Source organism: Pelodiscus sinensis, chromosome 3 (assembly GCF_052426305.1).
Source record: "Pelodiscus sinensis isolate ZL-2025 chromosome 3, ASM5242630v1, whole genome shotgun sequence".
Taxonomy (NCBI): Eukaryota; Metazoa; Chordata; order Testudines; family Trionychidae; genus Pelodiscus; species Pelodiscus sinensis.
In genome coordinates, this window is record NC_143054.1 from 159,673,800 (window position 1) to 159,741,202 (window position 67,403).

A 67,403-nucleotide genomic window follows, 5' to 3' on the forward strand; every position below is an offset into this window, starting at 1 on the left:
TTTTAAACCTTAGCTAGCCAGGTCAACCAACTGTTCCTGTTACCTCAGACAAGGTGACTGGGAATTTTGTCTCAGTCTTTCCTCCAAATTGGCCTAGGGGAGCTTTTCAAAGAAGGAAAACTCCAGATCACATAACATTGCTTCTGCTAGATTCCCCGCTCAAATGTCCTAGGGCACATGTGCACAAGAGCTGAAATGAGGAATAAAAGGGCCAGATTCTCTCCTGTACTTTGTCTCCTTTGCCTTTCCATCAGTCTTTTGGCACAAAAAAGCCTTGATGACCCTCTTGTAAGGGAATTCCTTAATGACTCCCTGACCAGTGTAGATAGCTCCTATGGCAATCTATTCTTGGACTAAGGGGAGGCAGTATTTCTGTAGCATGCTATATTCACACAAATGTGGAAGGCTGATGAATCCTTGGGGACTATTGCTAGATGGCATAGTTTACAGCAGTGTTTCTCAACCAATAGTAGGAGTACCCTAGAGAAGTCTGGGGGGTATGTCAACACAACTGAAATTTGGAGAAAAGTGAATTTTTGTTTTAAGTTTTACAGCGCTTTATTCTTTTTGTACGTTTTACACCCAAAAATTTCATCGCCTGCTGCCCGGCTATGATTAAATTGTTTAAACAAATGTGTTGCAATGGTAGAAAAAAATTGTGTGCGTCTGAAAACTATGTACTGGAGATACTTATAATTTTTTGTAAAGGGATACTTTATAAACAAAGGTTGAGAAACACTGGTTTAGAGGTCGTTGGGTTGCTCTAAAATACATGAAATTGGGGCCAGCATAGAACTAGAGAGGGAATCAAGAAATCGCAACCATCTCTCTGATGACTCCATTCCTTCTCTGCTGTGACGTGGCAGTCCTGCTAAGCAGAGATGGTAGGCCTACATTTTAAAAGACTTGCCAAAGGCTACACATGCAGGTGGTGGCAGAACTAGAAACACTTGAATAATTAGTTCTAAGGACTATAACTATCCACTACTAGAGCATAATGTTGCTTGTACAACTACTTCAAATCTCTGTATCTAATTAGGCCAACTTAAAATCATAATGCTTACCTTTCTAATGTACAGTAGAGTCCCTATCGTCCGACCTAAACGGGACCGACACATGGTTGGATTACCGAATATGTCAGATGATACGGACTCTACTGTAGAGAGCAACGGAACAGCAGATGTCGCTCCTGCCACAGACGAAGCGTCCCTGGCAGAAGCGGCAGCAGCTGCTCCTAGAGAGTGACGGGGCAGCAAGTGGGGCCGTTCTCCCGTCCCATGCTGTATCAGACCCTGCAGCAGGGTCGGATAAAGGGGAGTGTCGGATTACCGGGTGTCAGTTAATCCAGACTCCACTGTACTTTGAAATCTACATGTGTAAATAAATGATCAAAGATAGTTTTTTGAGGTGGTTCCTAAAGATTTGTTTACATAGGTAATTTGTTCTGGCTTTGGCCATTGATGGCCAGATGCCAGTATAGTTACTCTATATAAACTTACAGATTTCATGGCCAAAGGGAAATCTGTGATCATCTGTTCTTTCTATGTAAGAGCGCATAGAACTTTACTGGAGTAACTCCTGTTTGAATCAGAGTATATCTTTTAGAAAAACCATTCAATCTTGATTTTTAAAAAATCTCCAGTTGAAGGTACATAAGCAAAGCAACTATAAGAAGTTACCCTGTGCAGAAATGATGGTTCTTCAAGATGTGTGTGTCATGATTATGAGGGTTAGCCAGCAGCCTGGGGATTAAGGGGTTAACTACACCTAGCCAGGTGGAGTGACCAGTAGGAATGTAGGAGGGAGTTTCAACCTGGGACAAAGGAATTTGGGTTTTTCCTTTGTCCTTTTGTCTCTCTGGGGAGTTCTCTGCAGCTACAGAGAGGGACAAGCATGTCTCTCTCTCTCTCCAAGACACCATTCTTCATTTTCTGTAAGTAGGGTAAAGTTTAGGTAGTTTCGTTAGGTTTTATTGTTTTAAGGATTGGGTACTGGATCTGAGATCTGGCACTGCTTAAAAGATGTTTTGGCTTTTCTTTGTAACTAAGTTCTAGGCCCATGGAGTTTCTCCATGAGTATGTTTTGTTACCTCCCTATCTAGTCATTCTGGTTGCAACAGGAATATTGTTGTAATAATAAAAGTTCGTTCTTTTCTTTTTATTAACCTGGCATTGGTTAATTGTATGCCTTGATTTTTATTTTAGGGGTAAGATTTCCCAAATGATCTTTCCCCTGGTTTCTTTATCGACATTTGGGTGGTGGCAGCGGAAGTTTTATTCCCAAGATCTAGGTTTTTAAGATTTTGGGGGAAGTTTTATACCAAAGCCTGGTAGATAAGGCTTTGGGGTACACTTGCTGGCCCCCACTTCTGCATTTATCATGCCAGAGTAGGGAAGGAGCCATGACAGTGTCCCCCTGTGGGTGCTCCACTCAGGTCTCAATGCATTCTCATGCCGCTGATTGGAGATTTTGCCTAGCAGTGCCTTCCCATGCCATGCATGTGCAAGTCACCGTCTTGCGCTGTTTCCGTCCATTAGATGCATGCACGATCCTCTCCCTGTTCGTTGTCTACCGCAAATCCAATAAAGAACTCCAAGTAGAAAAGAGGAAGGGAGGGGAGAGGAACACCCACAGGGACACGCACCTTGAAGAGCTATCATTACTGCATAGAGTGAGTAACTTCTCCTTCGAGTGGTGTCCCTGTGGGTGCTCTACTCAGGTGACTAAGTAGCAGTACCCACCATACAGCGGTAGGCACTGGAGTCATTTATGTGAAGAAGCAAGGACCACATCTGTTACAGTGGTGGTAGATAAGGGTCCTTTCTGTAGGGCATAATGTTGTGCCAAAGTATGATGGAAAGACCATGTCGGTGCTCTACAAATGTCCTCTAGTGGCACATTATGTAGGAAAGCAGCTAATGTGGCCATCACATGTGTGGAGTATGCCCTAATAATCTGTGGTGGTTCTTTTCCACAAAGCTTGCAATCCACTTGGAAATCCATTGCACACAGACAACTGTTTCCTTGCGGGGACCAGACAAAGAGATGAAGAGTCTGATTTTCTGGTCTTTCTGGTTCTCTCTAAGTAGAACGTGATGGCTCCTCTGGCATCTAGGGTGTGAAAGATGGGCTCTCTCAGAGAAACGTGAGGTTTAGGAAAGTACTTGGGTAAGTGTATGGGTTCATTTAGGTGGAAGTCCGATATAACTTTGGGGAGGAATGGGAGGAGGCCTGAGCATGACCTTATCCTTAATAGAGTACGGTGGGTGAGCCATGAGGGCTGCAGTTTTGCCCACTCTTCTCACAGATGTTATTGCCATTATGAAAGCCACTTTCATGGACAGGTATTGTGGTGGGGCCGTGGCTAGTGGTTCAAAGGTGGCCTACTGAGTGTTTCAAGTACAAAATTCAGGTCTCAAGGTAGTATAGACGGGCATAAATTTGGATGTGTTTTCCACAAGCCTGTTAAGAAGCACTTCGTCATTGGGTGTGCAAAGAGTGAGAGATTGTTGACTGGTTTGTGGAAAGCTGGGATAGCAGAGAGATGGATGTGTATTGAGCTGATGGAAAGGCCTGCATCACTGAAGTCTATCAAGTACTCCAATACAGTAGGTCTGGAAGCGGTGTTTGGTTGTAATTGACAAATGCCACACCACTCCTGAAAGCATTTCCATTTGTTCTGGTAGATGCATCTTGTGGAGGAACATCAACTATTTAGTAGGGTCTGCTTAACTCTCTCTGAACAGATAAGTTCATTTTGGAACCATGGAGGAGCCATGCTGCGAGTTTCAGGTTTTTTATGTTCAGGTGGTGGGTCTTGTCCCGATGTTGGGTTAGCAAGTGGGGACTCACGGGGAGAGGAATCAGTTGACTTTTTGATAGCTGTTGTAGCTAAGGGAACCAAGGTTGTCTTGGATATTAGTGAGCTATCAGAATTACTGCAGCCCGGTTGGAGTGGAACTTGATTACTCTGGAGAGTACGGGAATCGGTGGGAAAGAATAGAGGAGGGGAGTGGTCCAGCGAATGGTGAAGGCATCTCCCGCTGATCTTTACCCTGACCTGCTCAGGAACAGAATTGGTGGCATTTGGGGTTGGTTGCTGTGGCAAATAGATCTATGCTTGGGAATCCCCATTGTCAGAAAATTGAGACTGAGTTTCCATTTGTGTTGTTCAGAGAAGTGTCTGCTCAGTATGTCAGCCCTGGTATTCTGTTGGCCTGATATGTAAGTGGCAGTTGGGGTTATCTGGTTCTTGAGGCACCAGTTTCAAAATCTGATTGCCTCTGCACATAATGAGCGTGATTGGGCACCCCCAACGACTGATGTAGATTAACATAGAGGGAATGTTGTCCATGAGGACATGAATGATTTTGCCCTTTATAAGGGGAAGGAAGTGAGTGCATGTTTTATGGATGGCCCTGAGTTCGAGGATGTTGATATGGAGGTGCGTCTCAAGTTAAGACCATCTGCCCTAAACCATTCTCGTGCCACAGTGGGCGCCCCAGCCCAGAAATGATGCATTGGTCAATGATGGGTCTGGGCAATGGAAAGGTACGGCAGCTAGCACATTGCTTGGCGAGGTCCACCAGTCGAGAGATTGTAGGACTATTCATGGGAATGTGAGGCGCTTTGCAAAGCTTGTGTCGATTGGGGACGTAGACAGCTGAGGTCAGTTTTTGTTCTCCATAGTGTCGGAAGTAGCTGGCATTGGGGAACGAGCGGCCCAGGACATAGCAGGCAATGATCGTGCCGGAGAAGCCTGGGGCACTCGAGAGCCTCTGTCGGGAAATGAACTAGCCCTCTCATGGGGCACTCAATGTGCCCGTGTCTCTGGGGGCTTATCCCCTGGAGGTTGGAGGCATTTCTCCCAGAGGAGATTCTTCAGACTCATTTTGCAGTTTTTCCTCGCTCTAAGGGAACTGAGGGAGAATTGGTGTGCATCTAACAGACAAAAACAGCACAAGACGGCAACTGTTTCTGGGTGGCATGGGAAGGCACTGCTAAGCAAAATCTCTCATCAACGGCACGAGGATGCACTGAGCCCTGCGTGGAGCACCCACAGAGACACCACTCAAAGAAGAAACAGCAATTTACATTGGTACAGCCTCCCCCAGTTTCAAGCAGGCGTAAACTGCATGGATAAAAATGGTGACGTGTAGTATCTCCACTAACAGAGATTTTTGCTGATTGTTCATGGCTGGAAACAGACAAGGCCTGAATGTCATAGTAACATGCTAAGTACAGTGTGCACTGAATGAGGCAAGTCTCTAAGGAGCCGTTAGTAATTTAATAACATGCATTCCATCTATTTAAAATGATCTTCATTTACTTACGTAGCAGGAGAAAATGAAGGATGTAAAAAATAATTGTGGTGGGAAATAACCAAAATCAATCATAGAATCATAGAACACTACAACTGGAAAGGACCTCGAGAGGTCATCGAGTCTAGTCTCCTCCGCTCACAGCAGGACCAAGCACCATCTAGACCATCCCTGACAGGTGTCTATATAACCTGCTCTTAAATATCTCCAGAGATGGAGATTCCACAACCTCCCTAGGCAATTTATTCCAGTGTTTAACCACCCTGACAGGAAGTTTTTCCTAATGTCCAACCTAAACCTTCCTTGCTGCAGTTTAAGCCCATTGCTTCTTATCCTATCTTCAGAGGTCAAGGAAAACAATTTTTCTCCCTCCTCTTTGTAACACTCTTTTAGGTACCTGAAAACTGGTATCCTGTCCCCATTCAGTGTTCTCTTTTCTAAACTAAAAAGCCCAATTATTTCCGTCTTCCCTCATAACTCATGTTCTCTAGACCTTTAATCATTCTTGTTGCTCTTCTCTGGAACTTCTCCAGTTTCTCCACAACTTTTTTGAAAGAACTAGACACAATACTGCAATTGAGGCCTAATCAGCTCACAGTAGAGCGGAAGAATGACTTCTCATGTCTCGCTCACAACACTACTGTTAATGCATCCCAGAATCAAGTTTCCTTTTTTGGCAACAGCGTCACACTGTTGACTCATATTTTGCTTGTGGTCCACTATGAGTCCTAGATCTCTTTCTGCAGTACTCCTTCCTAGACAATGAACATTATTTAGTATACCTGCAAATATTACTAAGTGACAATATTATAGTAACCTATGACATCATTCAGAAAGCCCAGGAACTTCCTGCCAACAGAAGAGTTTTTCCAAAGCTGCAGAGATACTTAAGCATAGTCAAGATAGTTAAGCATAAAATGAACATCATCATCTCATCAATGCACTTACCTAGATACAGTTTCATCACAGCGTGGAAACCTAAAACACATTCTGGCAATCAAGCCAGCTACTAGTGTGGATCAGAGTGAGATGGATCCACTAGAAAGGAAAATGCTGGGTAAGAAAATTTCCATTCTACCATATAGCATATCCCATAGTAAATGGAATGTAATAGTGTATCACATAAATGAGGAGGGAGGTAAAGGAGAATTATAATTTTGTTTACATTAAAATAAAAAATAAAATAAAATATATAAATTTCTTCATAAGACATTTTTAAAATTAAGCAATTATTTGGCAAAGAGACATTTAGTTTAAGGCCAGAAGGGATCACCAGATTATCCAGAGTATTCCAGCAGGATTTGTTTTGGAAGGGGCCATCTTGAGGTTTTTGAGGCCTTGGTGTTTTGGATGGAATGCAATAAACATGACTAATACGTATATGAAGAGGAGTTATCACGTATTTGAATCTAGGACCTCTGGTACATACAGTGAGAATCAGACTTGCAGACCCAGTTAGCTACTTGAAAGTAACCAAGCTATTCTTTGGCAGGCCTAATTCTTGATTCCTATTCTAATTTTTTTGTCATTCCTTGGATATAGCTCTTCTTGAAAGATCTGAAGCTCTTAAGCAGGGCTTGAATTAGGGATTTGGTGGCCCAGTACATTTTTGATGTGGGTATTTTGTGCTCTCAAACTAGACTTTCTTGAAAAAACTTTAGCTCTCATGATCAAAGAGAGATTTTTCCAAATGTAAATTGAACTAGCAATGTCTACCCAAGTTGTCAGAGAGCCTGAAACATAGCTTTAAGAGCTCTTTCACTTCATTTATTTCACTTATATGTTAACTTAGATGTCCAAAGAAGGTAATTTAAATAGCAACATTTCTATTTCCTTGTTGGTCAAAGCACGTAAGAGAGGTGGTCATATACAGATTTGGGACAACTTTTTGGCATCAGAAGTGGATTGCCCTTAGTAGAGTACCATCACTTAGGGCTGGTCTGAATGCACTTTTTGTACTAATGTATCTGTATTAGACTGCAACAATTAAATCAGTACAAAAAACTGTGAATAGACATTCTGATATGCTTCAATCGTCTATCATGGGTTTAGCTATGCCACTTATACCAATATAAAAGTATTTCAATTTCAGTACAATTTACTGGAACAAGCTATATGAATAAGCACTTTTCTATTGCTGTTTTCACATTGGTTGCAACCTCTAATATTCCCTCTAGCATTTTCCATCCATGTGCGTAATGTATTTTATGTGCATTGAGGCATGTGCGGATGTGCACCACCGGTAGAAACACAAACTGTTGGCTTGAGGCACCCTGCTAATTAGCTGGAGTCTCTCCTGGGTGGCTGCTAAAGTGTTCAGCTTATAGGGAACACTGGTTGCAACTATTTTACTTTCAAATCCAGTGTTTCTTAAACTTTCTAAGACTGAGGAACACCAATAATAATTTTTTTAAAATGAGGAATACCAAGAATTTTTTGTTGAAAAAAAAAAAGGGGGGGGGAGGGAAGTTATTGAGGAAAAAAAGGGTCGGGGGAAAGTTATTGAGAAAAAAATCGTCCCTTTAAGGGCGGCCATTTTGAATTCTGTTGCTCTCCGTGGCACACCTCCAACTGCCTCATGGCACACCAGTGTGCCCCAGAACACAGTTTAAGAAACACTGTTCTAACCACTATAAATGCCGTAGACAAACCCTACTTTTAACACACACCCCTCGCAGTTTGACCTGTGATTTCAGGTCAGAGGGCAGAGGTAGGAGTCCAGGAAATAATCTGAGCATTACCAAATGGTAGCCAAGCCTGCAAAGCCCAACAGGACATCAAATTCCCACCCAAAGTGAAGTAAAGTGTGGGGATCCAGTACAGCCCTGTATAATACTTCTAAGAGTACGCTAAATTCAAAAGACCAGAAAGTAATGAGTCACTCCGAGAAGATGATGAACCCAGCAGTGGGCACCTAATTAATATTTTGACCATGTGCATGATCTAATGCCATTTCAATTTGGAGTCTTAAGTGGTCAAAACTCAGAAGAATACCACTCCACCTTGGTCAAGTTGTTCCCTGTTGCTAATGATGCCTGCTTATAAAGGTTGGAAAACTACAGACTGCCCTTAGTCTCATGCGCTATGGGATCTTTAGGGCATAAACTCCCCTTTAATAGAGTGACCATGTCTTTCATGTTTGGGGAAACTGCTGTACCACCCTTTGGTATCAGCAATGGTTCCTGTAAATTATGAGATTTCTTTGTGGTTTAATTTAACATTTTATTGTTACTTGCATTTCCAATACACTTCCCATGAGCTCCACTTTAGTGGAGCATATGAGAACCCCAGCTTCTAATGCTGATATTTTTCCTTAGTTTTGGGCTCTTCTCCTCTGTTTTGCTTTCTCAGCCTGCAGCTACAATATACATACAAACATGCAAAAGAAGGAAACAGATTATGTGGCTCTCTTGGCCTCGTCTGAGGCCAGATACTTCTCTGGTGCTACGTAAGCTCCTTTTTAGTGGAGGGCAGGGAGGGCCCAACAGAAGTACCAAACTGGAGGACTCAGGAGTGCTGATGCCTCAATGCACAGGCAGTCCTGCAATGGAGACAAGGCAAAGAGGACTAGAAGTTGAAAGGAGGTCACTGCTGCATGAAAACTGAATTAAAATAAAATGTATAAATTAAGTGGTTGGAAGAAATCAGACAATGGGTTGTACCTCTAAAAACTGGCATTTTCTAGTCTGGGACCATGGATGCTCCTGACCAGAGAGCCCAGGAGACTAAGGGCAGGAGGGATAGCTAGGGCTGGAGAAAACAGGGTTGGCATTCAGCTGCAGGCAGTGTAGGATTGGGGCTGAAGACCCCATAGCTTGCAGCAGCACAGGGCTGGGGCTGGAGTCTCCTGGCAGCCTGCAGCAGTGAAGGGCCGGAGTCTCCTGACAATCCCCAGGAGCATGGGGGCAGAGCCCTGCAGCAGCCCCCTCAAGCATGGGCCTGGGACTGGAGTCCTGCGGCAGCCTCTAGGAATGCAGGGCTGGGCTGGAGCCCCACGGCAACCTGCTGCAGCACAGGGCCAGGGCTGGAGTCCCCCGGCAGCTCGTGTTGGCATGGGGCTGAAGCCCTGCAGAAGCCCCTGGGAATGCAGGGTTGGAGCAGTCCCCTGGCAGCCTCTAGAAACATGGGGCTAGAGCTCCCGCAGCAGCCCCTTGGAGCTGGGGGCTGGGACTGGAGCCCCACAGGAGCTGGAGCCTGTGCTACTCAGGAAGCTGGCAGCAGCTAGGCAAGCAGCTCAGCCAGCAACCCAGACATTTTGTGGGGGAGGGTGAGGCAGGGTGCTTGTTGGGGCTGCCTGCTGGCAGCACAGGTTGGGGACTGGTGGAAGACCTCCCCAGGTCCGGGAAATTCTCTTGTTTGGGACCGGTCAGATCCTGACAGTGCCGGACCAGAGAGGTCCAACTCGTACTAAACTGTTCCACTGCTGCAGGTAGAACTTAAAGTTGTGGAAACTAAGTGTGGTAGGTCTTAGGGCTTGAGTCCCCAATAATAACACTGGACCATCTCTAAACTTTACAGGGAAGAGACACTATCATTTCTTACTGATTGTGGGGGAATTCTAGGATGTATATTTCATCACAACACAACAATCTGACCCTACATAAATATTGTTCTTACATTAGTGATCTCAAGGCTTAAACATGACATCCTTTTGGACAAGCAATGTAAAAATTAATTTAAGTTCACATTAAATGCACATATTGTTCAATGCCCAAATACAAGTACACATGCATACTTTTACCATAAAATCAATATTATACAGTTTATCTATTATAAAAATATGATTCCATCCCACAGCAGTTATAATTAAAAAATCCCAACAACTTTTAATTGATGTTTTTTATTTAAAAGTATTCTTTGAAAAATCGTATTTAGATATATTGCTAGCAGGCTGTGCCCCCTGCTTGTTACGCTTGCTAACCCTTCCCTCTCGCAGGGGGTAGGCAATCCAGGCTCTCTCCGCAGCCACTGGGGAAGGCTGGGCTGCAGCTGTGGCACCCTGGACCCATTCTCCCTCCACCACCTACAAGCAGCTGTGCCACCCTGGGCCCTTCCTCACCCCAGCCACGCCAGCCCAGGCCCTTTTTCCCTCCCCACACTCCTGCCCTTTCTCTCATCCCCACCCCCTGGCCACGACCTAACCTTAACTGCCCCCTTCCTGGCTGCAGCATGCCAGGCCTGGCTCTGCCCCTGGCCATCACTGGGGGAGAGGGCTGTTCGGAGGCCTCTTGGACTCTCCCCTGCCTTCTGGGTAGGGAGGGGGGCTGCTCGGAGGCCTCATAGTCCCTGTGCTCTCTCCCTGGCTGACAGGAGGGCAGCTTTGAGACCTTGTGTGGTAGCCAAGCACTGGGGAAAGAGGAGTATTTTACTCACTCTCATACTCTCTCTCTCTCTCTCAACATAAAAAACTAATGGACTCAATCATGATGAAAGTTGGTTGGGACACTACCAATTTAAAAACCATTGTTGTATTGTTCTTGACATGGGAGTCTATCTATTGACTTTGATTTTTATCTGCTTAGGTTTAACTACCCAATCTTCAGATACTCACTGATGCTCTGTCTCATATCCCCTCCTTTTTTCTTCCCTCTCTCCTTCCCTTCCCCTCTCCTATTTATTTCCGGTGTACACATCTCAAACTCATAACTCCGGTCATCTGAAGAAGTGGGCTGTGCCCACGAAAGCTCATGATACCATCTACATGTTTTGTTAGTCTATAAAGTGCTACCAGATCATCTGTTGTTTTTTTCCTGTAACAGACTAACTTGGCTACCCCCTGAAGCATAAAAAACACTGCCATCACCAATCAGAGATAAGACTGTGGTATTGTGATGAAAATATGTATCTCTTTATATTAAATAAGAGTGTGAGTATTAGGTAGATATTGGCTGATTGGGCAGCCGCCTGCTATTTATATACTAAAGTTCTGATCCAAGAAAGCATATGCTTGCCTTTAAGCATGTAAATACTCCCACTGACATGAAGAAGTGGGCTGTGTCCACAAAAGCTCATGATACCATCTACATGTTTTGTTAGTCTATAAAGTGCTACCAGACCATTTGTTGTTTTTTAAGTTTATCATGTACAGAATATCTCAGCTACCCCCTGAAGTTAATGAGGTGGGAAAAGACTGAGCACCTTGTGATTAACCCTGTGGTCAATTCAAAGACTGTGGCTGACTGGCTCTGGCAGAGAACATATTCTGTTCTCTTTACCAGTTAGAAGATAACACTACAAAATAATCTGGAAATAGGGTGGAAAGGGGAAGCATATTATTCCGTAATTTCCCTTGTAATTTTAAAAATACCTTCTAAAACACTCACTTTGCCAATAAAAGAAAATGCTGCATTTTTAGAAATTAATTATGCAATTTTTTTCTTTACAAATGAAAATGGACCTATCTTTATGTGCAAGAAGTCTGCATTTTTGTAAAATATATCAACTTTCATAGGTCAATTTATTTAGAATTAGAAATTTCACTGAGAATAAAAGATTTATGGATTTCTTAATTAACAGAACAAGTTTAGCTAAATATAAACTCTGCACTAAAGTTTTGAAGTGGCACAATACCATTGCAATACAGAAGCATTTTTTAAACTATACAAAATTCAAAAATTGAAAATAATGTTTACGATTTCTTTATACATTAACATATAAAATACTTTGTTTTATAAGGTATCCAAAAGAATAAAAACATCTCTACAGCTGTATCTGAAAATTCAAATCTGGAAACAATTTATTACACTGAAGCTTTACAAGACTATTAAACAAATAATCCAATAACCACTTTTTACAAGATTAACATTCTAGAATACAATCATAGGCATTTTTTAAAACAGTTCACAACACCGGTTATCTCATTTGTTATCAAAATCTTTTTATTTATAATATATGTTGGGTATTGTTGAATAACCAGTTATTTAAGCTGAAAGTTGTGCAAACAATAAAAAATGGAAAACCAATATGTTATCGGTCATTTGTATAAAATATCAATTACAGGACTTTTTGCCCTATATGGAGGGAAAAAGCCATAGCAAATTTGTTCCTGGGAATTTAGCAGTTATGTTTTTCTATTCCTTCATTACACTTCTTATATAAGTTATGATAAATTAAACATTCCAAAAAAGGTCTTAACTGATTTATAGAGCAGACAGTATCCAAGTGTACAATATCTACCTATTCACTCTCATCTATTTTCTGTCCATATTCTGCTGCTGCTTCGTAAGGTTAGGAATACACATACTGCTTCTCCACAGTTTGTAGACTAAAGTCTGAGATGGTCACAGGTACTAGAACTGTTGCTTTCAAGAACAAAGGACTGCCATACAGCCACTGATTTGTACCATTTCCTCTTCATTGTCTTCAACACATCAATAAAATCATCTGCATGAGTTGGGCAAAATTTAGCCAAACTTTTAAAAATAAAGTTGATATATTCTTAGTTGAAATTATATGAAAGCATATTAATATACTTTCAGTTTAAAATAAAAAATGTACTTACTAATAGAAGTTAGCTCTTAGCAAAACTACCGTATGTATATAACAAATGGCAAAATCTAATGTATGTAGGCCAGTAATGCTGGTATTCTTAAGAAGCAGTACATTTTACCTAAAATGGTCTTTTTAGAGTTTTCCCTTATCTCCACGCAGTGAGGATATTTGGTGAAGCCTATGTAAAGGAAGAGGATTTCACAGAATTACATGCTGTATACTTGAAATAAACATCTTTTTCAGTCTCTGTTGGTATTATTGGCTGCAAAGGCATGTAAATTTCCCATCTGGCTGAGGCCACTCTGAATATGTGCAACATGGATCTCAACATTATTCTGAAAACAACTAAAGAAAAGAAAGAATAGTTAAATTCCACATTTTAAGTCTCAATTTATGAACTTATCATATCTGGACATGTTAGTGCTACAAGACTATTCATTGTTTTTTAAATTTTTCCGGTTACAAAGTAACTTGGCTACCCCCTCTGAAGATAATGAACACCAACTGTGTTAAAGCCATGGTTTGAACATAAGTAGCACAGTAGTAAAAGTTTAGAAGGGCTAATGTGCCAGAGAGCAATATATCTTTACCAAATTTTGTTACTGTAAGAGAAAAGAGAAAAATTATCAGGGTGCCCTATGAAGCCAGTAGGAAAGTTTTGATACCTAAGCACCAGTGTATAGGTTTTGCATGATTGAAGTTCATGAGAATATATGAATATAGGTGGTCTTTGATGGAGAAGAATAAAGAAGGAAAACCTCAAATTATTTAAATCCACTGCAGTGTGTGATTTATAATTCTGCTTATAGTGAAGTTTAGATAAGAGTGGAGTTTTTCCAAAGGGGAAAGATGCTACCACTGTACTGTGTTCTATGCTCTAGAGAATTTATAATAAATTTACTAGTGGAAAAAAGTGATTTTCTTCTTCAAATAGTTAAATCTTCTTTTAAAACAATTACATACATCAATAATTATCTGTCAATTTTAAAAATACCTTTTGAAAAAGAATGAATGGCAAAGGAAATTCTAATTTATAATGGATTGATTTTTAATATTCTTTTTTATATCTACAGAAGTTAGGTAGCCTTTTTCAATAGTACCATTCCTCTAAGAAGGAATTGCAGATTTAGACTCAATTATATATATATATACACACACATAAACCTTTCACCCCTGAAGTGTGTTATGAATAGCTAATCATGAAAACAGAGGTGAAAGTAAGCGGGTGCATGCTGGTGTGCAGCTCTGGCAAGAGCTGGCTGAGCTTTGGCAAAAGCCTACATGGATCTATTTATAGAGCTGGCAGGGACCGAGTTGCAATAGGACAGTATCTGTAAGAAATTTTAAGTTACTTTCACCAGTGCGTGAAATATTCATGGTAAGAAAAATATGTATGTATTATTATTAAAAGTTATTACCTGATATTGGAAGAATCTATTGAATTCTTTATGTCATTTAATGAATCTGTTAGTGATTTAAATTCAAAGGAATTCAGGTCACCTCCTTCTGCTAGACACTAGAGAAAATTAAAAAACAAATTTAGAATTTACACTTCTACTACATACTTGTAATTTCTATTCAAATACAATTCATGTTGTGACTTAGTTCAATGCAAAAATTCAACTGATGACTTTGGATTGCCAAACCTTTAAAACTGTGTGTTAAAAAACAGACTAAATTTTCAGTCAACAATTTATACCTTAATCTGCAGTAGTATTGCTGTAAGTCTAGAGATCAGATCTGTTAGGTTTTCATTTTCCACACAAAGATGTCCTGTTGATGCATTTGCTTGCCTAACTATCTCCTGAGCTTCTTCTTCACATCTGCGCCTCAGATCTGTTGGCTGGTCTGCAGGCTGGAGGCCTTGGTCTGGAGCAAGCTACATAGAGGTAATTAGAAGTAAAGCATAAGGGTTTGATTCTACAGCTATTATGTGTATGAACTAGTAATCAACTTCAAAGGGAGTTTCACAAGCCTGAAAAAATAACCAGGTCCTCAAACTAACCAAAACAATCCATTGACATCAATGGGAGTTACTGATACTCAGAAAAAGAGAGGTGAAAGTATATATGGCCCCAGTTATTTAAAGTTTTGCATTTGTCTCTAATTGCCATTTTCTATATATAAAATTTCAGTTCACTTATTTATATATTAAACACAATGCCAAATAAACTAAGAGGTTTGTAACATATTACCTCATAACAGTACTGTTGAACCTTATGCAAAACTTTGTTTAGGTCCTTATTCAGTTGTTCCAGATCTAGAACAATAGTTGCATATCTTCTCTGAAACTCAATGCTAATGGGCATAGAATAGGATTTCTGTGGAGAAGACAAAGAATATCAAACTTATAAATCACAAATACTATACATCTGTATTACTAAAGTTTCACTTTATTATTTAAAGTGTCTACTATCAACTTTATTTTGTCTTTCTGGTAAAATTTTAAGTCAAAGAATTTATACATCAATCCTTTTCACCAAGATTTGTTTGGCTATTTCTTCAAAAACAAAAGTTACTTAGCTCAGTGGTTTGTAACCTTTTTTCACTTATGGATCCCTAAAAAATTTCAAACGGAGATACAGACCCCTTTATAAATGTTAGGCATAATCTGCAGACTGCCTAGAGCAGCGGTCACCAACCAGTAGATCAGGATCTACTGGCAGATCTTGGAGCCTCTGACAGGTGATCTTGACTAGTTTGGCCAAGAGGCTATCAAATGCCCGCACTTCAATTGCCCCTCCCCCCACTGCTGTGCACCTCCTGCTCTTTGCCTTGGAGCTGTTCCCCTCTCCCACCCTGTATTCCATCTCCACAGAACAGATGGGGTGGGCACAGGGCTTGGGATGGAGGGAATTTGCTGGTTGCTTTTGAGAGTGGTGCAGGGCCAGGGAAGGCGTGAGCCTACCTTAGCCCCACTGTACCACCTCCCAAGAGCCACCTGTGGTAAGTAGTGTCCAGCTGGAGCCTGCATCCTGAATCCCTGTCCCTGTCGAGTACCCTCTCCTGCACCACTAGCCCTGAGCCCCCCTAGACCCAAACTCCCTTCCAGAGCCTTACCCGGAACCCCCTCCTATACCCCAACCCTTGCCCCAGGCTCAGCTCAGAGCCCCTCTTACATTCTAAATCCCTTAGCCCAAGACCAGAGCCTGCGCCCCCACCCTGTGCCCCTGCCTAATGAAAGGGAGGAAGGATGGGGGAGGGAGGAAGAATGGAGTGAGCAAGGGGCAGGGCCTTGGAAAAGGGGCACAAAGGAGGATGGGGAAAGGTATTTGGGTTTGAGGTAGATCCTGGATTGCATTTAAATTCAAAAAGTGATCTTGTGCTTAAAAAGGTTGGAGACCCCTGGCCTAGAGCCTTTGGATGACAGGTTGAAAACCACTGTTCTATGGTATAGTAACCTTTCATGCACCCCTTAGTCTGAGGGACTCTTTCCCCCCCAGAAATCCATGGATCACAGGTTGAAAACCACTGATTTAGCTAAATGAATTTAATTGGCTTATGTATTGTTTAGATAACTGTGGCAGATATATTTTTTATAGTCCTCAAATAGTAATAATATACTGAAGACAAAACCTCTAAAGAACACTAATTGGTCTCTTCAAAAAATGAAACTAAAATGTACAACTGTGTATTGGTAGCTCCTGTTAACAATCCTGTTGCACTGAGTCATTTAGAAACTAGCATTGTTGCCAGACACTAACATACTAATTTAGGACCTGCTTTGAGTTTGATTAAGCAGTTCTACTTCCTTAACTGGTCACTAAGGGCATGTCTACACTGCACCCTTACCTCGTAATAGAGCGCTATTCCGAAACGTCTCTTAGCCCTCATGAAACGAGGTTTACAGGGATGTCAGAATAGCGAGCCTGTTATATTCAAAATAACAGGCTTGCTCACAAGATGCGGAATAGTTATTTCAGGATGGCGTACCTTAAGCCGACTTGCCTGGTCTAGTATAGACCAGGCTTAAGAGAGAATAGTTCAAGTCCCAACTCTGCCTCCTCAGGAGAAAGGATTTGAAAAGGGATCTCCACCTCACAGGCAAGTTTCCTTACCTCTGGACTACAGAGCTATTCTCACTTGCTCTCTGGCCCAGTTAATATTTAACTATTCAGTTAAGATGAAACAACTTCAATGGGCAAGAATGAGAGAGACCCACACCAGGCTATCCCATAGTCCAGTGGTTAGAACTGAACCCGAGAGATTGTAAATACCTTTTAAAGTTCCTTCTCCTCTGCTGGCAGTGGTGTGGCATAAATCAGTGGTCTCCTACATCCCATGTACCCTGACCACTAGGTTAAAGCTGTTACTCATCTTCCTGATTTTGTGTGAAGTTAGACAGACTCTGTAAGCTCAGGAAGTTTTATTTTAAAATATACACAATTTTAAAAGGTTGACCTCAGTAATTTGCATAGAGTCATACTCTAGGCAGGAATAGAAGCTAGACCTGTACTTTAACCACAAGATAATCCACTCCTCACTGATTATTAGTACGACTATCTGTTTGTATGATTATTTTGATACCTATAAAATGGAATATCAAAACCCATTTAAGAATGGAAAAAATAACATGTTCTTACCAGCTTTTCTGCTTCTGTGTTCATCTCCCTTAACTGCTTGATGTGCTCCTTCTTGATCATAAGTATTTTTGATAACCTGGTCTATAGACAAAGAGGAAATATTTTTTAGGACAAACATCTCTAATCAGTTTTAAAATGGTTTAGAAATGAATAATAAAAGTTATTGAAAAATATCAGACACTTTTTGCTCAAAGATATTTCTCAGATGGACTACAAATTAAAATTAAGTATTTTTTTCCTCCACAAAAATTACAAAGAGTACTTTCAGGGAGCCTTACCTGAATGATGTCAAAGCACAATGTTTGAAACCCCCTGCAGAAAGACTGAGTAAATGGGATTTTGGATATATTTTAGTGATGAAGGGAACAGAATCCTTCCCTCCATAAGGCCTGAAGAGACAACATAGGACTTCTTCACTGCAAAGCTGTGAATGTAATTATCATGGGCTATGGTAGAGATCAGTTGTTTTGTCATTGCCTTACACATAACATTTTTATGCTGTTGATGGACTCACTAGTCACGCCCCAGACTGGTCACAAACCCCTTGTGAACATTCGTGCAACAAGAGCTGAAATATAACTGGGGATGTTAATAGTTAACTGCAAAAACAATTAGAAGTCCTGTGGCACCTTATAGACTAACAGATTTACTGGAGCATAAGCTTTCGTGGGGAAAGACTCACTTCATCAGATGCACGTGACAAAGACATGCAACTGATGAAGTGGGTCTTTGCCCACGAAAGCTTATGCTCCAATAAATCTGTTAGTCTATAAGGTGCCACAGGACTTCTCGTTGTTTTTGCAGATTCAGACTAACATGGCTACCCCTCTGATAATGGTTAACTGGTAGGCCTCATCCTTAATACGTGAGGTTTACTAGTTATGGTGAACTGGTGGGGGCTGGAGCAGCTCCCAACCCACTGCAGGCAGGGGGCTGCTACAGCCCTGCAGGGCCTGCATGGGTGGGGGGCCTCTAGCCTGGCTGGAGCAGCCTCCAATCGTGGCAGGCCTGGCTCTGGCACACTGTGGGCAGGGGTGCTCTAATACAACCTGGGTTGCAGCAAACAATAGGGTTTGGAAAGCTTTCCAGTTCTTAGGCTCTTCCTTCAAAACAAAAGTGCTCTCTATCTGTTGCATTTGGGTTGTAATATGCCCACAGAAGGGGTTGCTAGATTTTGTCTAATATGCATCTAACTACAAGAAGCACAGATGTCAGCTGGGAACCATGAGAGAAATCCTACTGTAACTGCAATTAATAGGTGTTCTGCCATTGATTTCAATGGGGCCAGAATCTCCTCTTATGTGATAAGCGTGCATATACTGGAGTTCAGTGCAGTTGGGAACAAGGTATAGCAGAATTTTCACACTGATATGTTTTAACTGAGGACTAAATGACAGTTAATATTAAAAGTTTATTACAGAAATTACTAGCTACTTTCAATTCCTAATCTTGCAGACCTTTTCATGTGGACAGAAATACAACTAAAATTCAGGACGGGAATTAAGGAACAGGCTGAAATAGTGTTATGTTTGTTTGAGTTAGCAATTTATACTTGACTTTAAGTTGTTACAGAACATTTATAGGGACACCAAAGTACTTTTAGTTTTTAAATATTTTACTCTATATTGTTTTTAGTATCTTCTGATATGTTTGAAAAACATCAATTTTTCCCCTACCAATTTTGTATTTTCCTATTTGTTTTATGCATCACTCCTCTAATCCCTGTCTCCATATTTAAACTAGAACTTTAGAACAGTTTTGGGAAAATACTGCATTAGTTAACATGCTCCCTCTACTGGATATGCAGGAGTATAGTTAAAAAAAAGTCATTTCTGTGTACATTCTCTTTTTATTATATCTTAATTTTAACTCTTCCTTTAAAAAAAAAAAGATACTGGTAATCATGTGGAAAACTAGGTTCTAACACCATTGACAAACTGGAACCCTATACAAAGGGAATCTCATCCCTCAATTTTGATCTGAAATGTAATATATTTTAAATTGAATCCAGTATCCCCAGACACATTTAATCTTGTATGTAAGTATAAAATATACTTATTTTTTTGTCAGTGTTCTGGTTAGACTGCATGTAAACATTGATGTATATGAGATGGTCAACTGATATTATAGCAAATTCCTTTTAACGCTATCATTTCTCTAGTTCTCTAATATGCATAACTTTTGTCCTCCGTGAAACTAGAAAGATCATTTTAGTACCAGAAGAAGAAAGATCAATGAACATATTGGTTTTATAAAGTGGAGCCTGTCCATCTTCATTGATAAATTATGGTAAAAATTAGTGCTACAAGGCCTGATTTTGGACCAAAGTTCTTTTAGAATATTGACTAAATTTTCGCTTGTTATGAATTGGGAGTGCAAAATTACTGGTGCCGATCACAATATTTCTATATCTAATTGTGACCATAAATCAAATGTTAGACTTCTAAACATTATAAGACGTTCCCACAATTAATTGCAGACACAAAATTAGAACCTGTCTGGAAATCCTTTTGAAGATTACCGTCCTAGTACAATTATTTTTTTCCCCATCTGAAGTCTTTCAATGAATTTAATAAATATTAGCAAATAACTTGTGTTGAACACAGGAAACCCCCGACATGCGACTACCCGAGTTCCGACCCCCCCCCCCCCCCGCACGTACAACCATTTTTGTAAGTCCAGAAGGGGCCGAAAACACCCGACTTATGTCCTCGGCCTGCATTTACAATGGTGCACGGCACCTATTGTAGATGAGGGTTCAAGTTACGATGCTCCCGACTTGCGATGCTTCCCTGGGAACCAATCGCATTGCAAGTCGGGGGCCGCCTGTACTTATATAGCCACTGTATAATAAATAACTGCATACCAGTTAGAGTGATACTTCATTTCTGCAAACACATTCCAATTTTTGATTAGCTAGAAACCATTATAAAATATGCTGGCCCTCATTAAGAACCCACCCACTGCTTTCTGGATTGCATTTGACAAAATCTGGCATGTCAGGATCTAGTAAGTCAGCATTCTTCCAGACCAGTGCCACAGATTGTATACCTGATTTTTCTCTGCTAGTTGTGGTTTGCATGAAATTAAAAGTTCTGTGTCATAGCATAAGATTCTTCAACAGGGAATATCTAATTATCTGGACTTTCTTTTGTCTCATCAATCATTCATTAGTCATGACTCTCATGTGTAACTTTCCATATGAAGTGCAAATGAAATTTCTGACTTTTATAACTCCTGATGGAATTTCAGCAGTTTTTAAGCCCTGAGCTTGGTTTTAAAACTTCTTTGGGATTGTCATGAACTGAAGAGGACATATTTTTCTTTGCACAAGATTAAAGCATAAGAACGGCCATACTGGGTAAGACCAAAGGTCCATCTAGCCTAGTATCCTGTCTGCTGACAGTGGCCAATACCAGATGCGCCAGAGGGAGGTAAAAGAACAGGAAATCATCAAGTGATCCCTCTCTTGTCATTCATTCCAGCCCCTGACAAACAGAGAACAGGGACACCACTCCTACCCATTTTGGCTAATAAGTATGATGGACCTAACCTCCATGAATTTATCTCGTTCCTTTTTGAACCCTGTTAAAGGCCTGGTGTTCACAACATCCTCTGACAGGGAGTTCCAAAGGCTGACTGTGACCCGCATGAAGAAAAACTTCCTTTCATTTGTTTTAAACATGCTGCCTATTAATTTCATTTGGTGACCCCTAGTTCTTATATTACAGGTACAGGTAACCCGTATACATTTTCTTCATATTTGTCATGATTTTACAGATCTCCATCATATTCCCCCTTAGTCTCCTCTTTTCTAAGTTGAAAAGTCCCAGTCTTTTTAATCTCCCTTCAGATGGCACCCATTCCAAACACCTAATTATTTTTGTTGCCCTTTTCTGAGCCTTTTCCAATGCTAATATATCTTTTTTGAGATGAGGCAACCATATCTGTATGCAGTTTTCAAGATGTGGGCGCACAGTGGATCTATATAAAGGCAAAAAGATGTTCTCTGTCTTGTTCTCAATTCTTTTTTAAATGATTCGTAACATTCTGTTAGGTTTTTTGACGGCCGCTGCACACTGAGTGGATGTCCTCAGAGAACTATCCACAATGACTCTGGGATCTCTCTCCTGAGTGATTAAGGCTAAATTAGTCCCCATCATTTTGAATGTATAGTTGGGATTATTTTTTCCCCATGTGCATTACTTTGCATTTATCAACATTAAAATTCATTTGCCATTTTGTTGCCCAATCACCTAGTTTTGTGAGATCCTTTTGAAGCTCTTCACAGTCTGCTTTGGTCTTAACTATCTTGAGCAGTTTAGTAGCATCTGCAAATTTTGCCTCTTCACTGTTTATCCCTTTCTCCAGATCATTTGTAAACAGTTAAACAGGATTGGTCTTAGTACGGACCTTTGGGGGACACTACTAGTTACCCTCTTTCCTTTCTGAAAGCTGACTATTTATTCCTACCCTTTGTTTCCTGTCTTTTAACCACCTATCAATCCATGAAAGGACCTTCCCTCTTATCCCATGACAACTTACTTTATGTACGAGCCTTTGGTGAGGGACCTTGTCAAAGGTGTTCTGGAAAACTAAGTATGCTACATCCACTGGATCCCCCCTTGTCCACATGTCTGTTAATCCCCTTAAAGAACTCTAACAGATTACTAAGGCAAGAATTCCCTTTACAGAAACCATGTTGATTTTCCCCCAACAAGTTATGTTCATCTATGTATCTGACAATTCTATTTTTAACTATAGCTTCAACTAATTTTCCCAGAACTGAAATTAGACTTACCAGTCTGTAATTGCCAGGATCACCTCTAGAGGCCTTTTTAAATACTGGCGTCACATTAACTATCTTCCAATCTTTAGGCACAGAAGATCATTTAAAGGATAGGTTACAAACCACAGTTAATAGTTCTGCAATTTCACATTTGAGTCCTTTCAGAACTTTGGGGTGAATGCCATCTGGTCCCAGTGACGTGTTACTATTAAGCTTATCAATTTGTTCTAAAAGCTCTCCTAATGACACTTCAATCTGGGACAATTCCTCAGATTTGTCACCTAAAAAGAATGGTTCAGGTTTGGGAATCTTGCTAATATCCTCAGCCATGAAGACTGAAGCAAATAATTCATTTAATTTCTCTGCAATGACCTTATTGTCTTTGAGTGCTCCTTTAGCATCTCAAAACTCCAGTGGAACCACTGGTTGGTTAGTAGGTTTCCTGCTTCTGATGTACTTAAAAACATTTTGCTATTAATTTTTGTGTTTTTGACTAGCTAACTTCAAACTCCTTTTTGGCTTTCCTTATTATATTTTTACACTTAATTTGACAGAGGGTATGCTCCTTTCTATTTTCGTCACTAGGATTTGACTTCCGCTTTTTAAAAAAATGTCTTTTTATCTCTCACTGCTTTTTTTACTTGGTTGTCAAGACACGTTAGCACTTTTCTGGTTCTCTTACTGTGGCTGTCTCTAGATTTCATTTGCATAATGGCGGCCGTGGTTTTTTTTTTTCAAAACGGGGCTTTTTGACAGAAAAATAGTTTAGACGGTGATCGATCGAAAATAAAACCCTTTTTTGATGAAAGATCCTGTACTCCTCATTTTTTAGAGTACAGGATCTTTTGAAAAAGGGTTTTATTTTTGATCAATCACAGTATAAACTGCCGTTTTTCTTTCAAAAAGCCCCGTTTTGAAAAAAATACGTCCGTCATTATGCAAATGAAGCATGGGAAATTTAAATCCTGGCTTCATTTGCAATTTCAAAGTGTCTAAATTACATCCCTTTTTCGAGAAAAGAGATGTAATCCAGACACAGCCTGTATTTTTTAATTAGGGGTATACGTTGAAGTTTCATCTCTATCATGGAGTCTTTGAAAAGTTTCCATGCAGCTTGCAGGGATTTTACCTTTTAATTCTGTTGAACTAACGTCTTCATTTTTGTGTAGTTCCCCTTTCTGAAATTAAATGCCACAGTGTTGATCTGCTGAGGAGTTTTTCCCACCACGGGGATGTTAAATTTTATTACATTATGATCACTATTTCCAAGTGCTCCAAATATATTTACTTCTTGGACCAGATCCTGTGCTCCACTTAGTACTAAATCAAGAACTGCCTCTCCTCTTGTGGGTTCCAGAACCAGAAGAAGCAGTCCAAGAAGCAGTGCTCCAAGAAGCGGTCATTTAAGGTGTCAAGAAACTTTATCTCCGCATCCCGTCCTGAGGTGCACCAAGTCAATATGAGCAGGGCTCGCCGAACCGCAGCGAGCCCTGCTCGCCTGCCGCGCTGTACGGTGATCTGCGCATGCGCAGATCGTTCTGCCCATGCACAGATCACCCGAACCCGGCTCTTCCGGGTTACAATCTACTCGCCCATGGCGAGTAGATTGTATTATTTGTTGAGCCCTGAATAATTGGAAATCCCCCTCTATTATTGAGCTTTTAATTTTTATAGCCTCTCTAATCTCCCTGAGCATTTCATACTCACTATTACTATCCTGGTCAGGTGGTTGGTAACATATCCCTTTTGCTATATTCTTATTAGAACATGGAATTACTATCCATAGAGAGTCTATGGAATATTTTGGTTCGTTTAAGATTTTTACTTCATTTGATTCTACATTTTCTTTCATGTATAGTGCAACTCTCTCACCAGCATGACCTATTCTGTCCAGTATAATTAAAGCATTATAATTATAATTAAAACATTTTAATTAAAACCTGAATAAAAAAGGTTTGCAGGGAGAAGAGCAAAGGGCAAGTTGAATTTGTCAGCAAGGCTGTAGTAACTTCTCAGTCCAAGATCCAGTCATATAATAGCAATCAACCTTTAATATAACAATATTATAATGCTTAGACTATAGTCATCTGTTATGCTCACAACAGTAATGGCACCACACATCATGTGAAAGAGATGATTCACTTACAATACAACCAGTGTTAACTTTCACATAGCAAAACCTAAGCTCAGAAATGTTGCTTCAAACAAAAAAAAAATAATAAAAAAGAGAATAATTCATATTCTCTAGGTTTAAATATATAAACTTTAAATATAAAGTTTATGTAATCAGTTACATAAACTTTAAGAAACTTTTCAAGAACATCTTTCAATTTTTATTTGAGAACAGCCAGTCTTGATTCTGCTTTATGATAGTTCTTTCAAAAATTATAATGAAAGTTAACTTATTTAATTATAAAGTTGACATTATTAATGATATTGTTTTGTTAGCTAGAGGAATGGTTTGCTTCAATTAGTTTTATGTGCTTCCTGGTTCTCTACTTCATAGTATTATATTTCTACATTTCACTGAACACATTCTTAGAATAAGCCAAACTTATTTTCAAACACATAAGAGGGTAAGGGTAAATTTGAACACAAGAATATATATCTTGAGGGACAGGAAATGTTTGGTTTAGATATATCTTTTTCTATTGCCTTTGATTTTGGGAATGCAGAGATGTCTCTTTTGCTCTCATGGTGATTAGGACATCTCACTAATTGTCCTGGTTTGGTGTATGGGGCTGTGTTAAATTCTTATTTCAAAAAAGATGTATCAATAGCATGCAACATGAAAATTAAAATCTTAAAAAGTCGCAAATGATAAAACAGTACATACAAAGAAGTTCTATATATGGGGGGGAAACCCTCAACATGTTAAAACAAAGATTTTGACAAGCAATTCATGACAAGTTCCTTTTTTATATTAGCAAGCCTCTTATGAATTAATATCTAGTGTGAGCTAACCACATAAAAGTTCAACACAATAGATATAAAAAGGCCAATTCACATACAATTAAATGAAGAGCAGTTAACACTCACCACTTGAATAAGGAATTCTACTGGAAAACCACCTAGTGTTTCGCTATCTGAGCCTGAAATTTTGTTTTTCCAAGAGGATTGTCCTAATAAAGGATCACTGTCCTATACAAGAAAGAAAGTTGCATTTAACAACTTATTTCTAGAAAAAATGTTTTAAAACTTTTATCTTGTTAAATATTCTCAGATAATTCATTTCAAGAATATACTGAATTACTATATTAATGTGTTTGATATCATATTGAATTATTAAGCAATGACACGTTTTATGATATATTACTTACTGTAATTGGAGACTGGAGAGAAGGTGTATAGTGTAATCGTGGAGGAGTCATGAAGAATCTAGAAGGCCGTTGTTTTTGCCCAAAAGCAGTAATTGGCATGGTTTCATGAGGTTCATTGCTCTGTTAAGAGATAAAAATGAAGAGATAACTATTCCACGGTGACTTTAAAGAGACTAAAAGTTTTACACACCCCTTGAACATCACAAACCCATGGATTTATATTTCACACTAAATCATGTTAAGAGAGTGTTGGTAGCGGCCCAACAGGGGATCTGTGCTTCCCAACCCACCTTTACCAATGGGGGTGCAAGACGAGCTTAGGGAGGGAGATGGCATGAAGGAGGAGGGAGCACGTGCACCATCAACAGCTGCTCCCCCGCTCTTGTGGCCAATTTTCATTCGTGGCGGCACTGAAACTAAGGTGGTGGCAGGAGAAAGTAGAGCAGGAGCTGCCTCTTTCCCAGGTAAGATAGTGGCCAGGTGGGCTTCATACTCTCCTCCACTGCCTCTAACCCACAGGGGCACAAGACGCATTTGGGGAGAGAGGGGCCACGAAGGAGGAGGGAGTGCGTGTACCGCCAACGGCCAGTAACGGCTACGCTCCCTAGAAGGAGCAGCCTCACTTTGGGGAGTGTGGCGGTGGGGTGTTGTCAAAGGGCTGTTGGGTGAGGGCATGGTGGGGTCATGGGGCAAGAGGATGTTGGCATGAACTGTAGGGGTCAGAGGTTAAGGGGTTAAAGGGCATGGGGCGTAGGCATGGGGGTCAAAGGATGTTAGGCATTGTAGAGCAAGGGGCTGGGCAGACAGGCAACATTTTATTTGAATATTCATTATAATATTCATATTCAAATAATGAGTTTGAAAATATACAAATAAAATGTTACTGGTCCACCAAAGTTTGTAAATGGGTTTGCCGGTCCACAGTATAAAAAAGGCTGAGAACCACTGCCCTATCACAATGGGGTAGGAGAAAGTTTAAAGGAAAAACTATTCATCTTCCATGTAGGAACACATCTGATTCTCTCTGGGCAAGCACAGCCATAAGACCGACAGCAGGGAAACGGGGAACCAGAAATTACATCGAAGATCAAATTCTTCTCTCAGATATATCTATATAACTCTCAATAAAGATATTAAAATAACAGTATTAATTTAGAAAAGGATACTTAAATGGTCATTTTCTAGGTGTTTTGTCTTTTTTCTGCTTTATGGCCAATAGCATCCAGATTTTTTTCCTGTACCATCTTTTGCCCAATTTAAATATACACATTGGCATTTTTTGGAAAAAAATCATGTTGCATTCCAGCTAGTTTCACAAATGGGTAAATAATACTTACAAGAACTTCATAATCTGGGACTGTATGTGTTCCAAGTCCTGTCCTGTCGAAAGTTACTCTGTAGGTAGCATTAAGTGTGTCTACTGCGTCTATCTGTCCAGTGAACAGTCCATCATGGACACCACGCAACCGTGCTAAGAAAGGAAATGCAAATACCAAAAATATTTCGAGGAAGATAGATTTTAGGAGTCTTTAGCAGTAAGCACTGACAATATACAGAATACCTTAGATAGCATATTCGGTATAACATACACATTAATGAAAAATACTGTAAACCCAGAAAAATAAATTTTATATAATAGAAATACAGTCAAGCTTTCATCATAATTTATCTTTACAGGTAAAATGTAAATTTACAAAACACAATCCTCCTCACCATAAGGAATCAATTTGAAAAGAAATTTTGCTTCATAACCAGTACCATTTATTAATCTGATTATACAGATAAAGTGGATTTCTAAAAGTTTAGAATACCAGTTCTGTCCCTTTGCTCACTTCCACTGATATCAATGTAGTAAGTAAAAATTAAGGATTGTGTTAAGTTATTATGTAAGGCACAAAAATCTCAATGATGGTGTTACAGGAAATTATGGAGATGGGATACTGTGATATTATTTGTATTATTATAGAGCCAAGGAGCCCTACTACTGGACCAGGACCCCATAGTTTTTTGTACACCAGCAAGCATAAAAAGATGGTGTCTGCCCCAAGGAACTTACAATTTAAGTGTAAGAGAAGGAAAAACAGATGGCTACCGACACACTGACTGGAATGCAAGGAAACAATGAGACAATATTGGTCAGCATGATACGCAGTGATTTTTGCACGCTAGCAGCCTAACCACAGTCAAGTTTTTGTAGGTATCATAGCAAAAAAGAATTCTGAAGAAGGATTTGAAGGTAGATAATGTAGTAGCTTTGTAGATGTTTATGCGAATGCCTCTGAAGGGTGTTATACTGGTGCTTGTGGGCCTGCTCTTCAACAAAAGTCAATATTTAGACAGTGACACCTAGTAATGGATTAAGATTTAATGTTTAAGATTCAGATTACGGACTGAATTAGGATTTGATGAACAGTCTGGATTGTAACAAATTAGATCACTTACAACTGACAAGCAATAAAATTATTAGCTGTGTGATGTTTAAATCTTCAAAGCATGCTACTTCTAACATTAACTAATCCTCTCAACTTCCCGCAGTAAATTAAGAAAGGTAAAACATAAAATCTTTACTCACATAATGAAATAATTATTTCTTATCTGAGCTATATGTTTTTGTGCAGTATTTACGCATATATTTGCAATCTATTTGTTTTTAAAGTTACCTGTAACTTTTGTTCCTATAACAAGTGGCAATGGAATTTCATCTGGAAGATCCTTAAATTGTGAAATATCTGCAACTTTCCGCTGTTGTAAAAGTCGAATTTTTTGCCGTTTCTGTTTTAATGCTGATCTCTCCTCCTCAAAGAATGCAGAAGAACATCTATAATACACAATAAGATAAAACTATATATGTATAGGTTTCAAGGTCAGATGGGACCATTATCATCTAGTCTGACTTCCTATATAATAAAGGCCCAGAGAATGTCTCTAATTTTCAAAGCATATCTTTTAGAAAAACATCAAATATTGATTTTAAAATTGTCAATAATGGAAAATACTTCATGATTTTTGCTAAATTATTCCAAAGATTAAATACCCTCATAATTAAATATTTACACTTTATTTCTAAATTTGTTTGGTTTCAACTTTCAGCTTTTAGAGTGTATCTTATCTTTCTCTGCTTGACTGAGGAGATTGTCAAATTTTTGTTTCCCATGTAGATACTTATAGACTATTAATCAATCACCCTATAATCTTATCTTTGTTAAGCTAAATAACTGGAGCTCCTTGAGTCTATCACTGTAAGGCAGATTTCTAATCTGTTACTCATTCTCATGGCTCTTTTCTGAACCCTCTCCCATTTATCAACATCTTAAGAACATAAGAATGGCCATACTGGGTCAGACAAAAGGTCCATCTAGCCCAGTACCTTGTCTGCCGACAGTGGCCTCTACCAGATGCCCCAATGCTTCTTGAACTGTGCACACCAGAACTAGACACTGTACTCAAGCAGCAGTTACATCAGTACCAAATGTAACAGTAAAATACTGTTTTCCTATTCAAGAGTCTCATGATTATATATCCAAGGATCACATTAGTCCTTGTGGTCACATCATTACACTGAGGGGTCATGTTCACTTGATTACCCTCCATAACACTTAAATCTTTTACAGTGTTATTTCTTTCCAGTGTGCATTCTTTGTTACGGTTTGCCATAAAATGTCATCTGCTTATGTTTAGCTTACTAGGTGATCCAGATTGCACTGTATCACTTATTTATCACTATCCTAATGTTTGTGTCATCTGCAAACTTCATCAGTGAAGTTTTCTTCCAAATCACAAATAGAAAACTGATACTCATGGGACCCTACTAGAAGCACACCTGTTTGATGCTGATTTTCCATTTACATTTTGAGTTCTAGCCGCTAGCCAGCATGTAACTGCCATTATATAGTTTTTTAATCAAATGTTATGCCGTACCAAATCAAACACGTTACAGAGACCTAAGGATATTACATCAATACTATTACCTTTATGGACCAAACTCATAAAAAATGATATCAATTAGTTTGACAAGACCTATTTTCCACAAACCATGTTGATTTGCATGTATTATGCTAACCTCTCTCTCTTTTTTTTTTAATAATCAAATCCCATATGAGCTACGTTATTATTTTTCCCAGGAACTAAGTCAACTGATAGGCTGATAATTTACCCTTTTTAGAACTGGTACAACATATGATTTCTTCCCGTCTTCTGGAACTTCCCCAGTGTTCCAAGACTTATTGAAAATCATTATTAATGTTCCAGTGAACTCCCCAGCCAGTTCTTTTAAAAACTCTTGGATGCAAATTATTTGGACCTGCTGATTTAAAAATGCCTAACTTTAGTAGCTGCTGTTTAACATCCTAGTTTAACTCAACACTGAAAATACACATTTAGAGATCTAATAAGCTATGCTGTGGAAAATAGCATTACTAGATGATACTGGAACATAAGAGATAATCATTCTACTATTTTTTCATCTTGTTTTGGGAGGGGCCCAATGATCTATTGGTTTGGCCAGATTGCATGGGTTGGCCATGTTCAAATAACTTACTTAGAATTTGAAAAAAATGCCAATTCCTATATTCATTTCAAACATAAATAGGTACAAGCATATTGCTTTATTTTCAATGATTACTGAATGGCCCCACCTTCCCTCAAAATAATACAATCATATTTTAGTTAGATCTAGAAATGATTCAAAAAACATTATAAATCCGTTGAAAAAGGAATTCAAAGCAAAATAAAATAATATATACACTTCATTTTACCTTCGCGGTTTCCCCATCAGTCGTCTGATTTTTCCCCATTCCACCCTTGTTAATTTTCGGGTTTTCAGGTTTGGAAAAGACTCTTTCAGGCATACACAGAAATCATTATCTCCCTCAAATAATGGTCTGTTAAAACACAAGTGACATTCTGTAAATTACAGACTGGTTAACTACAACCAGAAAATGTCTGTAATGTGGAGCTAAGAAATCTCCATCTTCACAAGAAATGTGTGGAACAAAGTTACTGGAAATACTGAAGTATAAATTGATCTGCAAGGGACACTATCAAATTAAAATGAAAATTGTTTAAAAAAAGTGTAAAAATAGTTTTAGGAGCTACACTTGCACTTGAATCAGCCTATCAATATATATGAGTCACAAAGAATCACATTTTCTTTCTCTCTTTAAAATGTTTCTCATTCTTGTTGCTGTGCAGACAAGCGCACAAAAATGGAGGCCCTGAATGTGCACTGTGACCCATGCATATGGATTGCAGCATCTGGAGGGGGCCCAGTGAAGTCAATGGGATTCCATACCGGGGAAGTACTCACACAAACCACAGTAAAGGAGTAAGACTTTAGAAGAAAATGAATGCCTAATCAAAAGAGCAGTGAAAATGTCTATGCACATGGTGCTGTCTTTATGCACAAAGTAAATAAACCGAGAAAGACTTTTTTGTTAAATTCTAATCTCTTTTAGTTAAAGCATGGATTCTCAACTTGGGGTCACAAAGAGGTCCAAAAGGGCGGAGAATACCCTGCTTTTTTTTCTATGGTTAAATGGGAAGGGTAATTATTATAATGTGGGATCACGGAATGAAAAAAACTGAGAAACCACAGAGTTATTGTAATCTTCGGTGTTTCTTGTATTAATGAAAAGTAAAATTTTTCAAATACAAATGTGATTTTTAAATTCATGTAGTCAATTTAAATTGGATTAAAATAGTTTACAATGGTTAGATTTAGGGATGTAAGTGACTAGTTGCTTTCCCCCCTTGCTGCCTCGGATACAGAAGCTGGGGCTGCGGGAAGCTGGCTTAAAAGTTGGTTTCCTCCAGCACCGTCTCCACGGGGCGTGTGTGTGGCAGGAGAGGCAGAGGCATGGCAGGAAATGGCGTGAGCAGGGACTGACGCAGTCCCTGCTTGTGCTGGTATGATTGCTGTGCCTCTGCCTTTGAAATGTAGCAAGAGCCCCATTTAAAAGGCAGAGGCGGCGTAGCGGGGAAGCCCAGGCAAGCGGGGACTGCTACTCAACCAGTCCCCTCTCGCCCCGGGTTCCCCACTGCTCCTCTGACTTTTAAATGTAGTAAGATGCAGACACGCAGCAAGATCCCCGCTCTACCCCTTATCAACTAATTTAGTCGTCAATGGAAATTCCATCAACTACTCAATTAACTGATTAATCAAAATTTAACATCCCTAGTTAGATTAAAATAACTCACAATGGTTGCATACTTAGTAATGTATCTGTATATAAGAAAGACGTGCTATTTCTAAGTTTTACGTTTCATATCAAATAATTAATTAGCGTTTGTTATCATCTATACCTTTCTTTTACATATCATTCATAACAAAATAGCTCATTCTAGACAGTTTGTTAAAAGATACATTGTTTTTAAATATACTGCAATTGAGGCACTAATACATTTACAGGGTGGTCATATGGTTTATTAATATTTTTTTCAAACTGTGACAAATTTTCATTGATAATCACCATTTCCATTGCTAGGAGCTTTTGGGAATTATCCACGACATACCTCAAATTTCAGTTAACTAATACATTGAACAATGATATACATTATTATCAGGGTTTGACAAATGGCGGCGAAATCTACTCGCCAGCTCCGCACTGCGCAGGCGCAAGACCTGCATTGCAATGTGCGCGCCGCCGGTGAACAGGGCGGCCAGCTGAAATCTACTTGCCACAGGCAAGTAGAAACAGTGATCTGTCGAGCCCTGATTATTATCAGTATAAGCTAAAAAGTTCTTAAAGAGCCATTGTCAAGAAAGGAACAATACAAATGTTACTTATGCAAAAACATAACAGTAATTTGTTTCCAATATCCCAATAATACATTTAACAAGCCCATTTATTGATCCCTCCCATCCATATGCTGTAAATTTAAAGCAAAGTAAGTAAGTGCAATTTTTATACCCATGACAGGCACATATACAGTTCTTTTTCTCTGCTGTGCCTGATGGCTTGGTTCTGAAAATTTTTTCTTGACAATCCTGAAGTAAACTATTCTGATTGAATACTGGAATATATTTATACAGCCTAAATTAAATATTAAGGAAAAATCTTGGTTAACAATGATGTGATCTTTTAAAATAAAAGGTGGTAAAATATGGTTCTTAGCTTGTTTTGCTATGGTTGGTTGCTGGTTTCACTGACTGATCACACAAGTTTTTGAACAATACTCCAGCTCTGATTTCTAGCTATTGACTCCTTCTCTGACCACTATACATGACTCCTGCTTTGACTACTAACCATGACTTCCCACATCCCAGGAACTGAAGCCAGACTCTGGTCTGTGATTAGCTGATTGGCTGTTTCTCCCCCCCACACACAAACACTGTGTATGTGAAAATTGATTCCAACCAGTGGGTTAAGCTAATAGGTCTCTACTGGTAGGACTCATCCCAAGACTTGCTTATCTAGTCATTATGCGAGGATTGGGAAACCTTTGGAGAAGTGTTGAGAGAGTGGGGGTTGTACGCTTGTTAGAAGGAACTTTGGAGACCTGGAGTAGAGCTGACTTAGAATTGATAAAACTGGTAGGACTTGGTGAAGAGGATCCCAGTGAAGGGAACTCCAGCAACTCAGCGCCCCTTCACATTCTTGGGAAATCAGGAACCTACAGGTTGCCCCACTGTGAGAAAGTGGTATCCAGGTCTGCAACATGGATTTCTTCAGTGAACTATAACTTGGGCTTACAAGCAGCTGGGAGTAGCAAAAAAGGAGATTGTGGATCTACAGTGCACCTAGCAATGGCTACATTTTTTAGATCAGAGATGACAGATCATCTCAACTAAAATGATCAAACAGGGAGGTGTGGGTTCAGCTTGTAGTCAGCAATGTGTACCATCAAGAGAGCTTGTTCCTTACCTATAACGTGCCATAGGCCGACCACTTGAGTCAGGAGAAGACCCAGGACTGAGCATCCACTGGCTTTTTCTGGCCGTATGCATATAGGGAAATTAACAACTACTGTGCCTCATGCCCTGCATGACAATTGGTGGCCTCCAAAAGGTTCTGAAGATGCCCCTAGTCCCATTTCCTCTAACAAAACCCCCATTTGAATAGATCACCATGGATATAGTAGAGCAGACCCTCTGAAAAAGAGTGATATAGTTTGTCAACACATACCAGTCATCCTACACTCTGCAACAAGGTAAGCAGAAGAGATTTCATTGCATTCCACAATAAAATGGTCATGATTATTTCTGAACTGATAAAGGTCTTTGCCTGGGTAGATATGCCACAAGAGATCTTGACTGATAAAGCACCAATTTTACACCTCAAATGATGAAAGGTGAATTCCATAATTTGGTTTACTCACATCTAAAAAGAAACCCGTTGAGCAATTAAACTGGACCTTGAACAACACATAAAAAATATGGATGGCCTCAGATCCCCAACCCTGGAATCAGTTGTTGCCCCCTATTCTATCTGCCAAATGCAAGCACCACCAGCCTCCACTGATATCTCTCCATCAGAATTCCTGAATGGAAGGCAGATTCTGGGGGACCTTAGAGTTCCTATGGTAGACTTAAGAAAAGATGCTGACAAAGCAGTTGTCAAAGTGCCTGAAACAAAGACCTCAAAATGAAGAAATACAATTTTGGATCTGACCGGAACATAGCATCAGGACACCTAATAAAACATTACTGGGATCCAGAGAATACTTTGGAACAAAGGCCAGTGTAGCAACGCTACTACAGGGAGCAACAATCAAGAAGGAACTGATGGACATGTTCAGAAGCCAGCATTTATACTTGTCAGGGGATGGTGTGTAATGGAAGTAAGCAACCCAGCTACCATGCTACCACTAATTCAAAGTAAACAAGTCCTTAAGAGCAAGAGTGGGTCTCCCAGTATCACTCAAAGAGGCTAAAGCATAAAAATAAGAATCTTGTCATTTCCCTAGTAAGTGGAGACAGGGTTCTTTCTAGAGATGTTCGATCATGATTAATTGAATAGTCATGTAACTGCACAAAATATTATTGGCTACACGACTATTCAATAGTCCCTGGGGGTGGGTATCCAATTTAAAACCTGGCTCCCTGCGCAGACCGGCTCCCACCTGCCACCCCACACTGCTGCCTCTGATACAGAGACAGCAGCAGCCTCTGTCCATGGGAGGCCTGAGCTCCCCACAGACAGAGGCTGTGTTGGCATCCCACAGAGCAGTCTATGGTGAGCCTAGGCCCGCTGTGGACAGAGGCTCCTCCAATGCAGCCTTCCCTTCCTCCCCACTCTGCTGCTGCTTCTGATAGAGACAGCAGAGCAAGGAGGTGCAAGTGGCCCACTTGAGCTAATACGTGTGGAGAGCTGGCTTGAAAGCTGGCTCTCACCTGCCCCCCTCACCCTCTGCATTGCTGCCTATTAAGAGGCACCTGCACTGGGGTTGAGGTTGGGACGTGGCTCTACAGATCTGGTGCTCATGGGGAGCTGGCTTAAAAGCCAGCTCCTCATGGCACAGGCTCCCCCCCCCCCCCCCCCCCCGCTGTCTCTGATACAGAGGCAGCAAGGGCAGGAATGCATGTAGTTGATAAGATTAATCGATAAGTCTAGGCTTGTTGGTTAATTGTGTACTCGACTACACATTGACATCCCTAGTTCTTTAACAAAGTAAAACATCACAAAAGAGACCAAGAGAGCAACCGAGTAGGTTGCCAGCTGTAAAGAAATTAGAGCTACAAAACTATTTTTGCCTCTATTTAAAAAAAGAACATTCAAAATCCAAATAGTCAATCCAGCTACTGTATAAAAATTAGCAGCTCAATTCCAAGGAGTAGCTCTAGTTTATAGTCATAAATAAAAATAATACATAAAGAAATAGTACGTACTTATCTATATTTGAGTAGAACCATTCATATATGCACCATTTGTGTGCTTTGGGAAGTTTGAGTAGATTACGCAACCGTAATCCAATCTTCTGTGATGCTTTCTTATCTGGCGTTGGCATTGTTGCAGTAAATTTCTAAGCAATAAATTAAATGAAAGGTTATTAGCAGCTGAACTTCCAAAGTGAAAATAAAAGCATTTGCAGTATTTAACATGCTAAACTATACAATGAAAGAGACAAACAGGAGCATTCTCAAATTCAATTGTTCATTAAATATTCCGAATTCTTTAACTAGATAAGCAAAGTTCATTTTCTTGATAAAAATGAATACATTAGCAACTGCAATGTTTTAAATAAAACGTATTGTTCCATTGTTTCTTTAATTATTATTACAAAGATAATACTAATATAAAATGGCAAAGATTATAACTATACAATAAAACACACAACTGCGGCCAAAAGCAAGCAGAAATCATGCCCCAGACTACTAGTTGGTCAAGGACTCTACACTAGGCTTTTTTGTGAAAGTTTCCCACCAGCAGTTCAGGTCCAGTAGTGATGGCATTCTGATTTTTTAATCATCCGAAGAATTGAGCTGTGCCCATGAAAGCTCATACCACCATCTACAGGTTTTGTTAATCTTTAAGGTGCTGCAAGACTATTTGTTGTTTATTAAGTTTTTTCAGTTACAGACTTAACTTGGCTACCCTCTCTGAAGCTTTTGATTTTTTAATGTTAATCTAACTTTACTGCATGCTGGGCTACCTGACATGCTGGCTAAACAGTTGTCACCACTCAAAACTGAGCCAGAAATTTTAGTGAAATAAGAATAAAGGGCCTTCTTGAGCACAGTTTCTGTATAAGTTTTTAGCAACTGATAACCATGTGTGGTGTGGACACATGCCACATTAGGTTGTGTTTGAAAACTATTTTATGAACTATAGTATGGACAAGGTCTTAGGTCCTATCTATACTACAGGAACTGTTTCAACAGTGACAACACAACTGTAGACAAAGGGCATGAAGCTACTATTTTTTTAACCTCATGGCAAGTCTTATATTGCTGAGTCCATTTAGTCAGTGTTCCCCATTCTGCCTGATACAATAAAGCAAGTGCTCTCAAACTTCAATGCACCGTGACCCCCTTCTGACAACAAAAATTAGTACATTACCCCAGGAGGTAGAGCAGCAGCCTGAGCTTACCTGAGAACTGCCACCTGGTGGGGACTGCGCAAAGGCAAAGGACATCTACTTTGGGCAGAGAGGCTAGTAGCATGATCTCCGCCATCCATGGCTGAAGCCAAAGCCTGAGCTCCATCACTCAGGGCTGAAGCCAAAGCCAAGGCTCTATCTCCCAGGGCTGAAGTCTTTAGGCTTCAGTCCTGGGCACTGAAGCTCAGGCTTCAGACCCAGACTCTAACAATTAAAATGGGGTCCTGACCTACTTTGGGATCCCAACCCACAGTTTGAGAACTGCTACTGTACAGAGTAATAATGGGATGACCGTTCCAATAGTTCTGCCTGTGTTTAAGTATAGTGGAGCACCAGACAACATTTTCCTGATACACCTAATGGTACAGGATCAGCATGAACAGGGCTTTCTCACCGTCAGTGAGGGACTCACTTTTGGGGGAGATGAAAAAGAATGTATTTATCCATTTGGAGCCACAGCCTTCACCCAGGAATAGCTCCCCCTACTCCCAAATTCATAAATGTACTATATAAATTAAGAAGAAAACACAATTTATTTTAAAGGCTTGTTTTCCTTCCTTGCAATAGTCTCTGCATAATGCACACATACCTGCGGAACCATTGCAATTTTCTGATTTCTTTTGGGGGACCTTGTATTTAACTGTCTGTCTTCTTCGTCACAAAAGAGACGACTCCGTTTTGAATTTCTGAAGGGCTATAAATATCAAAATAAGGAAGCAATTAAATGAAGCTCATTTCTTCCTTTGATATTCAGAACCCATGATAACACAAAGAGAATCTATTTTCTTTGCTCTCTAGATACCTTGGGACACTTGAAGTGCCTCCTAACATAGTTACAGTCAAAGATCCACTCATCTAATTATTTCTGGTTATAAAACTTCTTTTAACCTGCTTATCCTGGACTTTAAAGTAAAAAGGAAGAGACCTCAAATAATCTGTTTATTTTGATCAATTAATATTATTCAAGCTAGATGTAACATTTCCTCACAGAAGTAAATAAATCTATTAGCATTTTAACATGTGCTTCTGCCCACTACAGTATGTAATGTAATCCATAATACAGGTTAGATATTACAGTACACTTCATGATATTGTTTCAAAAATCACTTGAGTATCAAAGTATTTTGATAATTTTTAAAACTGATACCGTAACATTTTCCCTGACACCCTAAAAGGGTAAGAAACAAAAGACACTGAACTACTATAAACAATGTTCAAATTATGTAAAAATCTAACATAAAAAGAAGGAATTTTAAATTTAAGGCTCATCAATGCTGACTGTAACATTTCACGGTACTAAGATACTACAGTTGTAATAAAATTACTGGAGGTTGCTAAAAAAAAGTAGAAAATCATATAGTGCAAATTTGTGGCATGCAGTTTTCAAACACTTAAATTATAGTTATTTCTTAACAAAATGTCTTTATATTATAAAGAAAACTTTATTTATTAAAGACTGAAAGACAGACTGGCTCTTTCATGGAAGTGGTGAATGCAAAGAGTTTCTTTTACACACATATCTTGTGACCCAATACAGGAGTCAGTCCCTACAGTCTGCCTAGCACAGAGATTGACCCCTTCTAACTTCCCCTAGAATACAAACTATTTACAGAGGAAGTGATTGAGCTGGATTCAGACCTCATCTGGCACAACGGTACTTTCCCCAATAAGTATAAAGTTCATCTGTGTAGGAGACAGTTTTTCCTGGGGCCAGCTTGAGACTGTAGAATGAACTGCCCATGGAACTAAGGACCATCACAAACCTCGTCACTTTCCATTCCAAGAATAAGGTCCCTTGTTAGCTACTATGGAGGGGGAAGAGTGATATAAGTATCTACATGGAATAGAACAGAATTCCTCCTAACAATAGATCACTTCCCTCAATATGAGAAATTCACTCATAAAATAAATAAATGATTTAGTCAGCTAGTTTCTTGTGGGTGTTGCAGAAGAAATGGTCTTCAGGAGGGAGTTCAGAGAGAAGAGGCTCTGTACACAAATTCACAAAGACCGTTCTGTGTATATGGAAACAGGTGCTATTGAAAAAGCAGAGACATTTATGATAGAAATGGACAAACAGGGAATCAAGACTGATAATGGTAGAATGAACTGTGCCAAATCAGAGGGGCTAGGAGACAATGCTGTCTGTACAACAAAATAAGAAGGTTATGTAGGAGGTTAACAGTGAACACTAAAAGCCTGAACTTGATTCAGTGGAGAAGGACATACCAAAGATTTAAAGAGGGGAAGATCCAATCAGAGCAAAAGAAAGGGAAATCACCATAGAGGCTGGAGAACATTTCATAAAGGTAGTTTTGCTTTTTTGTTTTAAATGGCAGTTCTTTTTTGACTTGTTTAACTTCTCCTAAGATTCCCCACCAGAATGTTGCAGGAAACTCTACTTCTATGCATTCAATTTTATTAAAATATCCTCCATAAAAGGCACAATTGTGTACGTACATGACAGGATTTTTCCATCTTTTCCTAAAGCACCAGTAACCAGCCACTGCCAGAGGCAGAATATTGGACTAGGCAGTCCAGATGGTCTGATCAGGAGTGGCAATTCTTATGTCCTTTATAGTACAGACACAATAAACACATTCTATAACACACTTGTAAAAAAGTATCTTGAAACTGGATACCAATTTAACTTTCATATTTATTTATTTACAAAACATGTTTTCATTTCACATTAGAGTTGTGTAGACTGCTTTACTCAGAAAAGGATAGTCATTTAGATGATAATTAACTTTATTATCACAAGCATAAACTTCTTACCATTTCTACAGAAGTACCAGCGTTCTTGCTTTTCCAAATAGGCGTTTTCTGTAGAGAACTGTACTTTTCATTCCATGTGCTGGATAAACTTCCCTCTATCATGAACAGTCACATATTAACGCATTTTAAAAATCTAACTATTGTTGAAATCTCAGCAATATTCTCTCAAACACTACTTTAATGCATTTTTTCCTTCATGGTATGTAATGCCCTCTTAAAGGTAACAGCAAATGGGTTTAAAATTCCACTATCTTTAGCAAATTATGCTGAATGCTTTCACTAACCAGGATATAAGAGACTTTCAGACCTTTTCGTCCCACTACAATGCTTATAGCTCATGAAGTCCATTTTGGCCTAGCCATTTAGTTCCAACTCCCTTGTGACACCCATCTGGATAGCCAAGTTGCAGCTACATAGAACCACACTGTGCCAAGTTGCAGCTACCACTGAACCACATAAAGCCAGTTTATGCAGATACATCTTTTTTTTAAATTACATTTTACAAATAACTCTTGCCAAACTCTGAAGACTTTGGCTCAACAAAGGCACCAGTAACAGGAAGGAGAACCAGCCAGGCCCTTCTGCATCCCCACATGTATTGTTGATCATGCATCACTAGAAAAGGAGGAGTAAGATTCTAATTCATGTTCGTATATGCCACCACTCTTCTTAGGGGGCCAAAAAATAATCTTCCTAATCTTGGAAATTTTACCTATCCCACACAAGGAAACTGAGATCCAGGACATATATTCCTACACAGATGGTAGCTTTATAGAAAGATGCTTCTTCTTTGTATGTGACTATATTACCACTATTACCTCTTTTACATCAATGAGGACAGCATAATAGCTCCTGGAATATCAATTGCTAACTTTTGTTTTATTACTTACATTTCTATAGGACAGATAGGAACATTTATTTTTAAAGAAATATTTAGAATCCAGAGAATATTTCACTTCTGATTATAATAATTTTAAGACAAATAAATATTTGGACTGTAACTGACATTTTCCCTTTAAAGCTAAGCTCTTCCAGAAGATATCCAATCCAGAATTTATTTCTTCCACAGACAGTATTCCTACAAACATCAGGAATCCATTTTTGAATGTCAGTGTGAAATTAGTCTGCTTAGGCATTCAAATTGTCAGTAAAATACCTTTAATCTATGCTTGCAATAAAATGGTATTAGCAAAATTGTTTTTAAACGGTTTAGAACTTTTAGGCTACAAACATAATTTGCTTAAAATGACTTTTTACAAAATGTACTCTTGAGAAATGATTTTTGAATTGACATGTGCTGCACAATAAAACTGAGTGACCTAAATTGCATGCACCAAATTAAGACAGTTTAAAATTTGCTCAATAAACAGATTTTCTCTCCAATGTAAAAGCAAATTTCATAATACATAACAAAATTTCTGGCACTAGGCATTCTAAATCTTGATGCAGTATGTATGAATAGAATTTTTCTCCATTGTTAAAATAATATACGCAATAGCTCTGTTGCATTGGTCACTAGTTATTGGTAAAAGAAAGTGAGATGATAAATTTCCTTTAAAATATAAATTCAATCAAAAGTAGAATCCTCTCTCACCTCGAAGAAAGGAAAAAATACATCAAACTTCATGTCAAAGCTGATGCCTAGGCACTACTTAAAGTGTAAGCACCTATTTCAGAAATGGTACTCCAAAGGGTCTCATTCTCAAAAGCTGCAGCTCAAAAAAACTGCAATGTAAGTAGGCTGACTAGTGAATACCAAATTACAAATATCTAAAATAAAACAATTATGAGCATATATTTTATAAAAATCTATCTTTATAATATTCCTTTGGAGAGGCTTTCTGAAACCAGAAACTCTAGTTATGATCTGAAGTTAAATTACACCTCTCATTTATACCACACCTAAAGAAAATATTATATTTGTGTCTTACCTTTCAAGCTCACAAGTGCTTTAGCTGAAGAACCTGCAATTTATTAAAAAAAATTCCATATACATCATATTTTTCAAAGTTGGTTCACAACTGGTACAATAGTTTATATATCAATCATATTTTTCTTCAGAAATAGAAAATGGTTCTGAAATTAACCCTTTTCCCACTGAGTGGGTGATCCAGTAAGCTCTCTACAACACGATGTACACTATTGTGTGAAGCATGACCCAGTAAGCACTGAAAACATATTTACTAGTTTAATTATTCACTTTAATTTTACAACAGTGGTGGGCAACCTGTGGCCCACAGGCCACGTGCAGCCCATTTGGATTCTACCTGCAGCCCATGGACCCCAGGATTGCCCCCTTCCCCCCCTTTTTGCCTCTCATGCACTCGGGCACTGGAGCCTCACACTGCCTACTCTTCCTCCTCCCTCCCAGCACTTCTGGAGTACCATGAATACATTGATTAGTGCTCCATCCCCACTCTTCCCCATCCCTCCCAGAGCTCGAAAACTGTGTATAATCGGATTTGTGGTGCTCCAAAACTGCTGAGAGGGAGGGGGAGGAGCAGATAAGTGCAGGGCTCCAGTGTGCAAGAAGAGCAGGAGGGAGAAGAGTAGAGAGGGGATACACAGGCAATTTTGGATATTTTCATGAGGAAAGAAAAGTCAGTTCTCACACTCAATCAGTGTCATCTCTTTTCCAAATTTCTAGTCATTGCTCCAATACATGGAAGCACCAGAGTTTCTCAGTAAAATCATAGTATTTTTTTTTAATACTGGCAAAATGACATTTCATTCTAACCTAATTCTTGGAAATGGCTAAATCATTTTTGCTGAAACTTCTGCAAAAAAAATCAGCTTCAAGCCGACACTTGATATTGGAAATACCATTCAAATGGTTAAAGTCTGGCAAAGTTTAAACAACTGAAGACAGGTTTTTATAATGGAAACTGTTGGGCAACCTTTAACTTCAAGGATCTGAAAAGGTGTTATAAGGAAGAGGGAGAAAAATTGTTCTCCTGGGCCTCTAATAGAACAAGAAGCAATGGGCTTAAACTGCAGCAAGGGAGGCTCAGGTTGGACATTAGGAAAAACTTCCTGTCAGGTTGGTTAAACACTGGAATAAATTGCCTAGGGAGGTTGTGGAATCTCCATCACTGGAGATATTTAAGAGCGGGTTGGCTAGACACCTGTCAGGGATGATCTATTCTAGACAATGTTTGGTCCTCCCATGAAGGCAGGCGACTGGACTCGATGACCTCTCGAGGTCCCTTCCAGTTCTACTATTCTATGATTTTATTATTTAAACTATAGGCAGCACTGCCAACTCTGTCTTTTATAGGAAGGTGAACTAAAAGCTCAAAGAAACATAATGGTTAAAAAGCTCTCTCTCTATTATACAATTACTTTTCATTGTAGATTCCTCCCCTTCTCTCCTCGCTCCCCTTCCATCCACCACCCCAAATACAGATAGGAGGTGCAATATGGAGAATTTGCTGGGAGCAATCAATAACAGAGGAGACGTGTGAATCTCCATTCTTTTTCAGTTCTTAATTTTGAAGTTTATTCATAGTTTCATTCATGTTGGTTGCAGAGATGGATTCCAAAAAGGAATGGGCAGGTTCAGTGGAGGAATTTTGTGAAGTGGACAAGAAAAGGAAGAGGAAACAGGATTAATTTGTGGTCTCAGAGGAAGAGAATTTTTTTTACAACCTTTTCCAAACTGTCTCTATGTTACTTTAAGAGCAACAAGCCACTAGAGTGGAAAGTCCAAAGTATTTGAAGGAACTTGCGAATAAAATGGATGAGCTGCTAACAAATATAAGCAATCAAAATCAGTTACCATACTGCAGCATTCACACAGAAAAGGTAGATGTGACACTCCCATTTATCCTCTCTAACAACATGAAAACAAGCGAATGAACATTTCAAAAACTGAAACAGAATAAATTCAAACCAGATGAAATATTTTAATGAAAAGAAACCCAAGCTGCATAAATCACCTCTGGAACTCATTAGCACAATAAATCATACAATACTAGAACTAGGGATGTTAAATTTAGATTAATTAGCTAACTGAATAGTCGATTGGATTTCCATCAACTATTCAATTAGTCTATAAGGGTGCCTCTGCCTTTGAACTGTATCAAGAGCTCTGGTGGGCTCTTGCTACAGTTCAAAAGCAGAAGCCTTGCAGGGAGCGTGGGGCTTCCTTTTGAAAGGTACAAGAGCCCCAGTGGGGATCTTGTACCTTTCAAAAGGAAGCCCTGCAGGAAGCATGGGACCAGCAGGGGACCCCTCTCTGGCCCTGCACTCCCTGTGGTGCCTCAGCCTTTGAAACGTACAAGAGCCCTGGGTCACGTGCTTTTCAAAAGGAGAAGCCCCACAGGAAGCATGGGACCAGCGGGGGATACCTCTCTGGCCCCACACTCCCTGCAGCACCTGAGCCTTTTAAATGAGAGGGGCTCTTGTTCATTTCAAAAGCAGAATTGCAGCAGACGAGGTGCAAAAAGAGACTGTTCCAGTCCCCACTCACGCCATTTCTGCTGTGCCTCTATCTGTTCTGCCCCCCATGGACATGGTGATGGGTGGAACCGGCTTTTAACCTCTCCCCTCCTCCCCCCTGCACCGGCTCCGGCTCCCACCCCGATAGAGGCAGCAAAGGGGGTAGGGAAGTGACTAGTCACATCATTAGTTGACTATCCGATAAGTTTCTGCTTATTGGATAGTCAACTAGTCTTTTACATCCCTAACTAGAATTGGAAGGGCCCTCGAGAGGTCATCAAGTCCAGTTCCCTGCCCTCATGGCAGGACCAAGCACCATCTAGACAATCCCTGATATATGTTTGCCTAACCTGCTCTTAAATATCTCCAATGATGGTGAGTCCACAACCTCCCTAAGCAATTTATTCCAGCGTTTAATCATCCTGACAGTTAGGAAGTTTTTTCTAATGTCCAACCTAAACCTCCCTTGCTTCTATTTAAGCACTCCATTGCTTCTTGTCCTATCATCAGACATTAAGGAGAAGATTTTTTTTCTCCCTCCTCCTTGTAACATCCTTTTAGGCACTTGAAAGCTGCTAGCATGTCCACTCTCAGTCTTTTCTTTTCCAAACTAAATAAAACCAGTTCTTTCAGTCTTCCTTCATAGGTCATGTTTTCTAGTCCTTTAATCATTTTGTTGCTCATCTCTGGACACTCTGCAATTTCTCCACATCTTTCCTGAAATGTGGTACCCAGAACTGGACACAATACTTCAGTTGAGACCTAATTAGCGCAGAGTAGAGCGGAAGAACTACTTCTCATGTCTTGCTTACAACACTCCTGTTAATGCATCCCAGAATGATGTTTGCTTTTTTTGCAAAAGTGTCACACTGTTGATTCATATTTAGCTTATGGTTCACTATGACCAGTAGATACCTTTGTGTAGTACTCCTTCCTAGACATTCACTCCCCATTTTGAATGCTTAAAACTAATTGGTCCTTCCTAAGTGGAGTAGCTTGTATTTGTCCTTGTTGAACTTCATCCTATTTATCTCAGACCATTTCTTCAGTAGGGATGTGAATGTTTAATTGGTTAAAGGTGAGGCTTTCCACTTAAGGTTAACCGGTGGGGGCTGGGACAGTCCCTCGCCTGCCAGAAGCCAGGGGCTGCTCCAGCCCCGTGGGGGAGGAGCAGACTGCTGTGGACAAGGGCTGCTCTGGCATCTGGAGCAGCCCCTGTCTGCGGCGAACCCTCCGCAGGCAGGGGCTGCTCTGGTGTCCAGTGTAGCCTCTGTCTACAGTGGGCGTGGGCATCACACAAGTAGGGGCTAAACTGGACTAGCTGGAACAGGCTCCCCCATCTGCCCTTTAATCGCTTAACCACTTAAATAATATGTTAAGCGGCTAACAATACATTTAACTGGTTAACCAATTAAACAGGATTTTACATCCCTATTTTCCAGTTTGTCCAGATCATTTTGAAATATGACCTCATCCTTCATATGCAACCCCTCCTAGCTTGGTATCATCTGCAAATCTTATAAGCGTACTCTCTATGCCATCATCTAAATTGTTGACGAAGATATTGAACAGAACCAGTCCCAAAATGGATCCCTGCATAACTCCACTTATTATGCCCTTCCAGCATGACTGTGAACCATGGATAACTACTCTCTGAGAAGGGTTATCCAACTGGTTATGCATCCATCTGAGGTCAAGAAGTTGCAGAATTTCCTCCTTTTGATATAAAGCTGAATAAAGCAGGTTTATAAAATGAAGCAGATGTGATTTAATACCAGTGATTTGGAGGCTTTGAAATATAATGTTCTACCTATACCCATGTGAAACAAATGAGTGCATCTGAAGTTTAAATTAACCATTTTCACAGATGGCCCTACATATTTATTAAAAATAAAATACTTACAAGTACTTGTTTAAACGTCGTTTTGAGGTACGTCTAGTGCTCTAAACTCTCTATTATTTGTAATACCTGAGCCTTTGAAAATAAACTTTTAACAACTGCCGCTCTTCCTTGTTTAGGTAACATGTGCGCACACATGTGTACAAAATCAAAAAAGGGGTATAATCATACAGAGCCAAAACTAAGGTTGTCTGCACCTGGAGCAAGCTACTGAACTCCCCTCCCCGCCCCCCCAAAATGATAAAATTCTTAATTTCTTGTATTAATTTTATTCATTGCATATATATTGACATTGCAAATAGATGATAGTAAAGATATAAATGAAATCATATTTTAACTTTCTAATTTTTAATTTTGTGCCTCTAAATGTACTGTGCCTGGGGCGAGTGCCAGCTCTGTAATCATATTGTTACAGCTCTGTAATCATATAGTACATTATTCAGATGAGTGACAGAAGGATGCAAAGCCTTTCCCTTCTAGGTTGCTATCCTGTTTGAATCCAGCCCTAACCAGCAGTGACTTAGAACTGATTACATTAAAACTTTCAAATATAAATAGTTCAAAGAAAGAGTTAGAAAACCATGGTTATGCTTGTACCGGCATAGATAGAAGCAAAAGTTATTATAATTTGATGGCTGTACAGTAACCACCTTTAGCTAGGTGATGTCATCTCAGTTATTACTTGTATATACTTCAGATGACCATTTCTTCAAACAAACATCACCATCAATACTAACTTTTGGATAACCTCAGTAGAGATACCAAGCCTGCATAGACCTGGAAACTGAACTACGATCTCAGCCAGAACTGGCTGAGAGACATGGAGGGAAGGGAGGAGCCTATGTGCTGCTACCTGTGGTGTATCTATGTGGAGAACGAATAAGACTATCTCACCACCACAAGGAAAAAAGCAATAAAATTCACTGTAGTGGAAAAAAAACAACCAGAAGTTGACAGTACACAACTTTCTTGTTTATGCATTGCATTACAGAAATGCCATCAGAACAGTTCACTGCTCTGGGAACAGCCTGGTTACTTTGTGTCTGTTACTCAAAGTCAGAAGAGAAAGCAATAACTGCATTAAAACAAGTTTTACATAGGCTCTTCAAATACAGTATCTTTTAAAATTATTTGATAGAGGTATGGCTGATCAAAAAATATTTATGTAGAGTCTGCACATTCACAATCAATCAATGTATACATACACCAAATGTTAATAAAATTAATCAACATATTAATAATAGCATGCAAGGGATTGTAATTGCTTTCTTAACAACCATTTACTAATATATTAACAAGAACTGGAACAAAAATTACTTGGCACTACCCCCCCAATATTGTCTTAAATTCTCCTAAATAAAATTACACAATTATAAAAGCGGAACATAGTAAAATTGTACTTATTTTTGTAGCACCTGCCCCCTTGGCAGAAATGCCTCATACTTTATCATAGCACTAAGTGTTTTTTTTCCTGAACTCCCACAGTTTACAGTCAAGATACTACAACTCGGTTGTAAGTATACGTAAGCAGTATTTTACAAATTAGTCCTGCTAGCACTAGCAGCATAAAGAAAAGGGTGTAGCAATCAAACTAAAGAGTAGTTATTTTTCATCTTTTTTCTCAAAAGGCTAAAAACTGATGCAAAATCATCAACCCTTTACCTCAGAGTTCCAAAATTACCAAGGTATAAAAGGAAAACAAATGCATTCATTTAGTAAAATTAGTACAATAATTCCCTGGGAAACAGCCATATTATTCATACAATGCAGTCTTAAATATACAAATCCAATGACTGTTATAACTGAAATACTTTTACTGATACAGATCAGAATCTTTATGGAGGTATAATCATGGCCCTTTATATTCTGTGATTCTTCACTATGGGACTTGCCATTGATTCTACCTCTTGTCACAGAAAATGTGTTCCACATTCTCAGTTTTCATTAAAAAAATTATTCTAGCCCTCCAAGCTGTGAAGCCTTGAAAATATTAAATGAGTATAAACTGCTGAAATGTTGTCTTCCTGAGTCTGCAGACAACTGAACCAACGAATCAGATGTGTGATTTTTTCTATAATAATTTCAATGGGATGTTAAATCTGAAATCTAAATATAATAGTTTGACTACTTCACCTATGATATTTTTAACACAAGGAAATGCCTGTGTTCATCCTACAATTTCAAAATGCCCCCAACCCACATATCTCCAGCCTTTAGGAGTCTGAAGTAGGGATGTTAAATATTGATTAACTAATCGAATAGTCGATGGAATTTCCATTGACTTTTCAATTAGTCAATAAGGACTAGCACATGTTCTGCATTTCAAAGATTGAAACGCTGCATGGAGCCCGGGGCCAGCAGGGAGTACCCAGCTGACCCCAGGCTCCATGCAGGCGCTTCTGCTTTGAAATGTACAAGAGTCCCTCCCTAACCCCAGGCTCCACACAGCATTCCAATCTTTGTATATTTCAAAGAGAAAGTGCTGCTGCTGCTGGCCCCTGGTCCATCCCACAGAGCTGGGGGAAACCAGCTTTTAAGCTGGCTCCCCCCAGCATCTTCCTCTTTCCCCCCAAGGCAGCAAGGGGTGGGAAGAGACTAGTCGACCAATGTGTTGACTAGTCGCTTACATCCCTAGTCTAAAGTGTTTCCTGCCCAGTTGCCCCAGCCCCCTAACAAATTCTAGAATGCAATTAGACATTGCCAAGATAAAAACCTTTGGCATATTAAAAACTGAAAAATGTGAGGACCATGTGTAATAAATTGAATTTATCAGATAAATAATAGGGTTACCAGCAGTCTTTAATGCAACATTTAAACACATTTGTCCACTAAAATGAAACTGCAGCATAATTTTTCATCTCTAGCAAAAACCAGTAATCATGAAGTAGAAGTTTGGTCCATCTTGCTACAGAGACCAAGGTGTTTGACAACTTATTTACAAAACTCACAAGTGTAAATCCTAAAAAAAGCTAACAAAATGTGATATCCCTGAAAATGCACTTGGCTTAATGGGTTATGCAGAAGACCAAAAGCATGGGGGTCCTATATTCTACTCCTAACTGTCATTGACTAGCTAATCTGCTGCACTACTATAGCAATTTACAGCAATAATTTGTAGGTATTGTTACTCCCATTATACAGATTGAGAATATGAAGCTCAGAAAGGTTAAACGAAATCCCCAGCGTTATGCATCAAATCAGTGTCAGAACCAGGACTTCAATGTCCATTTCTTCACCTCCAGTCCCATACTTAATTCACAAAAAAAGTAAAGTTAGTAACACTTAACATACCAGCCAACAAAATCCAAAAGTACACAGAAAATAGTTAAGAAAAAAGCCTCCTGTGTTTTTTGTCATCTTCATATTGCCTATAACCCTGTTAATAACATATTCTAACATTATATGAAGCTTTCACTTTCATTTCCAATAGATACTGAAAAGCAATATATATTCCAACTTCAAACTTGCACTCTAACGCAAAACTTTAATGGTGACCTCAGCACTATAAATAATACCTATATCATATAGACATTATATTAACTTGCCAAATACGTGGAATGTGCAAGTCAGGTGTGCCAATCTATTCACATAATATATACATCAATTGCCAATAAGGTTTGTGGAAGTCTGATGAAGTACAGATACATACTGTTTTTAGTATATGTTGGAGATGGATGTGACAGTCTTATGAAGTGTCAAACTATGTTAATGACAAGGTTGTAGGCAGTATAAAGATGGCAAGGAATACAGGAACATTTCCCTTACTTTCAAACTATTAAGGTTTTGGATGGAGGGCGTGAGTCCTGATGCAACTTTATCTGTCCACTAAAAGTAGTTTTTATTTGTGGTAGTTTCCTAGGTTTTTTTTAAAAAAACACTGAGTGTACTTCTACACAGCAGCATTATTTTGGAATAAATAACTTAGTGCGCATCTACACTACAAGCCTTTATTCCGAAATAATGTCAAACTGGAGGATTCTTATTTCGACTGATGGTAACCCTCATTTCACAAGGAAATAGGAAAGCCGAAGAAAGAGTATTCTCCCTTCAACTTCCTACTGTATAGACAGCACCAAAAGCCAAATTAAGCTATTTCAACTTACACTACACAATTGACATAGCTGAAGTTGTGTATCTTAATTCAATCTTAGCCCTGCCGTGTAGACATACCTACAGTAGATAGCACCTACGGGTCAGGGAGAAGGAGAGTCGTGACCACTGCATAGCCCTTCCTATCTGTAATTACCATTCTGAGGGTGCAAGAGGCTGTAACAAGACTTAGGAAAGATCTCATAGACTCATAGACTTTAAGGTCAGAAGGGACCATTATGATCATCTAGTCTGACCCCCTGCACAGTGCAGGCCACAAAATCTCACCCACCCCTCCTAGAATAATCCTCTCACCTATATCTCAGATATTGAAGCCTTCAAATACTTTGAAGACCCCAAGATGCAGAGAATCCTCTAGCTGTGATCTGTACCCCATGCTACAGAGGAAGGCGAAAAACCTCCAGGGCCTCTGCCAATCTACCCTGGAGGAAAATTCCTTCCTGACCCCAAATATGGCGATCAGCTAAACCCTGAGCATGTGGGCAAGACTCATCAGCCAGACACCCAGAAAGTTCTCTATAGTAACTCCTATCATCCCTCCATTGACCTATTTCCCACTGATAATGAATGGTCAATTAGTTACCAAGATCATGTTATCTCATCAAACCATCCCCTTCATAAACCCATCTAGTTTAATCTTGAAACCAGATAGATCTTTTGCCCCCACTACTTCCCTTGGAAGGCCGTTCCAGAACTTCACTCCTCTAATGGTTAGAAACCTTCGTCTAATCTCAAGTCTAAACTTCCTACTAGCCTACTTATATCCATTTGTTCTTGTGTCCACATTGGTATTAAACTTAAATAATTCCTCTCCCTCCCTGGTATTTATCCCTCTAATATATTTAAAAAGTGCAATCATGTCCCCCCTCAGCCTTCTTTTGGTTAAAGTAAACAAGCCAAGCTCCTTGAGTCTCCTTTCATAAGACAGGTTTTCCATTCCTCGGATCATCCTAGTGGCCCTTCTTTGTCCCTGTTCCAGTTTGAATTCATCCTTCTTAAACATGGGAGACCAGAACTGCACACAGTATTCCAAATGGGGTCTCACCAATGCCTTGTATAATGGGACTAACACCTCCTTATCCCTACTGGAAATACCTCGCCTAATACATCCCAAGATCGTATTAGCCTTTTTCACAGCCATGTCACAATGGCGGCTCATAGTCATTCTATAATCAACCAGGACTCCGAGGTCCTTCTCCTCCTCCGTTACTTCCAACTGATGTGTCCCCAGCTTATAACTAAAATTCTTGTTATTAATCCCTAAATGCATAACCTTACACTTCTCACTATTAAATTTCATCCTATTGCTATCACTCCAATTTACAAGATCATCCAGATCTTCCTGTATGATATCCCAATCCTTTTCTGAATTGGCAATAGCTCCCAACTTTGTGTCATCTGCAAATTTTATTAGGACACTTCCACTTTTGGTGCCAAGATCAGCAATAAAAAGATTAAATAAAATTGGCCCCAAAACTGATCCCTGAGGAACTCCGCTGGTAACCTTCCTCCAACCTGACAGTTTACCTTTCCGTATGACCCGCTGTAGTCTCCCCTTTAACCAGTTGCTTATCCACCTCTCAACTTTCATATTAATCCCTATCTTTTCCAATTTAACCAATAATTCCCCATGTGATACTGTATCAAATGCCTTACTAAAGTCGAGGTAGATTAGATCCACTGCATTTCCATTATCTAAGAAATCTGTTACTTTCTCAAAAAAGGAGATCAGGTTGGTTTGGCACGATCTACCTTTTGTAAAACCATGTTGTAATTTGTCCCAATTGCCATTAGCCTCAATGTATCTATCTACTTTCTCCTTCAAAATTTTTTCCAGGATCTTACATGCTACAGATGTCAAACTAACATGCCTATAGTTACCCGGGTCGCTTTTTTTCCCTTTCTTAAAAATCGGAACTATATTAGCAATTCTCCAGTCAAATGGTACAACCCCTGAGTTTAGAGATTTATTAAAAAATTTTGCTAATGGACTTGCAAGTTCATGTGCCAGTTCCTTTAATATTCTTGGATGAAGACCATCTGGGCCCCCCAATTTACTCCCATTAAGCTGTTCAAGTTTGGCTTTCACCTCGGATATGGTAATATCTACCTCCTTATCCTCAGTCCCATTTGTTAACTTACCATTATCCCTAACATCTTCATTAGCCTCATTAAAGACTGAAGCAAAGTATTTGTTCAAATATTGGGCCATTCCTAGATTATCCTTAACCTCCACTCCATCCTTAGTAATTAGTGGTCCTACTTCTTCTTTTTTTGTTTTTTTCCTATTTATATGGCTATAAAATCTTTTACTATTGGTTTTAATTCCCTTTGCAAGGTCCAACTCTACCTGACTTTTAGCCTCTCTCACTTTATCCCTACATGCTCTAACCTCAATAAGGTAGCTTTCTTTACTGATCCCTCCCATTTTCCACTCCTTATATGCTTTCTGCTTTTTCTTAATCACCTCTCTGAGATGCTTGCTCATCCAGCTTGGTCTAACACACCTGCCTATAAATTTTTTCCCTTTTCTAGGGATACAGGCTTCTGACAGCTTCTGCAACTTTAACTTAACATAATTCCAGGCCTCCTCCACTTTAAGATCCATAATTTCTTTAGTCCAATCAACTTCCCTAACGAATTTCCTTAATTTACTAAAGTTAGCCCTTTTGAAATCAAAAACCCTAGTCTCAGATTTATTTTTGTTTATCCTTCCATTTAATTTAAACTGAATTAGCTCATGATCACTCGAGCCAAGGTTGTCTCCTACAACCATTTCATCTATGAGGTCCTCGCTACTCACCAAAACCAAATCTAAAATAGCATCCCCTCTTGTTGGTTCAGCAACTACTTGATGAAGGAATTCATCAGCTATCACATCTAGGAAAATCTGAGCCCTATTACTATTACTAGCACTTGTTCTCCAGTCTATATCTGGAAAGTTGAAATCTCCCATAATTACACAGTCTCCATGAGTATTTACTTCATTAAAAACATTAAAGAGGTCTCTATCCATATCCAAAGTGGATCCTGGTGGTCTATAACACACCCCAAGCACTATCCCAGGGGAGGATCTGATAGTTTTCTTCCCCAATGTGATTTTTGCCCAAACGGACTCTGTCTTCTCCATTCCATCACTTTTTATTTCTTTACAATCTACCTCATCTTTGATATACAATGCGACTCCACCACCTTTACCCTTATTTCTGTCTTTCCTAAACAGCACATACCTTTCAATACCTGTACTTCAGTCATGCCTAGTATTCCACCATGTTTCTGTTATTCCTATAATATCTGGTTTCACTTCCTGGACCAATAGCTCTAGTTCCTCCTTTTTGTTACCTAGGCTCCTCGCATTGGTGTACAAACATCTTAATTTTTGCTGTTTGGCCTCATTCACATTCTTTACCCAATTTGGCACAGATGTTATACCTCCAATATGACCTATTAGACTAGTATCCACCCCACCCTTCCTCATGTTCATTCTCCTACCCCCAGCTATATCCTTTCTTACTTCGTTTTCCTCCCTCTCAGTGTTAAAATCTGGCGTAGCGATTACCTTGGCATCTCCCAACCATCTCCCTCAAATTCCTAGTTTAAAGCTCTCTTAATAAGTTGAGCCAACCTCCATCCTAGAAGTCTATTTCCCTCCCTACTTAGGTGAAGTCCATCTCTAGAGAACAGTCCTCTGTCCATAAATGCCTCCCAGTGACCATACATCCCAAAGCCCTCCTTATAGCACCACTGCCTAAGCCATCTATTGATCATCATAATCCTGTCACATCTTTGTTGCCCTTCTCTAGGAACAGGCAGAATTCCACTAAAGATCACCTGAGCCTCAATTTCCTTGAGCATCCTCCCCAGCCTAGCATAGTCTCCCTTAATTCGTTCCAGCGAGAATCTAGCCGTATCATTTGTTCCTACATGAAGGATGATCAATGGATTCCTTCCTGCTCCCTTAATAATTCTCTTCAACCTCAGTTCCACATCTCGTATCTTAGCACCTGGCAGACAGCACACCCTTCTATTCTCTGGATCAGCTCTGGTTACAGGCCTATCTATTCTTTTCAATAAGGAGATCTATCCTTCTCTTATAATCATTTTACTTCTGTTAAAAAGTAAGTATACCAAGGGCAACCCTCCATATTTTATTTAGTAGTGGCCATAAAACCAAACAGCTGGAATGAATTTCTATGAAGGTGTTTGTACCAATACATACTCCCTGAAACACACTTTAGCCTCTCATGGACTTCTGGAAATTAGATAAATTCAGGAGCTGCTGCAGAAACTGGTCTGCCTCCTGTACTTCTCCCTCACTTGTCCCCAGCCCTAACACTATAAAAGCATAATTCTCCATCTTCTAACCTGCTCATATATGACAGCTACCACTTTGGCTGACATCAGAGATTAACTAAAAACTTCCAGAGCTAAAAGCATGAGTTTTCACAGCTTGTGCTAAAGGAGCCATGCTTTCAAGTTGAGAGCTGTCACTGGTTCTCATCCCATGTGAATTACATACAAAGGGGAAGGATCTCTCTCTCTCTCTCTCTCTCTCTCTCTCTCTCTCACACACACACACACACACACACACAAATCAATAATGATAATACTTATATCAAAAGATTTCTGGGTCATTCAAAAGTGTCAGGAAGTTTGGATTTGGCCCACAGTCCACTTATCTCTGAACCCTGGGTTACATGAACAGAATATGTGATAAAATTACCGAAATTAAGTGGAGTGCAGGATCTGGTCCAAGAGGTAAATATAACTGGACTGCTTGGAAATAGTGACCATAATGTAATAAAATGTAACATCCCCGTGGTGGGAAAAACATTGTGGCATTTAATTTCAGAAAGGGGAACTACACAAAAATGAAGAGGTTAGTTAAACAAAAATTAAAAGGTACAGTGACAAAATTAAAATCCTTGCAAGCTGCATGGAAACTTTTCAAAGACACCATAATAGAAGCTCAATTTCAATGTATACCCCTAATTAAAAAAAACACAGTAAGAGAACCAAAAAAGTGCATTCATGGTTTAACAACCAAGTAAAAGAAGCAGTGAGAGATAAAAAGACATCTTTTAAAAAGTGGAAATCAAATCCCAATGAGGAAAATAGAAAGGAGCATAAATTCTGTCAAATTAAGAAAATATAAGAAGAAAAGCCAAAGAGGATTTTGAAGAACAGCTAGCCAAAAACTCAAAAAGTAATAGCAAAATGTTTTTAAGTACATCAGAAGCAGGAAGCCTGCTAAGCAACCAGTGGAGACCTTGGATGAACGAGATACGAAAGGAGCACTCAAAGATGTTAAAGACATTGTGGAGAAGCTTGATGAATTCTTTGCTTCAGTCTTCACAGCTGAGGATGTTAGAGAGATTCCCAAAGCTGAGCCATTCTTTTTAGGTGACAAATCTGAGGAATTGTCCCAAATTGAGCTGTCATTAGAGAAGGTTTTGGAACAAACTGGTAAGCTTAACAGTAACAAGTCACTGGGACTAGATGACACTCACCCAAGAGTTCCAAAATAACTAAAATGTGAAATTGCGGAACTATTAACTGCGGTTAATAACCTATCCTTTATATCAGCTTCCGTACCTAATGATTGGAAGATAGCTAACGTGATGCCAATATTTAAAAAAGGGCTCTAGAGGTGATCCTGGCAATTACATACAGGCAAGTCAAACGTCAGTACCAAGCAAATTAGTTGAAACTATAGTAAATAATAAAATTGTCAGACACATGGATGGGCATGGTTTGTTGGGGAAAGCTCAACGTGGTTTCTGTGAAGGGAAATTATGCCTTACTAATCTGTTAGAATTCTTTGAGGGGGGTCAACAAACATGTGGACAAGAGGGATCCAGTAGTAGAGTATACTTAGATTTGCAGACAGCCTTTGTCAAGGTCCCTCAACAAGGGACAAGGCTTTTAGTAAAGTATGTTGTCATGGGATAAGAAGCAAGGTCCTTTCATGGACTGATAACTAGTTAAGAGACAGGAAACAAAAGGTAGGAATAAATGGCAAGTTTTCAGAATGGAGAGAAGTAACTAGTGGTGTCTCCCAAGCGTCTGTCCTGGGACTAATAATACTGAACTTATTTGCAGATACCAAACTGCTCAAGATAGTTAAGACCAAAGCAGACTGTGAAGAGCTTCAAAAGTATCTCACAAAACTAGGTGATTGGGCAACAAAATGACAAATGAAATTTAATGTTGATAAATGTAAAGCAATACACATCGGAAATAATAATCCCAACTATATATACACAACATGATGGGGACTAATTTGGCTACAACTACTCAAGAGAGAGATCCTGGAGTCATTGTGGATAGTTCTCTGAAAACATCCACTCAGTGTGCAGCGGCAGTCAAAAAGCAAATAGAATATTAGGGAATTATTTTAAAAGGGATAGAGAAAAAGAGAATATCTTATTACCTTTATATAAAACCATGGTACGCCCACATCTTGAATAGTGCATACAGATGTGGTCGCCTCATCTCAAGAAAGATATATCGGCATTGGAAAAGGTTCAGAAAAGGGCAATAAAAATGATTAGGGGTTTGGAACAGGTCCCATATGAAGAGAGATTAAAAAGACTGGGACTATTCTGCTTACAAAAGAGGAGGCTGGGGGAGGGGGGGTATGATAGTGGACTATAAAATCACAATTGGTGAGGAAAAAGTGAGTAAGGAAAAGTTATTTAACTTATTCCCACAACATAAGAACTAGGGGTCAACAAGTGAAATTAATAGGCAGCAGATTTAAAACAAAGGAAAGGAAGTTTTTCTTCACACAGTACAGAGTCAACCTGTGGAACTCCTTGCCAGAGGATGTTGTGAAGACTGGGACTTTAACAGGACTCAAAAAAGAGCTAGATAAATCCATGGAGGTTAGGTCCATCAATGGCTATTAGCTAGGATGGATAGAAATGGTGTCCCTAGCCTCTGTTTCGCTGAAAATGGATGATAGGACAGGGATCGCGTGATGATTATCTGTTCTGTTCACTCCCTCTGGGGCATCTGGTATTGGCCACTGTCAGCAGATAGGATACTGGGCTAGATGGACCATTGGTCTGACCCAATATGGCTGTTCTTATGTATTTTGGCAATTTACACTCTAATTTACAGATTATCATAATTCTTAATCAGTTTTAAAGAGGTCTTTGTACTGTGTGAATAATATACAACTATGCCATCTAGGGATGTTAAATCGCATTTAATCAGCTAACAGAGTAGTCAATTAGTTGATGGGGGGTGGGAGAGGACTGCAGAGCCGCAACAGAGCTAGCTCCTAGAGCAGGAGCTAACCCTGTTGCAGCTCTGCCCTTTAAATGTATTAAGAGTCCCCAGACTCTTAAAAGATTTTAAAAGGCAGAGGCGTAGCAGGTGGACCGGATGTGAGCTGGGAATCAGCTGATTCCCGGCTTGCGTTTGGTCCCAGACGCTGCACCTCTGCTTTTTAAATGTATTAAGAGCTACTAGTCTCTTAATACATTTAAAAGGCAGAGGAGCAGTAGGGGGAGACCAGACACGAGCTGGGAATCAGCATATTTCCAGCTTTTATGATTGCTGCCTCTCTTTAATAGAGGCAAGAGAGAAGGGGAAAGTGACTAGTCGAGTCACTACTCAACCACCCGATAATCATACGCATATCAGATAGTCGATTAGTTGCTTACATCCCTAATGCCATCCTTACAAAGGTGAGCAGCAGCATTCAAATGCCTTGACCTTGTGATCCTCAGCTCAGAACTTTAATATTTCAGATACTGGAGTAATTACCAAATGGCAGAGGAGTGTGATTTATATTAGTTAGAAATAGGATAAGCAAAGTTGGAAAAGTCAATCAGGAAGGTATGTGGTGTAGCAGATAATGACTTAAGTTTGCCAAGTTGGAGGTGTGTGTTCCATTCCTGACTGCCTATAGTAACCTTCATAAGATGTATCTTTTCAGATAGGGGAACTAGACTTTGAACAGCATATTAAAGGTGAGATTATATATTTTTACAGTTGCCTAATATTTTTATATTGTTTTCTATCCCATGGGTTCTCAATCTGAAGGTCACGAACATCCATCTTTTCTTCTGGCTTAAAGGGAGGAGGGTCCCATACTTTTTCTGTTGTAACAAAAGACCCCAGTAAGGGAAAGACTGAAAATCATTGCTCTACCTTTGTAATCCAATCTAAGTTTTTGCTTATTTAGTTGAGCATCAAGCAGTTTATCAGGCTGTTCTAAATGAAACCATTTAGGTTTTTCCTTGTTATTGTTACAGTTCATTTAGAATCCATTAGTTCAAATGGTTATTTTGAATGTACATTCCTTGTACTTGTGACAATCAGCTAGCTTGTTGCCCAATGCTTCTTTGCCATTGCTATTCTCCCAGACTACGTCTACATTGGCAAGATTTTGCACAAATACTTTTAATGAAAGTTTTTCCGTTAAAGTATTTGCGCAAGAGAGCGTCTACATTGGCATGTGCTTTTGCGCAAGAGATGTGCTTTTGTGCAAAAGCATCCATGCCAGTGTAGACGCTCTCTTGCGCAAGAAAACTCCGATGGCCATTTTAGCAATTGGGCTTCCTTGTGCAAGAAATTCATGTTGCCTGTCTACACTGGCCTCTTGCGCAAGAACACTTGTGCAAGAGGGCTTATTCCTGAGTGGGAGGGTCATAGTTCTTGCACAAGAAGCACTGATTTCTTACATTAGAACATCAGTGTTCTTGCATAAGAACTCCTCGTCAGTGTAGACAGGCAGCATGTTTTTGTGCAGCAAAATCATGCCAATGTAGACACAGCCCAACTGCTTTCTGCTTCTGATATAAAGAATTTCTTGTTTATATATTTGATTTGCATTTCAAATTCTCACATAGCCCTCAGTTTAAATTTTATACTTCATGTGCTCTATCATATGCTCCTTTTTAATGGATAAACTTTGTAGAGACTTAATATGTTTTAGCTGGAATAAGCTATTGTGTATTTTAAATTAGCCCTATCATTTTTTTCTGTGCCTTGCTGCGTTAGTGTTAATTTGTACATTTATGTATGGTATGCATGTCTATATAGCTTGCATTACTCCTACGAAAGAGTAATGCAATGAATGAATGAATCTATTTTTCTGTATCTGTAGTTTTGTTTGGCCACAGTATGTATCTGCAGCAGTGCTGTAACCACATTGGGCCCAGGATATAGAGAGACAGGATGGGAAGAGGAAGGTAATACCGTTCATTTTCATTGATTTGAAACACAAGATTTTGAGCTAACATGGCAGTCTTCTGCACAGTAACAGAGCTCTTCTTTCCAACACAAGTTAGTACAATAAAATATATTATCTAAGTGACATTACCTCCCATACACATGATCTACTCAGTCAGACTTGCTGGGTATCAACCTTCTTGTACGTTCATTTATGTGTCTGCATACAGTGCATGCTTGTGTCTTTGTATATAGACTGTGGGTCTTCATAGCACCTTTATTGTGTTTAGTTTGCATCTATCCCCTAGATCCAGTGTCTGTTCCCGAGTAGCATGTGTATCCTCATTCTTGGATGCCCCTGGATGCAATTTGCATGTCTCAATGACCTCCATTTCTCTGGTGCCTCTGTCAGACAGCATTTAGAGTATGTTTGTGTGTCCACCCCCGAAATTCCCTGGAGCATTTTAGTGTTCTCCACCCCCCAGCACAGTATGCATGTTATGTCCCACCCATAAGCCTGCTCGGGGCGCAGGGCACTACCCTGTGTAACCCTCTCCCCCAGAGCATTAGTTCCTCCTCATGGACAGGGCACAGCACTAACCTGTACCTCTCCCCCCTGTATTAATGGCACGTCCTATGCAGGGCACTCCCTGTGCCCGCTTTCCCCTGCGCTGCAATGTTTGAGGGCCCACCCGCACTGCAGCGCACCCCCATGCGCCGGGGCAGGATCGGTGCTCGCAGCTGTACGGCGCCTCCCTATCTCTGTTGACAGGCAGCGCCCTGGCCCGAGTGCGGGCCCGTCCCTGGCCCGGGTGCGGCCGTGGCCCCGGCCTGTCAGGCTGCGCCGAACTCGGGGTGCAAGTCTCCTCCCGGCGCCACCCGCCGTGGGGAACCCGCGGGTCTCCGGGCCCGGCTCCGGGGCGGCCCCTCCGCCTGCGCGGGGTAGGGGGTGGCGGGACGTGGGGGGGGGGCGGCTCCAGAGGAAGAGGAGGAGACTCGGGTCCGGCCCCGCGCAGCGCCCGCCGCGGCCAGGCCGGACGCGGGGAAGGCAGCCCGGCGGGGGACGAGCTGGTCCCCGACGCTGCGGGGCGCCGCGGGCAGGGGGCGCCGGCCGGGGGCGCGGGGCGCTACTCACTCTCGTCGGGCAGCTGATCCAGCTCCGCCATCTTGAACGAGCCGCGCCGCTTTTTCAAAGGCTGCCTGGCGCGGTGCATTGTGGGGAGGGGTCTGGGCCGTGCGCGAGGCGGCGCTGGCGAACCCGGCTCGCGCTGCTGCCGCCGCCCGGGCTGCTCGAACGCTGCGAGGAGCGCTCGTGCTGCCGGCCGGGATGCAGCAGCGGCGGAGGCGGCGCGCGGGGACACAAAAGGGCTGGGAGGGGCTCGAGGAGCAGCGGAGACAGCTACGGCAGCCCCGGGGGGCTCCTGCTTCCCGGCAGCGAGCAGCGGTCTCAGCCTGAGCGCGCCACCGCAACTGCAGGGCTCCTCTCAGCCCGCGGTATTTGCATGCACCGTCCTTCTCCCTCGCTTCGCAATTTGCTGGGGTCTGTGCCTCACCCCCGCGCGCCGTTTGCTGTAGAGGGAGGCTACCTGGGAGCAGGAGCCGGTTTTCATACTGTTCCCGCAAAGGAGCCACTGTGCTGACCATCCTCCTACTTGTGCTCTAGCTTTGTAAACAAGGAATTCTACCTCCTCTCCCAACTCCTCCCCCCCCCATCTTGGCTGCCTCCCCTTGGCTGAGGGAGCCGTTGGCGTGAGGCTGCCCACTGATGCAAAACACGCAATTGTTGGTGGTTTGCTCAATAATACCCTCAAGTGTCCTGCTCCGCGATGCAGCACTTCAGGCGCAACTGCATCGATTTCATAGAATACTGGAAAGGATCTGGCAAGGTCAAAAAGAAACATTTAATTGTCAGAAAGTGAGAGTAGCCATAAAGGAGCCCCTAAGGCAGTGGGTCTTAAACTTTTTGGCGATGGACCACCTGGCTTACTGCAAACCTTTTCATAGATCACCAGTTGCTAATGGAAACTCACTGTTAATTACATAATTACACCCAAGCCATTTTCCTAGTGCTGCAACTAGGATCGAGAACAGTTTAGTTTAAATTATTAAACAGATTAAGCATTTTAACTTTATCATGTTAGTTTATCAAGCTTCATTTTACATAAAGTAACATTAATTTATGTCCAACACAAGAGGTTCCCATATTTTATTTATGGTAGCGGTGGGGAACCTTTTTTGGGTTAGGGGCCACTGACCCATAGAAAAATCAGTTAAGGGACCACACAGGAGAAGCAAAAAAACTCCAAAACCCCAACCCTCACTGATGTGACCCCCCAAATGAGACACCTCATTCTTCTGGACTCCAACCCCAAAGAGTGAGGGGGACAATGAGGAATAAGGTTTAGGATTTCCCATAGACCAGGTTTACTTTTCTGGGGTTCCAGAATTAGTGGATTTTGTCGACCCTCTTAGGCGCTGGGGTGGTGACAAAAATGAGGGCTGCCAGTGAGTGGGATAGGGATGCAGGATCTAGGCATGAGGAGGTGAGGACGACAGGGTGCGGAAGGGAGTTCGGCAGCAGGAGAATGTGGGGGCACGAGAGAGAGAGTTTGGAGATCGGTGGGGAAGTTATGCAGAAAAAGTGAGGGTGAGAATGCAGCCAACTAGCTGCTCAACAAAACCTTTGTGGCTGCTTAAGTGTGCTCCCATATACGGAAGGGAAATGAACACTGATGTCTTTCTGGGTTATGATGGAGATTTGTGGTTCCTATGGCAATTATAAGACTCTGAAACTAAGTAAAAGAAAAACATTGATTCACTTTTATATGTAGATGCTGAAGTGGCTATTTATCTTAAAAATCCTAAGCCAACGAGTATTCAATATCATGGAGGGGAGAGATCTCCCTGGCTACGTCTAGACTGGCATTATTTTCCGCAAATGCTTTTCCGCAAATGCACTTTTTACGGAAAAGAGTCCGTGCCAATCTAGATGTGGTTTTGCGCAAGAAAGCCCCGATCGCCATTTTCGCGATCAGGACTTTTTTGCACAAAACAATACCGCGTTGTCTACACTGGCCCTCTTGCGCAAAAGCATTTGCACAAGAGGGCTTTTGCCCGAACGGGCGCAGCATAGTATTTCCGCAAGAACACTGACAATCTTACATGAGATAGTCAGTGTTCTTGCGGAAATTCAAGCGGCCAGTGTAGACAGCTGGCAAGTTTTTCCACAAAAGCAGCTTGCCAGTCTAGACATGGCCCCTCAGTTTGACTTGTTTTCTGGCAATCCCAATGAAGTGTTGCCAGTAACTGAGGGGTTAAAACGGGCTGGAAAAGCAATGAGCCCCAGACAGACACAGCTCAGAGCTCTGGTGGAAATAACGAATGAAGGTCTGAGCTGCCAGCAGAAATATGCACTGGCATTAAAAGAAGATAGTCTGCTGGAGACCTGAAGGGGAGCAAATGTCCCAGATCTAATGCCAAGGGGTGCTATAGAATATTATTGAACAATGTACAGACCTGCCAGTTTTCCAGCAATGCCTGCAAATAGGCTGAAATTCTCATTCACACAGAATAAGGTGCAAAGATCATGCTGTGATGGAAGGGGAAGAGGGAGGCAAAGTGGAGAGCAAAGGAAAGTGCAGTTTCTGTAAAGGGAAATTATATCCCCCCCCCCCCCCGTCTTCCCTCTGCTCTAGCCTCACCCCCCTCAGCTCCTTGATCCCCACCCAGCCTGATCCCCTGCATCACGCCCCCCCCCGTGCAACCCCTGCCTCCTCTGAACCTTCCCCTACATCCTCCTTCACCCCATCCTGGCCCCACATCCCTGTGCCCCCAGCACACACAACAGCAGGGTAGCAGCACTGGGACTTGCAGCCCCCCAGGAGCAGCAGTGGGGCAAGGAGGGCTGGGGGAGGGGGGAACGGAGTCACTTCCCTGCCTGGCCCAGCCCTTTGTCCAGAGCTTGCCTCTCACCTGTAGGCTGCCACTCCAGGGGTGGGGTGGGCAGAGCCTGGGGCTGGCTCCAGCCCAGCCGGGCAGAGCAGGGCACTGGAGGAGGGGTTCCCCACCCCCGCACACACCTCATGGGGAGCAGCTTGGTGCAGCCTAGGCTGGGCAGGGGCAGTCCCAGGGACACGGAGCTCAGCACAAGGTCATGTCGCCCACTCCACTTGCCAGGCTACCCTGACCCCTACACCATGCAATGCCTGCACCTCCTTCATGCCCTTGCACTGTCCCAGTGGGAAGCCGGAGTTCATGCTCCAGCCTGCAGCTGCACAGTAACCACAAGACTTGAGCCACAATGTGGGCACCCTGCTGGGTGGGGATGGGGAGGCTGTGCTCAAGCCGCAGACTACCCGGGAGATGGCAGCAGACCCCTAACGGTCCACGGACTGCACTTTAAGAACCACTGCTCGCGGGACTACTATACACCTCTGCATTGACTCTGCATGCTGGTATTGATGTGTGTAAGTCTAGGACCTGGTCCCACCTTTTCTTGTGGGGTTCTGAAGAGCTTTAGCTATCCTTCTCAGTAGCTCTTGAAACTGATGATAGTCATCTGGTGGGACGGGCAATGTTAAAGAAACAGCCACATCTAGGTACCCTAACGGGAAGTTCCTGAGGCCCCTTGGCACCACACTGGTGCATGCATTGTCTGATCCAGGTGCCAAGGGGAGACTGGATGAAGAATGAAGTGATAAAACAGTCTTCCCGTTCTAAGACCATTTCAAAGGCAATTAGTGAAGCTATAAGCTCTAATATGGCCAACTTGGTTGCTCTTGCTGCTGTAGTACAAGTACTAAAGAAACTGGAAAGCTCTGTAGTAATGTCTCCAAACTGGAAGTAGCAGATTACATCGTATCTGAATTCTCAGACTCAGCAGAACTGAGCACTACACAGTGATGCTGACAGAGCTGTGGGAACAGAGTGCACTACCAGTAGATCGTAGATCTAATGCAGGAGATGGGAACCTCTGAGCAGATGGTCACACAAGCTCACTTATTCCAAGGTAAACAGTTTGAGAGGTCTGGGAACACTTCCAAGTCTTCCAGGAGTCGGTGATACCCAGTCTATTGCCAGGACTGGAACCAGAAAAGTGTTAAAGCTCCAAACCAATGATTTATAGGATGCTGGTGAAGCTGAATCAGAAGGGTAACTTGGTTACATGAATGGTGTAACCTTTTGTTGCTCTTTTGAGCCTTGGAATATGCTCTTCGTCCATGGCTGGAACACATGGTTTCTTGGATTTGGAAGAAGAGTTACTGCCCTGTTTATGCACAGTGCTTCCATGGCTCATGGATGGGCCCCAGTGTGGGATCAGTAGAGCTGGACAGAGACTCTGTGGTAAGGGGAGAGGTCCCCAGTCAGGATTCTATTGTGACATGGCACTATGGCAACCCCCATGAGGTGTTTGTTGAGGCAGAGAGCTTGGCCTTCCCATGTTTGGTCAGAGGAGACATGGTCTGGGCTGCCCTCAAACAGTGTTGGTGCTTGCTGCTAATGGGAAATGAGCGAGGGTAAGAAATGCAGGCTCTGAATCCCAGTGTCATCAGCATAAACCAGTTTCCGGGGGGAATGACACACGACATGTGAATTGTTTGATTAGGGAATCTTAGCTCTTTGGCACTTTTCAAGTCCTAAATCCTATAAAACTTCTGGGAACTAGAAAATTACTGAAAAAACAATAAAATGCTAGCTATGAACAAAAGTAGTTTTTCCTATGAGTTTGGAAAATGCATTCCCGGGGCGGAAGCAGCTTTGGCTAGGACCACATGGTGGTGAACAGGTATTGGAGACATGGCCAGTCCTTTCCGCCCATTATTGCCAAAACCACAATGCAGTACAAAGGTGCATGTGTGCAATATGAGTAATACTACTTTGAAAACATCTGTTTCTAGCCACATGCCCATAATCCTCATGGGATACATCACACAAAGAAAGGTAGATTCATACCATCTGTTTGCCTAATTTCACACATTTGGATCCTTTATATGGGAAACTTAAATAATTGAAATTATGAATTATGAAGAATTCTTCTGTAAGAAACCCAGTGCAATCAGTGTTTTGGGGAGGAGATTTTAGGAGAGGTTCTTTCAACAAACTTTGTGCTCAAAAGCAGTTTAATTGAGCAGACTAGGCAACACGAGCATCCAGTCTCCATCCAGCAATTCAGAAACAATACTGCTTCTCTAAAAAGGGAATTATTTTACAGCCTTTCTTCCTGTTATTTTTCAGAGTGACTGAGGTGTATCAACACAAGAGATGCACATTGCATAGTATGAATAAGTAATTGCAGCAGGGAGATTCAAATGGAGATGGTTACCTTAAATGCATTGTTTGTATAGTTTTTGCATCAAATATATAATCAGTAGAGAACATCTGATCATTATAGTTACACTGTTTATTATGGTAGCGACACAATACATCCCATCAAATGACTCACCTTGAGCAGAGTATAGGAATTAAGTACACAAACAGCAGCAAGATTTTGATTTGAAAAACGGTTTCTTTTCATTTGTTGAAAGAATATTTTCACTGTTGGAAGAGGCTGAGTTAAAGTTCACAAAGCCCAGAGGTTTAAACATAATTCTAAGTTGCAACTGGCAGCAATGCCTTAAAATGAAGAAGTTATCCACTTGGCAGTGTTTACAACATAAAATTTAGCATGGCCCCTGGCAAAATTTCTCATGGAAGCAGGAATTTGTATTTCAAGGAGTAGAAAAAAAAAAGCTACTAGTAATTTGCCTCATTTGACAGGGACATTGATGCTAGCACTTAATCGCCTGTTAAAAGGGCTCTGTATTCTCTTCTACTTTGCTTAATCTAAATGTAAAGTTCACACAAATTGGCCACCTATGTATGATATTCCCTCTTACTGCAGGTAGGTGAAATAATGTTTATGAATGTCCAGCCCTCTAAGGCAATAATTCCATTTTTTTTTAAGAAATGAAGGCACAGACTTGCACATTCCAAATGGCACTTGTAATTTTTTTTCTCCTTTCTTTTATAAAAGGTAAGAAGAGTCCTCTCCATTGTTTTGCCACTTTGGAAGTACCCACATGCCAACTCTGGTTTTGATGGAGGACTTGCTGGGGTGGCCTCTATGAATTCTCACACATTGGATCTTTAACAAAGACTTTCTTCAAGTGCTATTCAGAAGTCATTAAAAAAATCCCTTCCCCTTAACAGTAAAACAGTCTCTTGGCTCCACAGGTATTTAATTAGTTCACTAATCTTCACAAACCTTTACATCAGATTTTGCCTTAAATTTCTCTTCATTGCATCTACAATGGTGAGAGCTCTAGTGTAGGAGAGGCGCTGGCAGCCATCAGTATTTATATCACTGTGTCCTCTAGACCTACAGCATTAGAAAACATGATAGCAATGACACCAGCAGTTGCTAAGTCCTCTTACCACTGGAGGCAACTGAAGGGAAATTTTAGGGTAAAAAGTCTACTATACACAAGCCAATCGATCTGCAACTGCAGTTAGGACCCGAATTTCTGTTATAAAAAAGGAAGTATGATGAACTCCATTAAAAAACAAACAAAATGTCCAGAGCTTCCACACCCCCCCCCCCCCTTGCAGGTCACATGAAGTTTTTAGATCACAGGCTACAAATCATCTGGACATTTCCAGTGTTTGATTCCATTAGCTGTGGTTACTGCTGTTACAGGTTTTGTAAAATACTCCCGTTACACAGGAGGTCACAAGAATACAGAATAACTACTGTACAATTTGAATTTCAGCATTAACATATTTTTACCTTTTGGCCTTTCAAGAAAGCTACTGTATCAGTGTATTAAAGCATTTTATGCTTTTTTCCATTTCCTGGATGGTGGTATTTTCTATAACATGCTATGTACACTGACAGATACTATCCACCAGGTCAGTGCAGTTTCTGCTGGCATTTGATGACAGCAGTTCTTAAGCGCCAAACCTGATTTACTTGTTTTGATTGTTCATCTCTTTTTATAGCTTACATTCAAATGGTACCAGGTGTGCTCATGAAATCTGAAAACTTAAGTTTTCCCCTTTCAAGCTTTATGGCATGGGAATTGCCTCATTTGTACTGATAGACAGATGTGCACAGTACTAGCAATATATATGTCTTTGATACAATTTATCTAGATGTTGCTGACCATCTATGTTAATACAGAAGAAGATGCTTTAAACTGGCTTTGCTTATTTCCTTAAGCAGTCCTAAAGCAGCGATAAGCAACCTCATCTAGTGAGTGCGCTGCATGAGCGGCCCTCCATCTCAGTGGGCTGCAAGATTGCTGTAACCAAGACAGGCTTCTGGGATATCTTTAACTGCGCTTGCACATCTAGAATTTGCGGGATGTGCCAACTGAACCATAGAAGTGCTTTCATTGAATGCAGATGGAGTGCACAGCTCTCATAGTCAACACTGAGGGCAATCAGCATATACCTCACTTTATGTGCCCT

General features: G+C 40.6%; 1 protein-coding gene across 3 annotated transcripts; it reads right to left on the reverse strand.

The window, feature by feature from the left end:
• Nucleotides 1-12,033: 12,033 nt before the first annotated feature.
• Nucleotides 12,034-60,656, reverse strand: LIN9 (lin-9 DREAM MuvB core complex component). 3 transcript variants are annotated; one of them, XM_075925303.2, is made up of 15 exons: nt 60,542-60,656; nt 41,251-41,283; nt 39,320-39,414; nt 37,131-37,235; nt 35,331-35,464; nt 30,259-30,384; nt 28,165-28,322; nt 26,842-26,975; nt 25,505-25,624; nt 25,224-25,325; nt 17,396-17,476; nt 15,008-15,133; nt 14,512-14,691; nt 14,231-14,328; nt 12,034-13,157 (listed from the first exon to the last, which is right to left on the reverse strand). In XM_075925303.2, the coding sequence occupies exons 1-15, from the start codon at nt 60,597-60,599 to the stop codon at nt 13,052-13,054; spliced, it is 1,656 nt and encodes a 551-aa protein (XP_075781418.1). In that variant the 5' UTR covers nt 60,600-60,656; the 3' UTR covers nt 12,034-13,051. The 3 variants fall into 3 exon arrangements, with proteins under 3 accessions (XP_075781418.1, XP_075781417.1, XP_075781419.1); XM_075925302.2 differs by lacking the exon at nt 60,542-60,656 and adding an exon at nt 60,091-60,391; XM_075925304.2 differs by lacking the exons at nt 30,259-30,384; nt 60,542-60,656 and adding an exon at nt 60,091-60,411.
• Between the last annotated feature and the right edge of the window lie 6,747 nt (nt 60,657-67,403).

What these genes read in the sequence shown, in the direction of transcription:
- LIN9 (XM_075925302.2), bottom strand. Translation starts at nt 60,169, where the DNA reads ATGCACCGCGCCAGGCAGCCTTTGAAAAAGCGGCGCGGCTCGTTCAAG. An exon ending in AGCACTTGTGAGCTTGAAAG is followed by an intron (nt 39,415 to 41,250) that starts GTAAGACACAAA and finishes TGTTCATGATAG; the next exon opens with AGGGAAGTTTATCCAGCACA. An exon ending in CAATACTACTGCAGATTAAG is followed by an intron (nt 14,329 to 14,511) that starts GTATAAATTGTT and finishes AATTTTCTCTAG; the next exon opens with TGTCTAGCAGAAGGAGGTGA.